The sequence below is a fragment of the Argentina silus genome (genome assembly GCF_951799395.1).
Source record: "Argentina silus genome assembly, chromosome: Y".
NCBI classification, from domain to species: Eukaryota; Metazoa; Chordata; class Actinopteri; order Argentiniformes; family Argentinidae; genus Argentina; species Argentina silus.
Genome location: NC_139654.1, coordinates 29,434,932 through 29,507,020, shown reverse-complemented (window position 1 = coordinate 29,507,020; position 72,089 = coordinate 29,434,932). Strand labels below are relative to the sequence as shown.

The window sequence follows — 72,089 nt, the reverse complement described above, 5'->3', positions numbered from 1 at the left end:
ATGTCTTAAAGTAATGATGGACTGTTGTTTCTCTTTACTTAGTTGAGTGGTTCTTGCCATAATATGGATTAGAACAGTAGTCGAATAGGGCTATTCACTATATAGTGAATATATTGTACCAACCCTACCTCTGCACAACACAACTGATGGTCTCAAACACATTAAGAAGGCAAGAAATTCCACAAATTAACTCTTGACAAGGCACACCTGTTAATTGAAAACCATTCCAGGTGACTACCTCATGAATCTGATTGAGAGAATGCCAGAAGCGTGCAAAGCTGTCATCAAAGCAAAAGGTGGCTACTTTGAAGAATCTAAAATATAAAACATATTCTGGTTTGTTTAACACTTTTTTGTTTACTACATAATTCCATATGTGTTCTTTCATAGTTTTGAAGCATTAATCTACAATGTAGAAAATAATAAGAAAAATTAATGAGAAGGTGTGTCCAAACTTTTGACTTGTACTGTATGCCAAACAGCAAGTTTTATATAACCCCTGTCATGAGCTCCTCTGATCATAACTGCTTCACATGAACAATACTTCTAGGTCTCCGTGATATTTAATTCCTCATTACCGCCTCCCTCCGGGTCATCCTTGGCTATTAACCCATTATCTGCTAGACTCAACCTAAACCACTCTCAACTTTGACCTAATTTCTCTTTGTCTCCTTCCTTTTTCAATTTATTACATTTAAACCTTATTTGTTACACATAGTTAGACAGATCAGTTTCATCCTTTAAATCATAAAAACTGTTTAAACCCATTTCAACTTAAATCAACATCAAGTCATCTGATTAGTTAAACATCAGCCATTAGATATTTAGTACCTTAGTAGCACATAGCACTTGTAGTATCCAGTGTATTTTGCTGGTTACACTTACCATATTAGTAATACATAACATAAGTAGCATATATTGTTTCTTGTTCGTAGATCATGTTTCAGTGTTGTTAGAAAAACATATTCTCAGTACCAAGGTCCAACAGCGGGTAATCCAGATCACAAAGAAGCCCCACGACATAATCTTCTGTAACCCCCCCCTATCCTCCATTCCCGCCCCACCCCGGGGACTGGAGAGGGAACAGGAAGGTCAGGAAGGTTCTCCAGAGAAACACCACCACACCCATCCTCCGGCTCAACAACCTCCTTCTTAATCAGGTTCCCCAGAAAAACACCAACACCCCCAACCTCCGGCTCAATAACCTCCTTCTTAATTCTATCCTCAATTCTCCCCTGAGCCAAGCTCTCATCTCCCCCAGATACTTCCAGGCTGAGGCCACGAGATGGCACCAGCTTCCCACGCCAATGTCCCCTCCCAGCAATCCCTCGGTATCCACGTGACCCAAACCTCCTTGCTCGTCCATAAGGGCCAATGCCATAATTCCAGCGCCGAAAACCCCCTCTATAGTTCTGAGCAGCCTGCGCAGGTATAGATGCAGGTTGGGGGAGGGCCAGACTTTCACTCGATGCAGGTCGGGGAAGGGCCAGATTTTCGATTTTCATTCTGGCTGAGATATAGATTGACTAGGGGTATTCCCCCTGGAGCCCCAGGAGCCCCTAATGTTATTACCAGTGGTCCAGAGCAGTTTCTTTGCCCATTTTGTTTCAGCCTACGCCCCTTGTTCGGGACCCTCTCCACTGTCTTAACGATTTCAGGGGCCTGCACTACCTTACGGGTAGCATTTTTATATATCCCTTTTCCCTTTTGAGGTGACAGTTCCCTTTAAATTTCCCCAGATTTTTGGTGCCATATGTTGTGTTCAATGGTCTGTCGAAGCATTCAAACTCTTGCTTCCATTCTATTGAATAGGGTCCCGGGATCTCCCTCTTTTTCCCATCTATCTTTCTGCATTGGTCTCTAAAAGTCTGATCACAGAATCGATGATATCTGGCGTTGCTTAAATTACCCAAATATTCGGCTGGAGAATAGGGTCGTTCTGATTCTTCTTGGTGACAGATCTTTTAATTAAACTGTGCACACGCCTGGTATGTGTGTGGGTTAGATACAACTCGTAGCTTTTTGACTGATGATGCACTACACGAGGCAATCTCCTTCTGTTACTGACTGGGCTGTAAACTCTACCCATTTGTACCAATCATTTTGCCTTGCCTGCTCCCATAATGGATTTTCCTTGTCTGCTCTGTCGTCATCTATTTTTGTTTTAACCTGTGTGTTGGCCATTGTTCTGATTTTTGCTGTGTCAGATTCAGCATTTCTACCCTTTCTGGTGTTTTTTCTGCTTCTAATAAAGGCACTTTGCCGGGGGACAAGCAGTACTCCCTTTCTTACAGGGATGTTTTCTAGTCGTAGTGTTTCCTGACTAGGGATGATCTGTGTCTGGTTCCCTACGTAGGGCCCTAAAGTCGATAGCAGGGAAGTATCCTTCCTGCTCTGGATCTGATTGCCTGTCACCTGTGTTTGCTCCACTTCCTGAGTCAATTCTAGCGGCAGGGCCTGTTCCACTTGGGACAGCAAATAGATATATAAACTATATATAGCACTCGTCCCTTCCCCGGGATCCCCCGGGCTCGACTGCCCCTCCCGTTCGGCTGAGGGCTGGGTTTCCGGCCCCGGTACAGCCTTTGTACCTGTTTCTTCATTTCCCTTGTCCTCCTGTGCGATCTCACCCGTCCCTTTGTTCTCGTCCCTGGTCTGTCTGAGTGCTTGCCTCGGGACCCTGGTGCAGTGGTTCAGGTGGTACCAGGTTAGACTCCCTCTGACCTGTATTGCAGTGGGGGATGGCTCAAACTAGATTAGATTAGATTAGATTCAACTTTATTGTCATTGTGCAGAGTACAAGTACAGAGACAACGAAATGCAGTTAGCGTCTAACCAGAAGTGCAAAATAGCAGAAAGTGCAATGAACAGTATTTACAGGTAGTGCAATATATGATCAGTAGTAGTGCAGTATAATATAGTATAATATAAGCAGTATAATATAGCAGTGCAGTATAGCAGTATGTGAGTAGCAGTAGCATTATAGCAGAATAAATAGTTACAGTATGAGCAGTGTAGCAGCATATGAGCTGTATGGGTAATGCAGTCTAGCAGTATATATGTATTAACAGTAACATAAGGTAGATGCAGAATAAATATAAATATGGAATGCCGTATAAACAAGTATGTACAGTATGTGCAGTAGTATTAAAGAAAATATAGGATATGTGCATTATGTGCATTATGAACAGTATGAACAGGTATGTACAGAAGAGCAGTGGTATTGAGTAAGAGCAGGGGAGGGGAGTAATAGTGCAATAGTGCAATTGTCCGGGTGGGGGGGGGGGGGGGGGGTAGTAGGTTGTCAGGTAGGTGTAGTGTTCGTGTTCAGCAGGGTGACAGCCGCAGGGAAGAAGCTGCCTCTGAACCTACTGGTTCGGGTGCGGAGAGACCTGTAGCGCCTCCCGGAGGGGAGTGGGGTGAAAAGTCTATGGTTGGGGTGAGAGATGTCCTTGACGATGCTGCGTGCCTTACGCAAGCATCGTTTGCCCTGGACAGCCTCGATGGAGGGGAGTGAGGAACCGGTGATGCGTTGGGCAGTTTTCACCACCCTCTGCAGTGCTTTCCGGTCCGATGCCGAGCAGTTGCCATACCATACTGTGACACAGTTGGTAAGGATACTCTCGATGGTGCAGCGGTAGAAGTTCACCAGGATCTGAGGAGATAGATGGACCTTCTTTAGTCTCCTCAGGAAGAAGAGACGCTGGTGAGCCTTCTTTATCAGGGTGGAGGTGTTGAGGGTCCAGGAGAGGTCCTCAGAGATGTGGACACCCAGAAACTTGAAGCTGGTGACTCGCTCCACCTCAGTCCCGTTGATGAGGATGGGGGTGTGTGCGCCAGCTTTAGACTTCCTGAAGTCCACAATGAGTTATTTGGTCTTCTTGGTGTTGAGAGCCAGGTTATTGTCGTTGCACCACACTGTTAGGTGCTGGACCTCCTCCCTGTAGGCCGACTCATCGTTGTTGCTGATGAGACCGATCACCGTTGTGTCGTCTGCAAACTTAACAATGGTGTTTGAGCCATGTACAGGTGTGCAGTCGTAGGTGAAGAGGGAGTAAAGGAGGGGGCTCAGCACACAGCCTTGTGGGACGCCGGTGTTCAGGGTGAGGGTTGAGGAGGTGTGGTTGTGAAGCCTAACAGACTGCGGCCTGTTGGTCAGGAAGTCTAGAATCCAGTTGCAGAGGGAGGGGTTGATGCCCAGTTGCCTGAGTTTGGAGATCAGTTTGGAGGGGATGATGGTGTTGAATGCTGAGCTGAAGTCAATAAACAGCATTCTCACATAAGAGTTAGTCTTGTCGAGGTGGGACAGGGCGGAGTGGAGTGCCGTTGAAATGGCATCCTCTGTACTCCTGTTCTGCCGGTAGGCGAATTGAAAGGGGTCCAGTGTGGGTGGTAGGCAGGTCTTGAGTTGAGCTAAGACCAGCCTCTCGAAGCACTTCATGATGATGGGCGTGAGTGCCACTGGTCGGAAGTCATTTAAGCTCGTTGCAGTGGAGTGTTTTGGCACCGGCACGATGGAGGTGGTTTTGAAGCACGCGGGGACAGCTGCTTGGGCTAGGGACAGGTTGAATATGTCAGTCCAAACCTTAGTCAGCTGCACAGCGCAGGCCCTGAGGACGCGTCCGGGGATCCCATCAGGACCAGCAGCCTTGCGTGCGTTAGTCCTGCTCAGTGCCGCACACACGTCGGTGGGGGATAGAGTGAGGGGCTGGTGATCCGCAGGGAGCACAGCCTTGATGGCCACCTCCTTGTTGTCCCTGTCAAAGCGGCCGTAGAAGTGGTTCAGCTCATCAGGGAGGGAGGCGTCAACGGAGAGGGGTGAGGTGTTAGATGGTTTGTAGTCAGTGATGGCCTGGATGCCCTGCCACATGCGTCGGGGGTCAGAGTTGTTTCTGAAGTGATCCTCTATCCTCAGCTTGTGGTTGTGCTTGGCCTTTTTGATGCCCCTCTGCAGATTAGCCCTGGATGAGCTATAGGCCCGAGCATCCCCTGATCTACACCTTATGGTCCCTCTCTCCTTGGCTCGTTCCACTTCCTCCGGAAGACCTTGATGTACACCTGCTCCCCTGGTATTATTGGGTTGGGCAAGGGTGGCTTCGGCTCCGGCTGCTTGCCTTTTTCCTGTGAATATATAACTTTGTGTATCTCAGTTAATTGTTTCATGTATTGCTTTAGTTCCATCTGGAGTTGTTCCAGTGGGGGTCCTTTGTAAAGTCCTCTTAGTGTTGGCACTAGCATGGGTTGACCCGTAAGCATTTCATGCGGTGTTAAGTGCGTGTTTCTGTTAGCCTGCACGCGGTAGCTCATGAATGCAAGTGGCAGGGCATCTACCCAGTTAAGCTTTGTGCTGGCACATACCTTATTCAGCTTTGTTTTGAGGGTTCCATTTATTCTTTCTACCATCCCTTGTGATTGCGGATGGTAGACACAGCCCAGTCTTTGTTTTATTCTTAACTGTTGTATGACTTGTTTCACAGTTTTCTGAATAAATGCTGCACCGCTATCTGAGCTAATCTCATTAGGTATTCCAAATCTGGGTATTACTTCTCTTGTTAGGAATTTGACCACTGTTCCTGCTCCTAAGTCTGCTGATGGCATTGCTTCTACCCATCTGCTGAATCTATCTATGACAACAAGCATGTATCTTTTCCCATTTACCTTTTTTATCATGTCTACATAGTCCATTACTAAATGTTTGAATGGTCCATCTGGAACCGATATGTGCCCTAAGGGTGTTGTGATTCCCTTTCTTACATTGTTTTGCGTGCATACTGTGCAACTGTGCATTCTGCTAATGCGTTGTCTACCATTGCCTGTAAATAGGGTGACCAATACCCTTGAAGTTTTATTTTTCTCACAACTTTTCCCCTTGCGCATTGGTCAAAACCATGCGCATCAGTGATCAAAATCCCCAGCAGCACCGTAGGTGCTACTATTGTTCCCTCATGAGATCTCCAAAGTCCTGTAGAGTCGGCCTTTGCCCCCCTTTGAAGCCACATGGATTGCTCATATGGCCCCGCATTCTGTTGCATGCGTATGATGTCCTCCGGCTGCGGTATTGGTTCTACCAATACCATTGGGGCCAATACAGCCACCGCACATTTTGATGCTCGTTTTGCCGCTTCATCAGCAGTATTGTTTCCCTGGATAATGTAATCATTGCCTTTCCGATGTGCCTGACATTTAATGATGGCTAATTGCTTTGGTTTCATCATGGTCAACATTAATTCTTTGATTTGTTAAAAATGTTGTATGGGTGATCAATCACTTTTCAAAAACCCTCTCTGTTTCCATACTGCTCCAAACAGATGACAGACTCCATGCGCATACGCTGAGTCAGTAAAAATATTCACTGATTTCCCTTTTCCCAATCTACAGGTTTCCGTCAGTGCTTTTAGTTCTGCCAATTGGGCAGAGCATGGTTGTTGACAACTGTCTATCTTTTCTTCTTGGAATGACCTATTTGTCTAACTATGCCATACCCTGCATGATTCCCTAGGTGATCTTTATAACATGAACCATCTACAAAATATGTCTCTTCTGCGTCCAGTAAGGGTGTTGATTCTAAGTCTGGTCTTAACCTGGTGAATGTTAGCGAGTGTGCTATACAGTCATGTTCTTCCCCTTCGTCTGCCAATGGTATTAGTTTAGCTGGATTTACTGTGCTGCATCTCTTGATAGTGATGTCTGGGTATGTTAATAACAACAAATATGACATGTTCCAAGCCCGCGTCAGAACAAACCTTCCCTGCTCTAACAGTTTCACTGTCTTGTGATGTGTGTGTATTGTTATTGGGTAGCCCATTGTGACTGACGAGGCCTTCTCATAGGCATAGTGCATGGCCGCCACTCCCTGAAAGCATGGCGGGTACCCTTGAGCCACACTGTCTAATTTGGTGCTATAGTAGGCTCGGGCTTGTTTTTTCCTACCACTGCATGTGTCCTGTGCTAACACTGCTGAGGCATACCCATTTCTTCTATTTGACACATATAACAGGAATGGTTTGTCATAGTCGGGCACAGCCAATGCTGGCGCCCGTTGCATTTCCTTTTTCAACGTCTCGAATGCTATTATTGCATCTTTTGTCCACGTCAAAGGGGCTCTGAAGTTCTGCTGACCGGCTGTTTTCATCGCATAGTCCTCTATCCAATCTCCACTGAATCCTGTCATTCCAAGAAATGTCATCATTTGGCCCACAGTTACTGGTTTTGGTGCTTTGCTTATTCCCTCTAACTGATATTGCCTTTGACCCAAGTGCTATTGTTCTTCCCAGACATTCGACCTGGGGTCAGCAATACTGCAGTTTTGTTGCCAATTGTTGGAGAACTTTTATGGAGTCCTCATGACACTGTTCCAACGTGGGTGAGCAGATTAGCAAATCTTCCACATATTGGATTCCAGTGCTGTTTAGTTCCAGGTCTTCTAGATCAGCTTTTAACACCTGGTTGAATACATAAGGCGAATGTTTGAACCCTTGAGGTATTCTAGTATAAGTGTATTGTTTTCCTCTGTATTTGGCCGTTGGAGGGACATTTGTTAACAGTGTGTGAGGATTTGGTACTTCTGCTGGCCAATCCTGTACCACATAATTTACTGCTCTTAGGTCATGTCCCAATCTCCATTTTGACTTGTCTGCTTTTAAAATTGGAAGAAGGGGGGTATTGCACGGGCTGTTCGTTCTTTCCAAGACTCCCGCTGCTATCAATCCCTCTATTGTTTTGCTTATTCCTTCCTCAGCTTCGGGTTTCATAGGGTACTGGGCTTTTCTGGGTAGCACACTGCCCTGTTTAGGGGTTATTTTTATAGGGCTTGCTGATTTTCAAGTCCACATCTGTGTCATGTTTTGACCAGAGGCCTTCTGGAATCTGCTTTTCCATGTCATCTCGCAGCTGATTTCTCTTTCACCTGAACTTGTTGTATGGTAAATTTCTATAGAAAATAAAGATTCCTAATTCCACAGAGGAAAGGTTGAGGTAGAGAGAGGGTAAGAACGCAGATGGCCAGAGGTTGATTTGTGAGGGCAGTAAAGTGGAGAGGTTCTTAGAGGTTACATGGGGGCATGAGAAGCCAGGATATACAGTACCAGTCAAAAGTTTGGACACAAACTTGCCTAGAGTGTGCAAAGCTGTCATCAAAGCAAAAGGTGGCTACTTTGAAGAATCTAAAATATAAAACATATTCTGGTTTGTTTAACACTTTTTTGTTTACTGCATAATTCCATATGTGTGCCTTCATAGTTTTGATGTCTTCAATATTAATCTACAACGTAGAAAATAATAGGCTAGTGACAAACAGTCAAAAAGGGCTTTAGTTTTCGAGATACCCCTACCGGAGGTAGAACTAAACCCAACAATGTTTTTCCTCATCTCTAAGGTCTCCCATACATGAAATGGATTCTTAGATTAAAAATATTTACTGCTAAGATTGTAAAATTGACAGATATTGTCATATACCTCCAAACAAAAAAAGGCCTAAAATATAGCCTGTCCGTATGGGAGTTAGGACATATAAACTAATGCAGAATAATAACACAAGCTCTGAGAGCTTTGAAACTTGGCATGTTTGTAGCCAGGGAGTCACTTTACCTACTGGAAAAACCTGGATGTGAATATCTTGATGTATGAAGTAGATGGAGACCTATAAACACATACCTAAAATAAGCAGACAGTGAAAAAAATGATATCTATGCAGAATGTTATCATTTACTTTATAGTTGCTTTGCCAGGGATTATCATAGGAACACATATGATGGCTTGTTCGAAAGGTGGGGTTGTGCTGAATCCAGCAATACCAAATATGTATATATGGTATGAACAATGAAGATGGTATGTCACTCAATGTATGAGGTGTCCAAAATGAAAGAAAATGAAACACTGATATAAAAGTCCAAAGCTCTGCAAATTAAGTAACTTAAGGTTAGTGCTGCTCTATACTACACATTTAATAATGACACATATAATATAGCACACTGTACTATACAGTTCATATGGAAACAAAGATTGAAATTGAAAGATGACACCTTTTACAGTGACTACTTGTACTGTCCTCGAAACTCATAAAATGGCTTATTGGAAGGATGTCGTTGTGCTAAATCCAGCCAACCAAATATTTAAATAAACCATGCAATCATTCATAATTAGATGTTTGAGCTGTCCCAAATGAAAGAACTCATTGCATTGCAATGTGCTGTAGTGTCCTGTCTGAGAACATCACCAGAGATCGGTGAGTCTAGTTAAGGCTTAGGGCCTGGCAATAGCACACACAAGAGACCAGGAGTCAGGATTACAGTTTGGCATTGATGAGCCTTTTAATAAAACTATAACTTAACTTCACAGAGCACAAATCAAATTACAGTTTCAAATCAAACAAATGGTATCTAACCAAACAAACACTTTGAGGAGGAATGAGCCCTCTCCTCACGCTAAATCTTCAGCTCTCTCAGGCTTTTTATTTTTTATTTTTTAGCAGCAATCAATTGTAACATGGGCTTCTTTTGGTAGCCATTCTAGGGGGCACTTTGGCATGTCAGCCCCCCTGATGTCACAACTGCAACTGCATTTCACTGTCACTCATCCACATCATCATCAGTGACAAAATGGGTCACATTTGGACAGTCTGGAAAAGAGCAAGAGCAAAACTCAGTGCAAGTCAATCCCACTGCAAGACACTGGCATTTGGTGGTATCATTGCATTTTCCATCTTTACAGTACAGGTGGGTGATGTCTCTGACTTCTTTAGGTGCTGGTCCCTTCTGGAACATCACAGGTTCAATGGACCCATCTTCTCTGAGCTTCCATCCTCTACCAACTGGGTTCCAGAGATGAGGCTTGGCCAGGTGGCTGTGACGCCACACTGCTGTTTGATATAAGGCTCTCAACACATGTTGCTGGAAGGCATCTTCTGTTGGAGGTAGATTTGCTGCAGATGCATCTGTGGTAGATGCAAGTGTGTACCTCAGCTCATCCAGATTGGTGCAAAGATGTCCACCCACCCTTTTCTTTTGGCCATACAGGAGGAGGGCATATTTTCTTGCCACAGGCAAAGCTTCTTGCAGGCTTCCAGAAAGTCCAAACTTAGTCATTTCCTTCAGCTCACTCAGAAGCTGTGTGAAGGCAGTGGTCTTCCCAATTCTGTATAAGCTGCTTGTTGTATCGCAACCTGTGAGGGCATGGCATGCAGGCAAACAATCACAAAGAACTGGTCCAAGCTTCTGAGTGATTGAACAGACTGGGATGAATCTTTCCTTCAGGCCATGTCCAGAGTGCATGAAAACTGCAGAGGATCCAAACATTCCTTTGCTTGTATAGTAGATCAGCAAAACCAGCACATCTGTATCATCACATTTGACTATTAGACGAGAATGTGACTGTGCAAGGTGTATTGCATGTAACACCAGTCTTGTATCGGCCTCCTCCTGGTCACTGTAAAGCTCTGTCAAATAGTCAATGCCTGACTTCCTAACCCTCTTAACTTCCTCACCATTATCAAATCCACCTGCCAAGATTACTGTATTCTCTGAAGAGAGTCTCATCGGCCCAGTACTGGTGATGTAGTTACTCACAAAGCTACATAGAGCAGCCTTGTTTCCACTGATCTTAAGGTATTTCCTATAGTTTGGAACACTTGCTTGTCCTGTGATGATATGTGTTTGTGTGGTTTGAATGGTGCCTCTTCTTTGCCTCTCTAGATCTTTGACTGAGTGTTGATGGTCATATCTGTCAAACACTACAACAACACAGCTGATGCCTTCCTTTCCCATTAACATTGTGATCTTTTTCCAGACACACTTGGCCAGGTCGTTGAATGTTTGAAAGGCTGAATCATGGAGACTCTGTAGAAGAGCCATGCCATCGATGATGTATGCTGATGGTACTTCAACATTTGGCAGCTGCTGTGACTCTTCAACAACAGCCTCCAGTTTCTTGGCAAGGTCAGCTTTAGTTGTCTTCCTCATGCTTCCATCATCATAAAACAAAGAGGGCGGGACAGCTGCGAGTTCGTGAGACATCACAGTTTCCATGGACACCTCTCTTTGCTTGGAAACAGCCAGTAACCTTCGAAAGAGCACATCTGAGTCCATGTGAACCTGTCTAGACCGGACTCCAACTGATGTTTTCATATCCTTGAAGGTTGCACACTGGTTTCTTTTCTCGGGCTCCCAGAAGCTCTTTGTTCTTTTTGATTTTGCCAGACGTTCTTCAATAAAGATGGCATTCTGCTTTGCACCATCTTGGAGGAAGCTTGAGAGCCCTTTTGCAACCTTCTCAGATGCAACCTGACCACTTGCAATATTGATCAATTCCTCAGGAATGCTTTCAAGATCAAAAGGATTCTGTCTCTGCTCCACAGCTTCCATTATCTTCTGTATGTCTCTCTCGTCTCTTTCCATTCTGGATGCTCCATGCTCCTGGTGTACTTTTGGGCCCTTTGCATCAATGTCACAAAGCTCTTTCATGGCATCCACATACGCTGTGGTCACATGTCTTGTCATCAGCCATCTTGTGAGAGCTCCCTTTCGCAATGTAAAACCAACAACTCCACCCTGACTCTTGCCTTCACGATTAATGGTTTGCTCCAGTGCCTGATCAGATGCCACACAGTTGAAGCTTCGATGCTCAGACCGGCGAACAACAAACCCACCTTGCTGCATGAATTTGTATGCTTCTGGTTGTTCATGGGTTTTCATTTCTGCAACATAGACAGGCATGTACTTGGAATAATTGGTCCTTCCAGCAGCTCTGAACCAAGGCATAACTTCACACATGCAATTCAGGTGAAGTTGAAAGTCAGCTTCGCGTTCTGAACGAAGGATCCGTAGCAACAGATCAGCACCATTTAGGAAAATTATCCAGTATCCAAATGTTGCTGATAGCTTAACTCCCTCATTTGTGAACTTCTGGATTTTCTTCTGAATCTCATAGAGTTCAGTCTCCACCTCACCGATGAGCTGTTGAGCAGTGGCCTTGTCATTACCATGAAATGCATGCTGTACATCTCGTAGGAGTTGCTCTTGTTCTTCAGTCATTGCACATTGGCCTTGTTTTTCAAGCCATGATTGCATAGCTTTCCAGAAGAGCCTGAACAGAGCCTCAGAGGCTAGCTTTATGCTCCTTACTCCTCTTGCCAGCTGTTTCCCTTGAAGCATCTGTTCCCTCTGCATACACATCTGACTCAGTTAGTATGTCAAAGAGTCCACCATCGCCATACAGCTTTCCGATGCTTGCCAGGTAAGCCATCGTGATATGCATACCTCCCAGTCTCATTGTGATCTTTCCTTGTAAAGGAAGTGGTTTGCTCCACAGTATCTGTTGTGCTTTACTATAAATAGCAAGGTCTGCAGTCACAAGAATATGGTCCTGTCCCAGGTCTGCAGCAAGCTGTACAAGTCTTATCAAAGATGTATAGATGGTGGACAATTCTGAGGGTGATTCTCTTATGAAGGGCATGTAGAGTACACTGGCTACTGAACAAGCAGTGTCTGACGTGAGGGCATTGAATGCAGACCATGAAGGGACATGCTGCCAATTCTTATCGATTGGACCTGCCGATTGGATCTTTCTTTCCGTATGAACTATATAATACAATGTGCAATATTAAAAATATAATTATTAAATGTATTATAATATAGAGCAGTAATTACCTCATGTAAGTTAATTTGCAGTAACACTGAATTTGTCAACATTCCTCTGACCACTGATAATGGGCATTGGACTGGAGGCTGTGTCACTGTTTCATTTTCTTTCATTTTGGACACCTCATACATTGAGTGACATACCATCTTCATTGTTCATACCATATATTCATTGTTCATACCATATATACATATTTGGTATTGCTGGATTCAGCACAACCCCACCTTTCCAACAAGCCATCAAATGTGTTCCTATGATAATCCCTGGCAAAGCAACTATAAAGTAAATGATAACATTCTGCATAGATATCATTTTTTTCACTGTCCGCTTATTTTAGGTATGTGTTTATAGGTCTCCATCTACTTCATACATCAAGATATTCACATCCAGGTTTTTCCAGTAGGTAAAGTGACTCCCTGGCTACAAACATGCCAAGTTTCAAAGCTCTCAGAGCTTGTGTTATTATTCTGCATTAGTTTATACAGTGGGGGAAATAATTATTTGATCCCCTGCTGATTTTGTTAGTTTGCCCGATTACAAAGAAATGAGCGGCCTATAATTTTTATGGTACTTTTATTTTAACAAATAGAGACAGAATATCAACAAAGAAGTCCAGAAAAAACACATTATATAAAGTTATAAATTCATTTGCATTTGATCGAAGGAAATAAGTATTTGATCCCCTACAAACCAGCAAGAATTCTGGCTCATACAGACCGGTTATATGCCCATGAGGCACACAGATTACTCCTGTCACTTTAAGAAAGTACTCCTAATCTCTGCTTGTTATGGGTATAAAAGACACCTGTCATTAGAATCAATCTCTTCCATTCCAACCTCTCCACCACCATGGGCAAGACCAAAGAACATTCAAAGGACATCAGGGTAAGAGTTGTAGACCTGCACAAGGCTGGAATGGGCTACAAGACCATCAGCAAGAAGCTTGGTGAGAAGGAGACAACTGTTGGTGCAATTATTAGAAAATGGAAGAAATACAAAATAACCATCAATCGCCCTCGGCCTGGAGCTCCATGCAAGATCTCGCCTCGTGGGGTAAGGATGATCATGAGAAGGGTGAGGGATCAGCCCAGAACTACACGGGAGGAGCTTGGTAATGATCTCAAGGCAGCTGGGACCACAGTCACCAAGAAAACCATTGGTAACACACTACACCGTAACGGATTGAAATCCTGCAGTGCCCGCAAGGTCCCCCTGCTCAAGAAGGCACATGTACAGGCCCATCTGAAGTTTGCCAATGAACACTTAAATGATTCAGAGAAAGCTTGGGAGAAGGTAATGTGGTCAGATGAGACCAAAATTGAACTCTTTGGCATAAATTCGACTCGTCGTGTTTGGAGGGAGAGAAATGCTGAATGCTACAATCCCAAGAACACCATCCCCACCGTCAAACACGGAGGTGGAAACATTATGCTTTGGGGTTGTTTCTCTGCTAAGGGTACAGGACGACTTCACTGCATTGAGGGGCCAATGGACGGGGCCATGTACCGTAAGATCTTGGACGAGAACCTCCTTCCCTCAGCCAGAGCACTGAGGATGGGTCTTCCAGCATGACAATGACCCAAAACATACGGCCAAGGCAACAAATAGTGTGGCTCAAGAAGAAGCACACTAAGGTCATGGAGTGGCCTAGCTAGTCTCCAGACCTTAATCCTATAGAAAATTTGTGGAGGGAGCTGAAGCTTCGAGTTGCCAAGCAAAAGCCTTGAAACCTTCAGGATTTGGAGAGGATCTGTGAAGAGGAGTGGACCAAAATTCCTCCTGAGATGTGTGCAAACCTGGTGACCAACTACAAGAAACGTCTGACTTCTGTGCTTGCCAACAAGGGTTTCTCCACCAAGAACTAAGTCATGTTTTGCTTGAGGATCAAATACTTATTTCCTTCGATCAAATGCAAATGAATTTATAACTTTATATAATGTGTTTTTTCTGGACTTCTTTGTTGATATTCTGTCTCTATGTGTTAAAATAAAAGTACCATAAAAATTATAGACCGCTCATTTCTTTGTAATCGGGCAAACTAACAAAATCAGCAGGGGATCAAATAATTATTTCCCCCACTGTATGTCCTAGGCTATATTTTAGGCATTTTTTTTTTCCACAACCTTAGCAGAAAAATATTTTTGTCTAAGAATCCATTTCATATATGGGAGACCTTAGAGATGAGGAAAAACATTGTTGGGTTTAGTTCTACCTCCGGTAGGGGTATCTCAAAATTTGGGGGGCATTGTCACTAGCACACTAAGGTGTGTCCAAACTTTTGACTGGTACTTGTGGTGGAAGTCTAGGATTTACCACTCTGTACTTTAGCTCTTCGGAGGTAAGAATCAAGAAACAAGTCCTGAGTAGCCACAATATATGAGTCCGGTATTTATTGCTTGCAAACAAGAGACAAGATCGTAACAGCAGCCCAGCGTAGATCCAGGGGTCCGTTCAGCGCAAGTCTCAAGAGACAATGATCAGGTTTGTCTTTTATACAGTAACATAATAGTAGGCGCCGCCAAGGCCATCGGCTGATGGGCTGGTGCTTACGTGAGAAAGGGCGGGAGAGAATGAACAATGGGGAGACTCTCTTACTGATCAATCAGCGCTTTCTTACTGATTAATCGCCGTTCAACATTTCACACCTATCGGCAGGATGCGCCTGTCCCCCCATTATTGCTCTCTCCCACCACTCCCTCCGAGATCACCGCTGTTCATATGGTAAATCATGCAGTGCTTCTCAGAACAATGGCTATAGAACTTTAAAGGTGTGGCAAGAGAAAATGTAATCACAGTAGTTACACAAGTTGTATCAGTCATGTGAAAGTGTATAACCTGAAAATAGTTCTATGAATGTATTTTCCATAACATACTGTAGTAAATAAGAAGTGCAGGAGATGATGTAAACAAAACCAGTTGTAAACATTCCATGTGAGACAGAACAAAGAAGCTAATAGTGGTTTATAGAAACCAGATACACTGAAGTGAGTGAATAAAAATCTCTGCATAAACCATCAGCTGTAGTCTTTGGCATTTTATTTCTATTTCTAAATAAAGTATTTTAACGTGGTATTCCACCACAGTTGTTTGACCGGTATGGCTACCTCCTGTGGTATTCCATTCATAGGCGTGGCACATAGTATTTTTATGAATTCTGCAGGGGGTTGATTGGAAAAAAACACTTTTTGAAGCCAAGGCTCTACACCCTTTGTTTACCATTAATGACACATGAGGAGCAGCATTAGCCCACGATGATGTGTTGTGACATTATTGGGACAACCAGATTTTTAGTTTGCTCTTACCAAATTTGTTCCCGGTGGGGGGGGGGGATCACAATTTGGATCAAACTGCATGGTGCAGTGATAACCACGATTTGACTTTCGTGCATCAGGCAATTGGGCTTCAATAAACTTTCCCCATTTTAACCAAGTTTGCTGTTTATTTTCCCCAACCAATAAATGTTTGCGCTCCCATTCATCAGTGACATTTGTGTCCTGATTGCTGTGTTTTCTACATATACACCTTCTGGGGAGCACCTTCTTGTCCCTGAGGCCTCGGCACTGGAAGTGGTTCTGGTGCGGCCATGTGTGGAACTGGTTTCCCGGTTTAGGCGGACATTACCCCTTGTGTTTTCTTTTTGCTTCGTTCTGTGAGTTCCCCCAGCTGGAGCTGTGTTCGTTTTCTCTGGATCTCCTTTTCCTGTTCTTTTTGTTTCAGTTCATCCTTTCGGTATTTTTCCCTGTTTCCCTTTTCTGCGTTCTCTTTGTTTCTTCATTCGTTCTAGCTCCTTGTCTATTGCTTCCTAAAACAGTCTGTCTTCCTTTCTTCGTTCTGACTCCCATGTGCCTTTTTCGACCTGTTTTTGGACTTTTTTGATCCCTGCCCCTGCATAGCAGTCAAGTTCTATGGGTTTCTCTGCTTCATTTTTTGCCTCACGTTTCTTCTCTTCCTCCTTTTTCTCTGGTCCTACCTCTACTTCTCCATCCAGGTGGATTGTTCCTGTTAGTACAGGAAATTCCCTGTGACTGTAGGGTGGAGGCATTGACTTTTCCTCCTTTTCACTTCCCTCTGTATCCTTCTTCAACCTTCTTCTTATTCCATAGCATCTTTTAACATTGCTTCTCCTTCTGTCTTGAACAATTTCAATATCAGCGTCCCCATTTCCTTACACAGTGCAATGTCAAATGTCCCTTCCTTAGGCCATTTAGTGGGAAGTTTCCTAGTTAATTTTTCGGACATCTTTTTTATGTCTTTATTCAAAAGGGGGTTCTTGCTCGCCAGTAGGTCTACTTAAGTTGTTATGGTGGTCCCTTTCTCCATTTTCCACACTGGTCGTTGCTTTGTATTTTCTTCCTCCCCAATCAATCTCTAATCTTTCTACCTCTGTATGACCCTCTTTGGTTTTTATTATATTATATAATTTATTGTTTCACTTTCCACACCGCTTTATAAGTATTGTTATCCAGGGTATTTCTGGGAACCTTTCTTGTATTTCTGCTAGGTTTATCCACCTTGTTATTCCCCACAGTTTTTGCTCTTTTAGTTCCTGTTCTTGGAACTTGGAACATTTACCTAACCCACCTCCGAGTGTTTGTGGGTACCACTATGACAGGGCAAGGTGTTAACAGTGCTCTTCTTCTTTTTATCCCTTGTGACAACTATCGTTAATTTCATCAGCGAGGACCTCACCTGGACACTTAACACCACTCAGCTGGTTAAGAAGGCCCAACAGCGGCTGTACTTTCTGAGGAGGCTGAGGAAGTTTGGCATGTCGCCCAAGATCCTCAGCAACTTCTACAGCTGCATTGTTGAGAGCATCCTAACTAGCTGTATCACTGTGTGGTACGGCAGCACTACTGCTATGGACCGCAGACGCCTGCAGAGTGGTGAAGACCGCTGAGAAAATCACCAGGACTCCACTGCCCTCTCTGCGGTGGTAGATGCTCTGCAGAGAGGGCAGTGGAGTCCTGGTGATTTTCTCAGCGGTCTTCACCACTCTGCAGGCATCTGCGGTCCATAGCAGTAGTGCTGTAGTAGCAGAGTCCACAGGAGAGCCGCCTCCATCCTCAAGGACCCCACCCACCCCCAGCACGGACTGTTCACACTTCTACCCTCAGGCCGGAGGTACAGAAGTGTTAAATGCAGGACCACCAGACTGAAGAACTCCTTCTTTCCCACTGCCATCAGGCTCCTAAACAACCCATAGGAGATTAATATAACTTTACTACCTCAAATAACTGAATTTTCCAGTTTGCACATGCATAATTGCACTGCTACATTTGCACTGTTTTATTATTATTATTGCTGCTATTTTATTTTATGCCTTAAATTTTGCTGTCTTGTACATTTTCTTTAGTATATATTGTATATTCTTTAGTATTGTATATTTTACATTGGTTGGCATTCTGCGGACAGCAAAGCAAGAATTTCGTTGTACAGGGAAACATGTTTTCTACTGTGCATATGATAATAAACACTTTGAATTGAATTGAATAATTGGGGCCGTGGTTTTATATTAAAGTGAGGGACATACACATATGGGGAAGACGGCTGTGGATATCCTTCCGCTGTCACCAACTCACTCTCAATTTCCTTTATCTTTACTTCAATTAATATTCCCCACAATTGAATTTGGCACTCTGTTTCTGTTTTTATTGAATATGACAACAATCTCATTTGCTGTTCTTGTCTGCCTATCAAATGGTCTATTACACACAGTTTTATTTCCTCTGTTTGTTCTCTTTTTTCCTCAAAATCTATTTCCCACGTACTCTCTAGTAACCAGTTTATTATTTGATCTAAAAAATGTAGGGAGTGTACTTCTCTCAGCTGTGTTGCTTTGCGTACCTTTTTAAAATATTCTGCAGGGAGCGGTAATACTACTTGCCGTCTTATCCCCTTCTCATATTCTTTAAATATCCTTCCCTTTATTTTGCTTTCTTGCCAAATTGACTCTTGCCCCAACCGTATCTCTACCCAGTGAGTGAATGTCACTCCGTCTATTAGTTGGGTATTTCTGGAGCTCTTATTTGTTGATATTGTACACTGTCCTCTTGAAGTAATTGTTTTTAGGGTGATCGTAAAATGTCCTATTTTCCACTCTTTTCTGCGTTTTGCCTCTATCAGATCAGCTAAGAACAACATAAGCCTTCCCCCTTTTTTTTTTTTATAAGGAATATGATTCATTACATGAGAGCAATATTGTATTATTGTTTGTCTGGGATATTATTGTAAGACTGAACAAGTATGTTAGGAAGCAGCTTTGGAAACAGTTAGAGCTATCCTGTTCACATTTGGTGTATAACACCCTAGGAGGTAATAATGGGTAAGATGAACAACTGTGTGTATGTGTGAGTGTCTGTTTTGTGTGTGTGTATGAGAGCGTGTGAGAGCGTGAGTGTGTGTGTGTGTGTATGTATGAGAGCGTGTGTGTGTCTGTGTGTGTATGAGAGCGTGAGTGTGTATGTATGAGAGCGTATGTGTGTGTGTGGGGTACCTTAGAATGTGAAATAAATCAATCTGAGCTTAGACATGGTATTCTACAAAGTCAAAAAGTTACTTTCACACAGCATATACTACACAATATAAATGTAAAAAAAAAAATGTGTTTAAGGCCATTGCATGGAAATATAGTTTTCCACCTAAAACTAACTGGTTTAAATCCTAGGCTGCAAAAACAACTCAGCACACTGGGTATTGTATAGTTCTCTTTATAATTTAACAAAACTCTTGAACTGTTGTTTTGTTTTTATTTTATTATTTTTTTAGCTTTGTTACCTATCCCCTTTTGAGGTTGAGGCCATCACACTTGAGTGACGGTCTAGGACGGTGTGCAGCCCTTCTCTCCCTTCCAGATGGTCTATGCTATCTTATTTATCTATGTTATCTTTGTCTCCTAATGTCAATTTCCACTGTGTCTCTTGGAGCTTTTATCCTAATTACCCAACGGTTGTCTCTTCTATCTGGTGCTCTTATTTTGATGAATGTTTTAACACATGTATCAAATGTTTCCTCTAAGAGAAAACGATGGCTTCCTACCAATATCTTATACTCCTGAATCTATATTCTTGTTATTTTGTACTCTGGGAGACGCATGTCATAAATTGTGTACGTTGACACTTCATCTTAAAAAATGTGTACCCTTTGTTCTTCCGTATGTAATGTCTGCAGTCTTTCTGTTAAATTAGACATTTGTCCCCATTACTTATCCTAGGTTCTGATTATCTTCCTCAACACCAGACAAGCAGTTTTATTACAGGATTTCTGTCTCCCTATTCAGCCTTCTGTTGCTACACTTCCGCACATAACACAACTATATTACACTTTCACAACACAGCGATTTTATACATTTTCACAACACAGCGATTCTATACACTTCTGTCTACCTATGTTGATCCACTTCCGCCTACACAACACAGTAATAATATACACTTTCACAACACAAGATAGTATATTATATACTTATGCCTACCCGTTCAGACCTATATTGATTACCAATATAGTGGTATCCATAAGCTTAGCCTACCCGTTCAGACCTATATTGATTGATAATATAGCTGTATCCATAGACTTCTGCCTACCCGATCAGACCTATATTGATCACTTTTCAATATAGCGGTATCCACAGGTCTTACACATGTGACCCTACCTCGGGCTTTATGGTGGTACCCCCAAGACTTATTTACAGTTTGTGCATGCACATTTTCTGAAATCCCCAACAGGTCTAGTTCAAATCCTATTTTTTGTTTCTTTTAATTGGTGAGACTCGTGCTAGTGTCCTACCGTCGAGTCCGGAGACCCAGAGCGAACTACACACATTTTGTAAAATAAAGCAGGAATACTGCTTACCTTATTTTGTGGCCACTATGTGTGCAGTTCGTCCAGTCCGTCCTCGACGACCGTCCACCGTGCCCGGATCTCTTTTCAATCCTGTTCGTGACGCCAAGAATATGTGGTGGAATTCTCAGTTAAAATACTTTGAAATAAAATGCTAAAGACTAGAGCTGATGGTTTATTCAGAGACTTTCATTACAAATAACAAAAGTCGAGGTGGTTCGCGAAGCATATCCCTTTTTTCTTTCAGTATACCATGTTTATACAATTCAAATTTAGGTTCCATCCCTCATATGCAAATCATTTACACTTCCTGGCTGTTCGCCACCAATATCATTCACCCGGTTCCTATACCTCGTCATGGCTTGGTTTCCCCTCCCATTTCTAAAGATAGTTCTCGGATTGCTACAATATTGGTGGTGAGCTTATCATAATTATCCAAAAAGAATATTACATCATCCTTGGTACTGATTAGTACTGTTCCTGTTAAGATTTTGCTTGGTACCCATGGATCTGCTCCTTTCATGTACTTCTTGGCACTTCCTGTTATCAGGCCCTCTATAAATCATCGGTCCCTCTATGCCTGTTTTCTCATGGATTATTTATAATTGGTTTTCATAACTCACTTTTGGCCTCTTTGTCCTGTCTTATATGGAATGTTTATAATTGGTTAATACTACATCACCCCCTGTACTCCTTATTACTGTTTCCTGTTTTTATGCTCTGGGTATCTACTTCCTCTAGGCTCTGATCATTCCCTTCATAAATCATCAATCGTATAACTCACTTTTGGCCTCTTTGTCCTGTCCTATGTGGAATGTTCTCTCTTTATTTGCTATAGAAATTTACCATACCATGTATTGTATCTTCATGATGCTCGTCTTCCCAAGATGACTTGGTGCCCGTCGATCAGTCTGCACGGGTTAGCACCATATACTTATTATTACGTTTAGAACATTAATTTGATATTTTTGGCCACATGAAGGAGAAATTTCCTCGAACTACATATCCCAAGCATCTTGCATTGTGTTTTCTTAGTTTCTTAGCCTCTGACACGCTTGTTATTGTTGGTGACGCACTGCTGTGGCCCTTTGCGCTACTTCAGAGACAGGAAGTCACACCGATGCGATACTTTTCATGACAATCAAAGTATTACTCGATATGAACTAACTTGATACCGTATGTCAGGTGTCGATAAGTAAACAAAAAAATATCATGACTGCAAGGGAATTGTTTTCGAAGTTCCCCGAGCTTAACGTTAGCAATAATTATTTTCGCTGAGCCACAATAGCTAGCCAACACTGTCACGAACAGGCCTGACTGCACCCAAGCTAGTTAGCAAAACACGCATCATCGATTGTAACTTGTTTTTCAATTTCTTTGCAATTATGGCGGAACATGGGGCGGTGGTAATGCAACATCATTTGGACAGGTGAGTTGAGTTACCTGTGCTACGCCTACGTTTTACCTAGCTTGCTAGCTAACTAACATTGCAACGGCCTCAATTTACCAGCGTGTGAACCGCAGGTAATAACCCTCATTTTACTAAGAATATCTGTCTTACCTTTTGAAAATCTAGCTAGCTAGCCAATTCACCGTAGCAGTCTTAGATGCTGATAGCTAACGTTAGTTAGAGAGTTCCACCATGGCATGGCTGTGCGGTCGAGAAAACTGGACCACTGACTCGAATAGCTGGATTATCCAACTCCATGTCACTTGCCACGGCGTTGGACGTTCTTCTTGACTCACCCATCACAGTTAACATCACTTAACTAAATCCCAATGTTGACGTTTCCACTGTACAGTAACCACGTCTGGTCATGGATGACGTTGATCGGGGTGGGGTCGCATTTCGACGAATGCCGTCATATCCTCATTCTACTGTCGAGGAAAACAAATCTGTTTGAAATCCCTGTGTACATGTACTCAACTCTACTCTGTTCGTCGATAGAATTGGTGGAACTGGTTAAATTCAGTGTCTGCATCCGCCTCCCAGCGCCACTTCCATCAGAGTGTACCGTCAGGCGCCATCTAAATGGAGAGTCGGACTAAGTGAGACGACTGTTGTGCAGTGGAAAAGGTAGAAGGAGGTCTGTGTTAGTTTACGTTTCTGTCTGCATTTGCTTGGCAGTTGGTTAACATTATCTGATCCACCAGCCAAACAGTCAAATGGAGTAGTAGGTGTTTTGATTGTTATGGAGTGGGCCTGGTAGGCTAGATGTGACTTTCATAGGGTAGCCGAGCCGGTGTGAGCGAAAATCCGACTCGGCTGTGAAAATCTACTCGGGTAGCATCTGTTTCCGAGTTTTAATATTGCACAATCATCCAATGGTCCACATAGCATGATAGAGGTGTCACTGTTCGCTCGCGAGGTGCAGAGTTCGATCCCTGAGCATGTTTTTTGGGGATTTAAGTGATTTTATTTTAATGATCAAGTTCAACAGCGCTTATGGCTGGCTAATATTTAATTGGATAAATACTGTAGTGATTCTCTACATTACTGACATGTTTTATGTAAACTACCAGAGGCTGGACCTATAGCATGCATGTGCACACAAACGGTAAACTACGATGGGAACATGTGTGTGCATTGATGATAATTAATCATGTATTTTTCATTTTACTAAAATTATCGTGGCTCTTTTGGTTGCCTAATGTTTAGTTGGATAATGTAGTGACCCTCTGACATGTCATCTAATCTATTCATCTTGCCTAGGTTGACTAATATTATTGATATTGAATATCATGGAGCCAGCTGATAAACCTGGCTGTCTAGCTAGCTCCAATTAGCTCTATTTACACCACACAATCAATGACAAATATGACTAGACTAGATGGATAGCAAAACGTAGCAACTAGTTATCCAACCTTTCAATCATGAAATCGCTCAAAAGTGTTATTTATCGAATGCTAATTTACGATCCATAAAGCTAACTAGACACAAATTCATATTAGCTAAGTTACACGGTAAATACACACATCATTATTGTGCAATATCAAAACCCGGAAATGACCCGGAAACAAATGCAACCCGAGTAGATTTTCACGCGGATTTTCGCTCACACCGACTTGTTTGTTATGGAGTGTAGTCAGCCCAGGTTTGTTTGTTTGTTGCGTATTTCAGGAAGATGTTTGTGTAGTAGAGGAAGTCAGACTTGCAGAAGCCCCCAAACCTTAAATGAAGGTTAAGACTAAGATCTGGTGTTCGCCTTGCCTTTGTGCTGCGGAACCTTCACTTTTCCCCAAAGTCATGTGATTGCTGCTGAATGCAAGCAAGCATCTTCCTTCCCCACCAACCACCCCTTTGTGTGTCCTTTTTCCACCCATAATACACCATTTTGTTCCGCAAATTGCAGAAATATATAAAGTAAACATGTGGGACAGCTGATATCGTGAGACAGATTGCAATTTTCTAGCTCCTCTCCAAATCCCAGGTTCTCTCTGGTGATTAGACTCATACAAACACAGTGATCCAACAGGGCGTACTGTTGCTGTGCTGGCAAGTAGGGCTGGACTTGGAGTGATTTCAAAATAGAGTAAGGTTTATTACACACAAAAAGGAATGAAATGCCCTGCTTGCCCTTGAGCTCATTGCGAAAACAGCAAGGCCCTACTTCAGTGTTCAATTTGTCTATGGAACACAACCGGTCACCATGCTCTAGTGACGCAGTTTAGCCATCATTGCATATGGTGCTCTATGCCATTTCCATGAAAGCAGCTAGTCTATACATTATTGAAAGAATCATTGCACAGCTCTTATAGTGGTTGTAAAGCTTAATTTTTTTCAAGATGTGGTCATGCTTGAAGTCAATTGAAAGGTGCATTGACCTTTCTCATTGAAACACCAGGTGATTCTGTTAAATAAGAAATTGTTGGGTGTGGTGGAAGTCTAGGATTTACCACTCTGTACTTTAGCTCTTCGGAGGTAAGAATCAAGAAACAAGTCCTGAGTAGCCACAATATCTGAGTCCGGTATTTATTGCTTGCAAACAAGAGACAAGAGCGTAACAGCAGCCCAGCGTAGAACCGGGGGTCCGTCCAGCACAAGTCTAAAGAGACAATGATCAGGTTCGTCTTTTATACAGTTTAAACATAATACAGGCGCCGCCAAGGCTATCGGCTGATGGGCCTGTGCTTACGTGAGAAAGGGCGGGAGAGAATGAACAATGGTGAGACTCTCTTACTGATCAATCAGCGCTTTCTTACTGCTTAATCGCTGTTCAACATTTCACACCTATCGACAGGATGCGCCTGTCCCCCCACTATTGCTCTCTCCTACCACTCCCTCAGAGATCACCGCTGTTCATATGGTAAATCATACAGTGCTTCTCAGAACAATGGCTATAGAACTTTAGAGGAGTGGCAAGAGAAAATGTCATCACAGTAGTTACACAAGTTGTATCAGTCATATGAAAGTGTATAACCTGAAAATAGTTCTATGAATGTATTTTCCATAACCGGGTCTACTGTATGTTGTCTAAGTTTGATCGTGTGTTTGTGACATGTTGGTTTGAGTATTTGTGTGTGTATGCTTTATGGGCTGCAGCACAGGGCGGAGGCATCAGTTTCAAGTTTATTTGTTACGTCTCATACACAAGTGCAGGGAGTAAAATTCTTGGGCTCGGTTCCTTGACAGCATACAAATCAAATAATACAAATAATACAAATACGCAGTAGTGCAATGAGGTAGGACAAGACAATGAGTGACAGTGCAAGATAAGTGAGACAAGACAATAAGTGACATAGTACCATATAAGTGAGACGGTTGGACAGTGACGATTGTTGGGGACACAAGACAATAGACATGACACAATTGCAGTATAAATAGTAGAGTAAAAAAGTGAAGTGGTTCAGTGGAATGTCATTATTATTGCACTGTGCCGTTGGTGTAAGAGGTGGTTGTTTAAAGTGACTGTGTGCTAGTATAGTCCATTCTGTGGGTGTGCTGGGGGTAAAGTCATGGGTTTGGGGTAGGCTTGTTCATGAGCCTGATGGCCTGGGGGAAGTAGCTGTTGGAGAGCCTCTGAGTTTTGGCCCTGAGGCTCCGGAGGAGGCTCCGTCTTTTGGACGGCATCAGTTCAAACAGGCTGTGGTTGGGGTGGCTGGGGTCTCTGATGATCCTCCAGGCTTTGCTGACACATAATTTGCTGTATATGTCCTGGATGGAGGGAAACTCATATCCACTGATGTGCTCAACTGTCCGCACCACCTTCTGCAGCGCCTTGCGGTTGAGGGCGGTGCAGTTGCTGTGCCAGGCAGTGATGCATCCCGTCAGGATGCTCTCGGTAGTGCCCCTGTAGAAGGTCCGCAGGATCTTGGGCCCCATGCCAACCTTCCTCAGCCGCCTGAGGTGGAAGAGGCGCTGCTGTGCCTTTTTCACCACCTGATTGGTGTGCTCGTCCCAGGTGAGGTCGTCGGAAATATGGACGCCAAGGAACTTGAAGCTGTTGACCCTCTCTACTGCGGACCCGTTGATGGTGATTGGGTCCTGTTCCCGGCCTTTCTTCCTGAAGTCCACCACCAGCTCCTTGGTCTTGTCAGTGTTGAGAGGTTGTTCTCCTGGCTGTATTGGGCCAGGCGGTCAACCTCTCTCCTGTAGGCCGTCTGTGATCAGGCCAATCACTGTGGTGTCATCAGCGAATTTGAGTTGGAGCCATGAGTGGCCACGCAGTCGTGGGTGTACAGGGAGTAGGGGAGGGGACTCAGGACACAGCCCTGGGGGGCTCCTGTGTTGAGGGTCAGGGGGGTGGAGGTCTTTGAGCCCAGGGGTTAGGGTTTCACAGGGAAGATAGTGTTTCGACGCTGTTATATCAGGCCTTGTCATGTGGATGGGCCGGGTTACGACAACAGGAATCGGTGAATCTGGGAGAGTGCCCACGCTGGGCTTTGTTTGTAGCTGTTGTGCTCCTGTGGAGACGTCTATACACCGTTCCAATCAGCGTCCTCAGGGATTTCATCCCTCCGCCTCCAACTCTGCTGCCCCCCAGCTCTCTTTCCCCTGGGCCATTGTTCACCCCAGCCCAGCTCATATTCATGTGGCTGTGCACTAATAAACTATGATAATCTTTCCCCAAAACGTATGCTCTCTGTGATTGCATGCTGTGGATCTGGAGGAAGAAGGGAAATACTGTAGGAAAATCTCTCCTGTTCTGATGTGGGACCTCTGGTAGCATTTTTGGCTAAACAGGCATTTAACCAGTGTGCACACAGTACAGTACCCTACCCCATTGTGACAACAGTCCCTGGTAAAAGATGGTGTAAGCCTATAGTGTCACAGCTTGTGGACAAATACAGTAGCTTTGTGGAAGGGAAAGGAGAAAGGTATGAGGCTATGACGATTAAGGTTTCTGTCAGACTCTTTTCGCCATGTGGCCCCACCCCGAGTCCTCCACTGGCCCACGTTACCCGAGCAGCTGGAACCCTAGGCTCCAGTGAGCTCTCCCATGTGGTCATGTTTTATTCACCACTGGAGAATGGAAAATCAGCCAGGTACCTGAGCCAGTGGCCGAGCAGGGGCCTGATGTTATGGCCCCCAAAAAGGAGAGCCCCTCGCCTGCCCCCTGTGCAGCCTCAGTAACAGAGCACACCCATGGCTGAGGATGATGACAGAGGCCCAAATATTTGGCATCCATTATTATTATGTTAAATTAAATTTCTTCAGCGCAGTAGCTGAAACGTGAAAGCCGATAGTGAAGCAAGGGAGAGAATTCAAAGTTAGTTAGTTTGCACCTTGCGGTGTAGCCTCTGTAGTTCAGCTGGTTGACGTATTCTGCAGATGGTAGTCTCTGACACATTCACGCCTACCTTCTGGAGAGTGTTCCTGATCTGTGGGGGAGTTAGTTTTTTTGCTTTCTTTCTTTTTTAATGATGTTACAAATTGTTAATTTTGGTAAGTCTAAGGTTTTGACTATGTTTCTGATAGATTTGTCTGATATTTCAGCCTCATAATGGCTTCCTCGACTTTCATTGATTTCTCTTTGGTTCTCATGTTAACAGACACCAATAGCAGACTCCAAAGGCAAACGCAAAGCCTAGAATTAATACTAGACATTGACAGCTCTCTTATGCCTGCACAAATGATGTGACGGACCATATCTGACTTTCCAGAAACTCTTGTCAAGCCAACCTTCCAATACTTTTGGTGCCCTGAAATAGGGGCACTATGTATAAAATGTAATGTAATTTCTAAATGGTGAAACCAATCTGAAAAAAGAAAACATTGAATTAAAACTGAGAATCTCAGTTTACTTTAACCTCATAGTAATTGTTTGATTTTCAAATTTTCTAAAAGAAGACAAAATCTTTTCAATACTTACGGAGGGCACTGTAAGTGCAAATTATTTCATCATTAGGCTGCAATTGAATATGCTTTATAAGTTTCAGGTCAAACATGTTTGGTCAATGTTTAAATGGCAGCATTTTCATTAAAGCCACAGTATGTCATTTTCCTTGTATTTTCAAATAATGTATACTGTATAGGCATACCCCTGGATTTTGATAAATATAACTTATAAATAGCACAATGAGGTAATTACAACTCTCACCTTTCCATAATCAAAACACCAATGACTTAAGATCTCACCTAGGAAATGCATTAATGTTAATGTATTTAATAATCTGACTGAAATGTATCAGAATATTTCATTTTATGTTTATCCATGTTTAAGCTGGATATTTGTACACTTTGATACTGTTTTTCTTTTTCTTTTTTTTTTTTTTTTTGCTGGCTTGCCTCACTTTTCTGAGTTATAGTTTGTATTTTTACTTCTTTGCATTTATTGTTCATTTTAGGAATATCTTATGTAGCTGTTTATTAGGCTACAATATCAGTAGGAGAAATCATTTGTTGATTAGTAGTCTGGGTTTAAGTTGTGTGTGGTTGGTACCTGGTGCTCGTCTCGAACAAAGAATCAGCCTTGAGCCCAGTACCGCCACAACCCCTTATGAGTATACTGAAAGGGCGCGTGTTGAGGAGGGTCTTTTAGATGCTGTGTGTCCTCATGTTGTGGGAGGAGGAGAGTGTTGGAGGATCACAGGTTGATTAATGGCCGTTATGGCGTTGCCTTCTCCTTCTGCCTGACTCTGTTAGAAATCAAACAATTACTGTTTCACCATTCAGAAATGACAACACTTTTTATGCATAGTCCCCCTATTTCAGGATACCCAAAAGTAATGGGACAATTGACTTGACAGGTGTTTCTGGTAAGTCAGGTGTGTTCCCTCACATCATTTGTGCAGGCATAAGAGAGCTGTCAATGTCCAGTATTGAGTCTAGGCTTTGCGTTTGCCTTTGGAGTCTGCTATTGGTGTCTATCAACATGAGGACCAAAGAGACGTCAATGAAAGTCAAGGAAGCCTTTATGAGCCCGAAGAGTCAGAAACATAGCCAAAACCTTAGACTTAACAAAATCAACTGTTTGTAACATCATTAAAAAGAAAAAAAAGCACAGTGGATGACCAAAGAATGCTCACCATAATAAAAAAAGAAAAAAAGAAGCTGTCCCACAGATCAGGAACAGGCGTGAATGTGTCAGAGACTACCATCCGCAGGGTATGTAACCAGCTGAATTACAGAGGCGACACTGCAAGGTGCAAACCACAAGTTATGCTCAAAAAGGATGGTTGGGTTATAGTTTGGTAAAAAGTACAATCAAAGCCTGCAGAGGTCTGGCAAAAGGTCTTGTGGAAAGATAAGATAAATATTATCATGTACCAGAGTGATTGCAAGTGGAACGTTTGGGGAAAAAAAGGTCTCCCCAAGATTTACAGTATACCACCTCATCTGTGAAACATGGTGGGGGGGGTGTTAATGTTAAGGCTGCCACTAGAACTGGCTAACTTGTCTTAATTGATGATGCAACTGTTGACGGCAGTAGCAGACCTGTCATTGCCATTGTATATAGCCATTCCATTGTGCACATTGCTTCACCGCTGTTTATACTGTTTATATTTTTTTATTATTTCTATTTTATTTTAAAACGTATTGTTGCACTACTCTGTGGCACTGTCACTTTTGCATTTCACTGTATACTTGTATGCACATGACAAATAAAGAATCTTGAATCTTGAATCTCAGAATGAATTCTGAAGTGTACAGAAACCTCTTGCCTGCTCAAGGACAAGCAAATGCCTCCAAATTCATTGGATGGTGCTTCATCATACAGTGAGAAAATGACCCAAAACATACCGCCATAGCAAGGGAGTATTTCAGGGCCAAGAACTTTACATTACATTCATGGCGTTTAGCAGACGCCTTTATCCAAAGCGAAGTAAGTGAATCATCTATCCATCAATCATCATAAGAAAAAGTAATCTATGCTAGTACTAGGGGCTATTGGCAGTCACAATGCTAAAAGAAGGAAGATTTCTTTTTTTTTCTTTTCTTTTTTCTTTTTTTTTTTTAATACAGGAGATAGACTTACAGGGGGGTAGTGGGGATGAAGAGGTCTTTAGGAGGGACAGTTAAGATGTAGCCTGAAGAGATGGGTCTTCAATCTACGGCGGAAGATAGGCAATGACTGCAGTCTTGACAGCAGTGGGAAGCTCGTTCCACCAGCGGGGCACCAGGACAGTGAAAGGATGTGACCAAGTAGTGCGGCTGCTGCATCCACGTAGAGGCAGCGGTGCCAGGCGGCCAGCCGAGGTGGAAGAGCGGAGTTATCAGGCAGGGGTTTGGGGGCTGACCATTGCTTGCAAGTAGGGAGGGACTGTTCCTTTTGCCCCCCGGTAGGCGAGCACCAGGGTCTTAAATCTGATGCAAGCTGCTACCGGGAGCCAGCGAAGGGTGTGAAGGAACTTTCATGGTGTGTCTTTCATGGAAAGTTGTTGACTGGTCAAGTCAATCTTCAGATTTTAATCCAATTTCATTTCCTGATTTTAGGCAAAAATACCTAAAAACAAACAAGGCCTGGCAGAGCATCACCAGAGAAGACACCCAGTGTATGGTGGGTCAATGGGTCGCAGACTTCAGGCAGTTATTGCATGCAAAGGATTGTCGACCAAATGCTAAACATCAGTGCTTAATTTTGACATTTGATTAATCTGTCCCATCACTTTTGGGTACCCTGAAACAGGGTTACTGTTTGCATACAAAGTGTTGCAGTTTCTGAATGGTCAAACTAATACGTACACACATACCATCAAATAAAAGCGGAGAATCTCTACTTTAACCTCATAGTAATTGTTTGATTTAAAATCCACTTCTGGAGTGTAGAGCAAAAAGAAGAAAAAATCACTGTCACTGCTTCACTGTCCCATTACTTCACTGGGCACTGTAGGTATATGGCCGTGTGTGTGCGAGAGATGCGCCTTTATTTACCCTCTCCTGTATGTGTGTTTCAGGAGCTGCTGGGTGTGCTTTGCCACAGATGAGGATGACCGCACAGCGGAGTGGGTGCGTCCGTGCCGTTGCCGTGGCTCCACTAAGTGGGTGCACCAGGCGTGTCTGCAGCGCTGGGTGGACGAGAAACAGAGAGGCAACAGCACAGCCCGTGTGGCATGCCCACAGTGCAACGCAGAGTACCTCATTGTCTTCCCAAGGCTGGGTATGATACGATAGGACAGGACAAGGGTGGTTGGGTGGGCAACATGGGCTGGAGATAGGAATTAGAAGATGGGAGATGAATATAGTATGTTCTATGATTTGATCAGGCCTGGTATGTTGATGTGATTTTGTGGACTGAAATTGTGTGCCAGCTAGTCTACAAAATGAAGACGACATTGAGCCGAACAACTGTCTCACTGCTCAATTTGAGGTAGTGTATGTCATAATGTCATAGCAACCCTTATTGAAGTGACACTCAAAGGCAATTTTCCATGTAAATTGATACCGGAATGCTCCTCAGAGGACTCTCTAATAGCTACTGCCTGCTCTCCTAATAACTGTTGCACAGTAAAAGTGGCTTAGAGTTTAGGGGGGATTCAGGAGCTCTTAAAGCCATTCTGCCTGTCTTGTCATTGCATGTGTATTTATTCCAGACCAAGCTTTGGTTAAGTGGCGAGTCTGGTAAGTACACTCTTTCTGTAAGGAACAGCAGGGAGCCCTGGCATTATACTGGTGTGCTCAATGCTGAATGGCTGGCAAATGCCACGTTCAAGAGGGCAAGAGAGGTGCCCGATGCAATTATCAGTGGCCCATGTCAGAGTGACGGGGCCACTGATTGTTCCCAAACACTGGCACTTCGTCATCGAGTAAACACAGCCATTTTTGTTTGTGTCGGACTTCTCTCCCCTCAGTTTCTTTTCTTTTCAACATTTGGCGATGAAGACTGACATTTCAGCTTGGTCAGTCAATCAATCAAGTTTATTTGTGTAGCGCTTTTTACATAGACAAGTGCTTCACAACAAGATAATACTAAACAATATCAACAATATATAAAATACAAATAATATATTGAAAGTCTGGCCCTCCCCTGACCTGCATCTCCACCTGAGCAGGCCACTCAGAACTCCAGAGGGGGGAGGACCCATCCTCTTCTGGCTGATCAGGTGTTGAAGTAATGTGGTGTGGTGCAAGAGTTCAGGGCTCCACAGTGAAGGGCAGCTTTCTGATGGGACCTGGGTGGGGTGGCAAGGACCAGGATATAGGGTGGAGTAGACTCAGCCTGGACAAATTCAGGAACTGGAGTCTAGTTTTCGGTAGGTAGGTCAGAGGGTCAAGGGAAGGGTTAGGATGGGAAATAGGATACAAACCCGGGTGAGGGAGAGATTGAGTAAGTGAGTGGGATTGAGTAACCACCCAGCAAGCCAGCCACCCAGGCAGAGACAGCAAGGATGGTTTATCGACGGGCTAAGACTGGTCGTAACACTGACTAAAGAGATGAGTCTTTAACCTAGATTTGAAAATTGAGACAGAATCTGACTCCCTAACATGAATCGGAAGATTATTCCAGAGATGGGGTGCTCTGTAGCAAAATGCTCTGCCCCCTGCCGTAGTCTTAGATATTCTGGGAACAGCTAATCTCCCTGTGTCTTGTGAACGAAGCACACGTGAAGGTTTATACGGCTGAAGGAGGTCGGCAAGATATGTGGGAGCGAGTCCATGTACCGCTTTATAGGCTAATAATAGAATTTTAAAGTCTGCTTGTGCTTTAATCGTCGTATTTTGGACGAGTTGGAGATTTTTCAGCAAAGAATTTGGGCAGCCAAATAATAGCGCATTGCAATAATCAAGTCACGAGGATGCAACACGTGAATCAACTTTTCTGCATCACTAAATGATAGATATGTTACAGAGATGATTTTAAATTTTCAAGATAGTTTTGATCGTGTATCAAATGAAAGGGCAGGGTCCACCAAGGTTTTTTACTGCCTGCTTACGAGTGATCGTGCAGCCGTCGACCGAGCGTCAGATCGGACAGTAGGTTTCTCTGTTTCTTCGGGCCAGGGATGAGCATCTCAGTCTTGTCCGAGTTGAGGAGTAGGAAGTTGCCCGCCATCCACTTTTTTATGTCCGAAACGCAAGCTTCTAAAGTGTCCAACCGTGGTGCTTCTACTCGTTTCATCAAAATATAGAGTTGAGTGTCATCTGCATAACAGTGAAAATGTACCCCATGCTTATGAATAATATTGCCTTGGGGTAATATATACAGAGAGAACAGTAAAGGTTCTAGTACTGAGCCTTGTGGGACACCAAACTGGACCTTAGAGGGAGCTGAGGTTTTCTCATCTAGTAGAACAAACTGGTATCTGTCAGTTGGAACTCGTAATGCGAAACCACGCAAACCAACAAGATTCTCTAATCATTCTAAAAGGACAATAATAAGCTTTTAAGCTGTGCTTAAATCAAGAAGTACAAGGACAGACACAGAGCTCTGCTCTGAAGCCAGCAATAGGTCATTAACTACTTTGACTAAAGCTGCAGGGTCTCATACATACTATTCTGTTTCAGAAAGTAGTGAGCTGCTGGGCTACTGCTTTCTCAAGTATTTTCAAGAGAAACAGCAAGTTATATATAGGCCTATAGTTTTTAAGAGTTTCTGGATCTAAGTTTGGCTTCTTCAATAGAGGCTTAATGACTGCTACCATAAGAGAACTAGGCACACAGCCAGAGGAGAGAGAACGATTAACAATATCTAGCATTGGAGCCCCTAGGACCGGTAAAAGCTCTTTAACTAGCCTACTAGGAATAGAGTCAAGTAAACAACTGGATGGCTTAGAGCAGCGGTCCCCAACCTTTTTTGCACCACGGACCAGTTTCATGTGAGACAATTTTTCCACAGACCGGGGGGGGGGGGGGGGGGAAGAATCACGTGCATAACAAAACACAATAAAGTGCATATTATATAATTTAATTCTTAATTTAATTATTACATTTATAATGTAAATGTGACTCAACTCACCATAATGCAGAATCAGTGGGAGCACTGAGCTTGTTTCCCTGCAATGAGACGGTCCCATCTAGGGGTGATGGGAGACAGTGACACCCGAAGTGTGTTACTTATGTCCAGTCTACTCCGTAATCTCGTTTTGGTTGCTGTCACTGCAGAAAACCCCGCTTCACAAAGATAGGATGTTGGAAATGGAAGCAGGGTTTTCAGTGATTTTGTGGCGATCTCAGGATATTCCGCCTTGACTTCAATCCAGAACGTTGGGAGATTTGAAGTCTCAAACATACTTTTAAGGCCACCATCATTTGCGATCTCAAGCAGTTGATCTTCTTCCAGCACGGACAAGGTCGATTCACCCGGCTTCTTCACAAATGAGTCACAGATCCATTCCTTCCTAGTTCGCAGGTCTTTTGTGGTTGGAAAGTAACGCTCAAACTCTTTTAAAAGCTGAGATAGGTGATCGTACAGCAGCTGGGAGAATGAAGGCCCAGGCTCAGTCTCTTCCAAAATCCCTGCTAATGTTTGAACCATGTCAAACATCCCTATTTTCACTCGCCGTCCCCACAATTCCAGTTTGGCTTTGAATGCAGCCACTTTATCTGCCAACTTGAAGACAGTTGTCGTTCTCCCCTGAAGTGACAGATTGAGTTCATTGAGCAAGTTGAATGTCACACAAGTAAACAAGTTTTGCGACCCATTCTGTACTACTGAAATGTGCTGCAAGTGGTGACTGTTTTTCTAAAAGAAATCTATGAAGCGGCTCTCGTAACTCAAAAACTCTGGCCAGTGATCTACCTTTAGAAAGCCATCTCACTTTTGTGTATAAGAGAAGACGTTTGTGCTCCGCGTCCATCTCCTCACAGAGCTGCTCGAACAGACGCGAGTTAAGGGCATGTACTTTGATGTGGTTAATAACTTTAATCACATCTTTCAAAACACTGTTAAGTTCAGGTGACATTTTTCGGCTAGCCAGCATTTCTCTATGGATGCCACATATTATACAGAGCGGGCTTGGGGTATGTGAATCACCTGTTGCGATGAACCCGTAATTTAAGTAGGACTCTTGGTATTTTCTTTTAAATGCAGCTTTCTTTTTTTTGGCAGTCTTGGAGTCTTCTGCTGTCTCATCATTGGGTTAGTTTGTTTTTGGGTTAATGTTTGTTTTTTACTCATTTTTGCTAGGGTTAGCTTGTGGGCTTAATTTATCGGTCCATGGAAAAAAACTGTGACTGAGACAAGTGTGGAAAAGAGGCACAGACGGAAGTGGTCATTTTTCAAAATAAAACACCCTGCTGACTGCGATAGTCAATAAAATAAAAATTAAAACGTTTTTATTCTTTCTGTGCGGCCCGCTACCAAATGATCCGCGGCCCGGTACTGGTCCGTGGCCCGGTAATTGGGGACCCCTGGCTTAGAGGACATCATGTCTCAGGGCTAATAGAATCAAAAGCTACCAAAACTTCCCTACTTCTAACCCTATCCTGTGTACTAGGGAGTTGCAACAATTCTACAGATTCACTGTAGTCTGATTTCTGATCTTCTCTATTTTTTAATCAAAATATTCCATAAAGTCATCACAGTTTAAGTGATTGGCAACTTAATTTGCGACAGGCTGTCTACTTGTACGTTTCTTGACTGTATCGAAGAGAAATTTCTGATTTTGCTTGTTTTCCTCAATCAGGTTTGAGAGGTAGGTGGATCTTGCCGTGGCGAGAATCTGTTTACACTGGCATAGGCTATCTTTCCAGGCAATGTGAACAACTTCTAAATTAGTGGAGCGCCAGTTCTGTTAGAGTTTTCTTGATATAATATATATAATATACACTCACCGGCCACTTTATTAGGTACACCTTGCTAGTATCGGGTTGGACCCCCTTTTGCCTTCAGAACTGCCTTAATTCTTTGTGGCATAGATTCAACAAGGTGCTGGAAACATTCCTCAGAGATTTTGGTCCATATTGACATGATGGCATCACGCAGTTGCTGCAGATTTGTCGGCTGCACATCCATGATGCGAATCTCTCGTTCCACCACATCCCAAAGGTGCTCTATTGGATTGAGATCTGGTGACTGTGGAGGCCATTGGAGTACAGTGAACTCATTGTCATGTTCAAGAAACCAGTTTGAGATGATGCGAGCTTTGTGACATGGCGCGTTATCCTGCTGGAAGTAGCCATCAGAAGATGAGTACACTGTGGTCATAAAGGGATGGACATGGTCAGCAACAATGCTCAGGTAGGCTGTGGCATTTAAACGATGCTCAATTGGTACTAAGGGGCCCAAAGTGTGCCAAGAAAATATCCCCCACACCATTACATCACCACCACCACCAACCTTTGAGTTACTGTTGCCTTTCTATCATCTCGAACCAGTCTGGCCATTCTCCTCTGACCTCTGGCATCAACAAGGCATTTTCGCCCAGAGAACTGCCACTCACTGGATATTTTCTCTTTTTCTGACCATTCTCTGTAAACCCTAGAGATGGTTGTGCGTGAAAATCCCAGTAGATCAGCAGTTTCTGAAATACTCACACCAGCCCGTCTGGCACCAACAACCATGCCACGTTCAAAGTCACTTAAATCACCTTTCTTCCCCATTCTGATGCTCGGTTGGAACTTTAGCAGGTCGTCTTGACCATGTCTACATGCCTAAATGCATTGAGTTGCTGCCATGTGATTGGCTGATTAGATATTTGCGTTACCGAGCAGTTGAACAGGTGTACCTAATAAAGTGGCCGGTGAGTGTATTCTGAAATGTACAGAAACATCTTGTCTGCTCGAGTACAAGCAAATGCCTCCAAATGACCCCAAACATACTGCCATAGCAACTAGGGAGTTTTTCAAAACAAAAAGCGGCCAAGTCAATCTTCAGATTAAAATCCAATTGAACATGCATTTCCAGATTTTAGGCAAAAAGACCCCAAAACAAACAACAACTGAAGATTGTTCAGATTGATAGTTGCAGTACAGGCCTGGCAGAGCATCACCACAGAAGATACCCAGCATCTGGTGGGGTCAATCGCTAGCAGACTTCAGGCAGTTATTGCATGCAAAGGGTTGTCGACCAAATGCAAAACATCAGTAATTTATTTGAACATTATATTATTTTTTCCAATACTTTTGGAGCCCTGAAGTAGGGTGGGGGGGAGTATGTTTTTTTTTCTAAATGGTGAACCAATCTGAAAAATAAACCCATTGAATTAAAGATGATAATCTGTACTTTGACCCCATAATAAGTGTTTGATTTCAAATCCGAACTGTTGGAGTATCGAGCTAAAAGAAGACAAAATGCTTCCTCTTTCCAATACTTATGTATGCACTGTATATGCCAAAAATGTATGCACTCACTGTACTGCAAGTCACTTTGGTGTCTACCACTGTAGGTAGATTTATAGTAATATGAGTTTCCACACAAAGGTTTGGCTGAGACTTTTGGCTATATTCTGTTGATAGCAAAGCATATCTTATATTGATAATCTGACTCCAATGTAATTATCACTATGTGCAACGAATTGTTGAATTTGTGCAGATTTAGTGCAAGAAAGGTCATGTTCCACTAAATATAGGTTGTGTTCTTCTAAATATTGCATGATTTCCCCCCCCCCCCCCCCCCCCGCCTGCTGGACGGATGGACTTCCCAACGGCAGAAGTGTTTCCGTTCTGTCCCCTTGTGGGTTTTGGACAGTTTTTACACTGTCTCTCTTAGAACAAAATCAAAAAATGATCATCCACATTGGCTGTGATTGAAGATGCTCAACAGGTTTTGTTATCAGCAACATGCTTGTGTATCATGAGGAGTTTCATATGATCTCTGTTGAAGCCCAGCTTTGTGTGCCCCCCCTCAGGCCCGGTGGTGTATGTGTTAGACCTGGCAGACCGGCTCATCTCAAAGGCCTGCCCCTTTGCTGCCGCTGGAATCATGGTGGGCTCTATCTACTGGACCGCTGTCACGTATGGGGCCGTTACTGTCATGCAGGTGAGGGCACAGTCCCATTCTACCACACTCACACGTAGAAAGGTTTGAACTGCGTCACCTATGGTTTGTCCCCGAAGTGAAAAGGTTCCAAATCTTAGATTGACAAGGGAATGTAGAATAGTTAGTGAACAAGTTTGATCTGACTCCAATCGAACAAAAGATGATTCAGAGGCTCTCTACTTGCGTACACTCGCCAAATATAATGAACACAATCAGTCTATAGTCGGAATACTCTTAAACGTTGTGGCCAGCAACGAGAGCAACACACTAGACTATTTGAATATCAGATTTAGTTGGGAATCAGTTATACAAATAACTAGTTCAATAAGAGATATCTCCTGACTATATGTCGAAAATATCTCTCCCAATTATGAGAGAAGATTCTAATTGCAGAAATCACAATGCTACGGACGTCAACCAGACATCTGAACCGTATTGTACGCTGACCATTGTGTTGTGCAAACACAAAGTCATTGACTATAAAGACATTTCTAGGCTTAACCGGGTCATTAGGTATTCAAAGCAGAGTTCTAGCAGATTATCCTAGCATACAGATTCATCTGCAAATATTGATAATCTGACTCCAATGTAATTATCACTGTGCGCAAAGAATTGTTGAGTTTGTGCTGAATTAGTGCAAGAAAGGTCAAATAGAATGAATCAAATTAGGCTTTAATACTGTATACTTATACAACTATTACACGGCAAATACTTCAGAGAAATGCTACATTCTAATAGAGAGAGAGGAGAGAGAGAGAGATGACCACAGGTCATTCAAAACAATGCTACTCATAACATGATGAGAACCTCACAACAGGACACAAGAAAAGAGAGAGAGCTTTTTCCTCGCCTGCTTTTTATATCACCCTAAAAAACACAGTATTTAAATTTGGAGCTGTTGTTAAGGAGACCCAACCACAATTCATCTTATTGCATCTAAACTGATGACATCACAGCTTTGACACTAAAAGACATTCCACAGAGCTCACATTTTTCTTCTGGGGGATGGTAAACTGAAGGGGCAGAATTGAAATTCTCCCACTGCACTATTCATCTTAATTCAAGTCATACAATCGAAAGTGTGAACACATAACATAGAAAACATGCAGTGGGGGAAATAAGTATTCAACACATCAACAATTTTTTAATTCAACATATTTCCATTGCAGCTATTCGCATGAAATTTAGACCAGATTGGTATAAACTCAATAAAACTACACAGCTAAAGAAATTGTAACACTCCAATCCATAAAAAGTTATGTGCAATAAAGGGGAATGACACAGGAAAGAAGTATTGAACACGCTAACTGAAATGTATTTAATACTTGGTGGAGAAGCCTTTGTTTCCAATGACCGCTTCAAGACGCTTCCTGTACGAAAAAATCCCTCACAGTGATCAGGTAGGATTTTGGCCCATTCTTCAACACAGACAGTCTTTAAATCTTGAAGATTCCGGGGGGGCCCGCTGGTGAATCTTGATCTTCAGTTCCTTCCACACATTTTCTATTGGATCTAAGTCTGGCGATTGACTAGGCCAGTCCAACATCTTTATTTTCTTCCTCTTGAACCAATTGAAATTGAGTCTCCTTTGCAGTATGTTATATAGGAATTTAGGAGTTGAGAAATCCGTCGGTAACCAGTACCATTACTATGCTGCTCAACCATCTTGTTGCGAAGGTCTTGGGAGAGCTCTGCCTCTACCCATCATGAGATGTTCCTTGCAGGAAAGCTTGGTGACAAATTATTTGTTTACTTGCATTCAGAGGAAACCCTTTTTCAAAGAGTGGAAGTACTTACCCACCAACATGCACTAACCCAGCTGATTCTAATTAGCACAGGTAGGAGACCTCATTAATGGCATAAGCTGGTTTAGTGCTTTTTCTTACTGTGTTCAATACTTTTTTCCTGTGTCATTAAATTTTATTGCACATAGCTTTTTTTATGGATTGGAATGTTACAATTTCTTTAGCTGTGTAGTTTTATTGAGTAAATACCAATGTCTGGTCTAAATGTCATGTGAATAGCTGCAATGGAAATATGTTGAATTAAAAAATTGTTGATGTGTTGAATACTTAGATTCAAGATTCTTTATTTGTCACGTGCATACAAGTATACAGTGAAATGCAAAAGTGACAGTGCCACAGAGTAATGCAACAATACAAGTTTTAAAATAAAATAGAAGTACTAAAAAATATACAGTATGAACAGTATAAACTATATGAACAGTATAAGCAATATAAACAGCAGATGGATGATTATGTGTGTGCATATGTCTTATGATGTCAGTGAGTGTGTGAGTGACTTGAGGGGGGCACTGGTGGGGTCATCGTTGATGATCCTGATGGCGTGGGGGAAGAAACTCAGTCTTAGTCTCTCTGTTCTTGCTGCCTGACAGAGAAGGCGTTTGCCTGACCGTAGCAGCTGGAACAGTCCGTTTTTCGGGTGGTGAGGGTCCTTCATTATCCTGTAGGCTCTGGTGTACAGGACATGGAGAGGGGGGGTTGGAGCTCCCATGGTCTTTTCTGCCAGGCGTACGACCTTTGCAGAGCTCGCCTGTCCTGGGCCGTGCTGTTACCGTACCAGACGGTGATGTTGCCAGCCAGGATGCTCTCCACAGCTCCAGAGTAGAAGGACTGAAGGATCCTCCGGGAGACTTTGAATTTCCTCAGCTGCCTGAGATGGAACAGGCGTTGCCTTGCCTTTCCCACCAGTGAACTGATGTGGGTAGTCCAGGTCAGGTCTTCTGTGATGTGGACTCCCAGGTATTTAAAACTGCTCACCCTGTCTACAGCAGTCCCACCGATGTCAAGCAGCGTGTAGGTCCTTGGATGTTGTACTCTCCTGAAGTCTACAATCAGCTCCTTAGTCTTGGAGACATTCAGGATGAGGCTATTCTCCTGACACCAGAGTGACAGGTCCGCCACCTCGTCCTCATTGTTTTCTGAGATCAGCCCCACCACAACTGTGTCGTCCGCAAACTTGATGATTGAGTTGTCGCTGGGTGTACAGGGAGTAGAGGAGGGGGCTAAGGACGCAGCCCTGGGGGGGGACCCTGTGCTCAGGATGAGTGTGCTGGAGGTGTGTCTACCCACCCTGACCACCTGTGGCCTGGCCGTCAGGAAGTCCAGGATCCAGGCACACAGGGGAATGTTCAGTCCTAAACCAATCATCTTTTCAGCCAGTCTGGTGGGGACTATGGTATTGAATGCTGAGCTGTAGTCTATAAACAGCATTCTCACATAGCCCCCCTTCTGATTGTCAAGGTGAGAGAGAGTGGTGTGGAGGACCTGGGAGACTGCATCGTCCGTAGATCTGTTTGGTCTATATGCGAACTGCAGTGGGTCCAAGGTCGGAGGGAGGGAGGAGCAGATGTATTCCTTAATCAGCCTCTCAAAGCACTTCATGACCACTGAGGTTAGAGCCACAGGTCTATAGTCATTTAAGCAGGCTGGGGAGGTGATCTTGGGCACAGGGACGATGGAGGATCTTTTAAAACAGGTGGGAACTACTGAATTTGCCAATGATAAGTTGAATATGGTAGTGAACACAGGAGCTAGCTGGTTAGCACAGGTCTTAAGTACTCTCCCCGGAATGCCATCCGGGCCAGCAGCTTTCCTAGTGTTCACCTTCAGCAGAGCCCTCCTCACGTCGTGTTCCGTCACGGAGAGTGCTTGCTCTGCCCCAGCGTGTGAACTCCCATCAGCCGCGCTAGCCAGCACTCTGACGTTGTTGTTGTTAGCCGGCGCGCTAGCGGTGGTGTTGCCAGCCTCAAACCGTGCATAAAAAGAGTTCAGGTCTTCGGCTAGGGAGGCATCTGCACTTCCGGTTGAGGGGGGTGTGTGCCGGTAGTCCGTAATAGATCGTAGTCCTCGCCAAATGGAATTTCTACAGAAGACATCAAAGGACCTTTTATCAAATGGGGGTGACCTTCTGGCAAGTTGTAACAACAGTAGTATTGAATTCATAAACCGTGTTCTCCACAGGTATTCAGCTGGATCCGGAGGTAACAGTGCGATACCATTTCCATTCCAACGACCGCTGAAGTTCTGTGGAATGTTATCAAAGATACTGGAAAGAAACATCACACAATAATGAAAATAACATCAAAATACTACTCATAAAACACGTTAAAATAAGATCAAATATGACTATATACACTATGAAACATTCAAATAATAATAGAAACACCTAGGCGAAAAATGGGTGTGAAGATTTAATTGCCAACAGGAGGTGTGCCCATTCTTCTGAATAAACCCAAAACACTTTAAGTGATAGCAGTTGATCAAGGCAATTCCTTTGACTCACAAACACAGATAGTGATTCACATGTAAACACGTGTAAATAGAATTTAGTGGTCACGAATTTAGCCAACAGCTGTACTTCCCACACATCATATTTGCAGACCAGTTTAATAATAAGCCTGTCTTCAAATCCATCTACATCCCCTTTGTGGTGGTCTTCTCCCCCTCAGGTGGTGGGCCATAAGGAGGGGCTGGACGTGATGGAGAGGGCTGACCCACTGTTCCTGCTCATCGGCCTGCCCACCATCCCCGTCATGCTGATCCTGGGGAAGATGATTCGCTGGGAGGACTATGTGCTCCGCCTCTGGAGGAAGTACTCCAACAAGCTGCAGATCCTCAACAGCATCTTCCCAGGTCAGAATACACTATGATAAGGACTCAAACCTTCTGTAACACCAGTGGGGGGGGGGGGGGGGGTCAGAAGGTAGGAAGTAAACACTGGGGACGCAAAGTTGTCAGCAATCTCACAATAGAAAACATATTCACCTAATTCCATGTTTCCAAGTCGTGCAACTCGAGTTGCCCTCTGTTTACAACTCGACCTGCACGAGTTGCACGATTTGGAAACATGGAATTGAATATGTTTTCAATGCCATCATTTTGTAGATGAGCATTGTGCATTAAATTCCCAGTTTGAAAGAAAATTCTGGTTAAATCCCTACCTCCATTTCAAGCACCTCCTCAACCCCTCTCTATTCGTCAATAGAATACGTGGCGCAGGTGCATTTTAACAGATCATTACCTGTCCCCCAGCCCTACATACATTACGGTTCGCCGTCAGACTCTCCATTTAAATCAGTCAGACTACGATACACCTACGATACACCCCCCCCCCGTTTCCTGTGCAGGTATTGGGTGTCCAGTCCCTCGAATCCCGGCGGAGGCCAGCCCCCTGGCGGACCATGTGTCGGCCACGAGGATCCTGTGTGGCGCCCTTGTTTTCCCCACCATCGCCACTATCGTGGGCAAACTCATGTTCAGCAGTGTCAACTCCAACCTGCAGAGGACCATCCTGGTGGGTGCAACAAGAAAGATGTCTACTATTTAGTCTTGAGCCATTCGTACCAGTTAATGCGGTACGTCTGGAAATAATGGATCCAGCTTATGAGAGCTTTAAAAAGGGAGAAAAAAAATCTTCCGGGGAGAGTCTACAGACAGATACCTATACAGACAAATCACGAGTTTGGGTAGGTGGGTGGCTCAGAGTGAAGGTGGAAATTACGCTCTCAAAATCGAAATGAATCTCTACAGTAGCTAATGCAGACAGCTAACATCGGCAAGCCTCTAGAAGTCTAGAAGTTGACTAATTTTGAGTTGGGGGATGGTGACGATAAGGCAGAACCAGATTCGGAAGACAAATAATGATAGGTGGATTTCCTGCATATGCATGTCCCTCTCGATCCATCGATAAGACTTTGAAGACAATAGGCTTCCAGACAGTATGCTGGGAGCATATGCAGTCTGTGAGAGGCAACACTTCTGGCCCCGCGAGACTACCGGCTGCCAGTCATACACAAAGAGAGTGAGCCTGGGTCTTAACCACTGGAGCTAAACCTCATAGGGGTTCAATTATCATACCATTTGTATCATACACTCAGACACACACTCAAGTTCCCTTTAACCCCACTTAGCAGTAGAGGAAAGTAACCACTGACAAGGTCTCTCGGCTCAAAAGGTTCAAAGGTGGCTGTGTGGAAGCTGGTACTAGGAGGAAGACTCATTGTCCTTAGAGAGGATATAGCTACAGTATCTTTCTTTACCTTACACTATCTTTCTCAGCTCATACAGACAGTAAGTTATGTTAAACAGTACAAATCTGAATAGTGCCGCAGTGTGACTGACTGAATGTCTAATGATGAATATGTTGGCGAGTTTAATGCTGACCCACCCACACCCTCTATTTTGTTGACAGGGTGGTATTGCGTTTGTTGCCATCAAGGGGGCGTTTAAGGTGTACTTCAAACAGCAGCAGTACATGAGGCAAGCCCACCGCAAGATCCTGAACTTCCCCGAGCAGGAAGAGGCATGAAGGGGGCTTGGCAGACACATGACAGGGGGATGGATGAGAGTGAAGGTGAACTCTGAGCAGGAACACTGGAACAGACTGGGATCAGTGGCACCGCCTACCTCTCACGTCCCCTAGCAGCCTCACCTATCCTGTTTCTGCTGTGGAGTCGTCGTAAGCTGCAGATATTCATGCTATGATTATCATTACCAAGATCTTTCATTTAAAACCTTTAAAGCATTTGGAGGAGACTGAAAGACAGACAATACATGAACACACACGTAAACACAGAAAATGTGTGCACTTGCATACACTGACACACACAAGCACACAGGATCTTTCTTTTCACTGGAATGTGACTTGTTTTTTTTGTTTTTTTAACCACATAAAATACAACAACCACCATTGGTTAAGTGGAGAAAAAGATGGGCATGTGTAATTATAATAATAAATAAATGTTTTCTAAAGGTAATTTAGCAGTTTTGAAATTCCCTTTGCCAATGTGAGAGGTTTCAATGGAATGGGGAATATAATTTTTTTGTATGGAATGTCACTAAAGGATGTTTATGTAGAGCAGTGGTTCTCAACCGGCGGACACTCTCCCGGGGGGCGCGAGTAGGCTACAGGATGGGAGGGGAAAAAAAACACACAAAAAAACACGAAAAATCACGGACTCACTGGCTATTAGTAGACCTACAAAGGAGATGCAACAGATTCCCCCCCATGTCGAAATGCAAGTGGTTGGACTATTATAACACACAAACAAATCAACCACACAGTTTCATTTCAAATCTACCAATACAGGGGGTAGTATTTTGAGCCTGTGACGCAACGTCACGTAAGTGCTACTATATAAGCGTCCGCACACGCGTCGTAGCTCCATTCACTCTAGTCTAGTCTCTTGCCAAGTTCGCTTGTGCCAACTCTCGTTAGTCTATCTGTTATCAATCTCGATATCGATTTATTTAGGCCTCTACTTCAAAACCCAAACAGTCTTTTTAAAGACTAACCCCACAAACAGTCTTTTTAAAGATTATCCCCATCTCAGCCCGAGCCAGTAATTTTTTTAACTGCTAGGCGTGCACTTAGCTAACTAGCTAGCAACTTTTTCACCGTGTTGCAACACAACTATACGACCCATGCGACTAAGACACACTCACCCACTCACGAAGGACTACAATTGTTAAGTCTTAAAAAAAAATCTGCATTGCCTGCAAAATCGTTATTGTGTACTGTTGTATTAAAGATCGTGCCTAAGTCCCGACTGATTAGCCCCCGATACTAGTCTCTCAACATAGCCACACACGCACACATCGTTACATCATACATCACAACTTGATTGAAAACACAACTAATCCACATCCAAATTATTTCAAAACCAAACAAAAATGGAGAGATTTCGAGTGAGGACCAACAAGGCAACCGACGCACCACCAGCTGCAAAAAGCTTCGAAGGTACGATGAATGAAATACCGCAATCGTGCACAAATCAAGGATGATTTGAGGCTATGTTTATCAGACATTGCGCCAAGAATTGAGGATCTTTGCAAGGCAAAGCAGGCTCAGGTCTCACATTAACATCGCCAACCTGCAAGCTTCTGTAAAAAATGCAGATGATATGCCTACTATTAGGCCTAGTAATAATAACAATAATAAAGCATAAATTCATATCAGAGGTCTGGTGCCAATTCCCAATTATAGCAGTAGCCTAGTAATGATAATAGGCCAACTGATGATAATGATAATAATAATAATAACAACAACAATAAAGCATGTAACCTCATATAATTATATAGCAATAGCCTAGTAATGATAATAGGCCTACCACTACTCATAATAATAATAATGCCTGCAAGCTCACATTAGAAGTCTGGTGCTACTGCCAATTATAACAATAGCCTAGTAATGATAATAGGCCTACCTACCGCTACTGATGATGATAATAATAATAATAATAATAGTGTGGGCCTAACAATAATAGCCTAGCCTAGGGCTATCTATCTATCTATCTATGCAAGGTGGTGTAGTGGGGGTGGTGCCGGGAAGGGGGGGGGGGGTGGCGCCGGGAGGAGGGGGGGCCCCAACTGCAATGAACCAGCTTTGGGGGGGCCCAGCTTGCAAAAGGTTGAGAACCCCTGATGTAGAGGAAGATCACAACCAAACTAACCACAAAGTTCAAAGCAAGGACATTGTAATCTTACATGCTCTCCCGACTTCCTGTAAATGTTGCCAGACGTTCAGTCTCCCCTGGCTTGTGACTGATTTATATTAGATCATATAGTATTATATTGTACCAAAAGTATTAAGAAGAGGGTTGGTGACTAATGACTGTGATCTCTCTGTGATGTTTACAAGCTCTCAGGAATGTGTTGATGTGGTGGTCATATCAATACAATTGATAGAATGAGGTCTCATTGGTTCTCCTTGCAAACAGCTCTTAATTTAAATACTATGGTTGAAGCCAGGTATAAAAGCAGAAGTAGAAGACAGATTATTTCTCTCTCTTTGTGTCCTGGTCAGAGGTACCAGGTGTTGACTACAGTAAGGGATCATGTGGTCTGTCTTTGTTTCTCTCTGTCTCTCTCATTCTACCATTTACCATGAGGGTAGAATGTAACATTCTTATGTAATTTGCCTTGTAATAATCGTTTAAGTTTCCAGTCCTCCTGTAGTACGGATCCTTTTTTCTCCAAACCTTCGTCTTGCAATCACTCTGGTACATGGTAATATTCATCTCATCTGTCCACAAAATCGTTTTCCAGACCTCTGCAGGCTTTTTAGGTACTTTTTAGCAAACTGTAACCTGACCATCTTTTTTGAGGACAACTAGTGGTTTACACCTTGCAGTGAAGCCTCTGTTGTTCGGCTGATGATGTATTCTGCGGATCGTAATCTCTCTTACATGTTCACGCCTACCTCCTGGAAAGTGTTCCTCATCTGTGGGACAGTTGTTTGGGGGGGGTTCTTAATTATGATGAGCATTCTTCGGTCATCCACTGTAGTAGTAGAAGTCTGCCTTGGCCTACCAGCCTATTTGCGATTGCTGAGCTCACCAGTGCTTTTCTTTTTTGAATGTTGTTACAATCTCTTGATTTTGGTAAGTCTAAGGTTTTGGCTGTGTTTCTGATAGATATTTCAGCCTCATTATGGCTTCCTTGACTTTCATTAACGTCTCTTTGGTCCTCATGTTGACAGACACCAATAGCAGACTCCAAATGCAAAGCTTCAAATCAATACTAGACATTGACAGCTCTCGTATGCCTGCACAAATGGTGTGACGGAACACACCTGACTAACCAGAAACTCCTGTCAAGCCAATTTTCCAATAATTTTAGAGCCCTGAAATAGGGGGACTATGTATAAAAAGGGTTATAATTTCTAAATGGTGAAAGCAATCTGAAAAAAGAACATTGAATTAAACATGACTAGATCTACTTTAACGTGATAGTAATTGTTTGATTTCAAATCCAAACTGTTGGAAAGAGGAAGCATTTTTGTCTTCTTTTAGCTCTATACTCCAATACTTATGGAGGGCACTGTAAGCCTTCTCTTATAATACTTAATAATTAGTCTCAATTATTACAAATGTGATCGTCTGTAGTCTGTTAATCGATTGCATAATATGCTCTTTAAAGGGGCAATCTAGGATTGGTACATTTTTTTTCTTCTTTTCTTTTTCTTTTTACAGTATAGCCATTGATTGTTAAAGAATATAACTTGTAAATGCCTCGAGCTTAGTTCAACTTTCTTACCCCATCAGAGCCCAAAATATAAACTTGTTTTACTCTATTTGTTTGTGAACAATTAATTGAAAACAAACACTGTATAGCTTCAAAACATGGTTAAAACTATAATTTGGATGTCATGAATGGTCAGTCCTTGCATCCATAGCTCAGTCTATTCAATTTAGAGTGGTTAAATTTTTCCAAGCCCGTCCCTTAGCTGTTTACCAAAAAAGTGGTGGGCTTTGTTGTTGATTGAATCCCAGATTTACCCTTTTAAAGTACAGGAGATGTGTGTTCATATGAAACGTTCTTGGAGAGTATTTATAGGTTGTTTTTTTGACACATAATATATGCCTTGAGGTTTTCATGTTGATGATGTCTGTTTGTAGCCATGTTTCTCATTTTGTTTAAATGTCCTAATCTCTTGAAGTGATGAATAGTTTTGATGTCTAATCTAATTTAAATACTAATCCTTACATACCATTAACACAGCACAACTCACTCTTTTTTCATATGAAACACCCAAATAAGAATTCATCCTCGCATGTATAGTACTTTCCTGGTCAAATCCTAATTTCATGTATTTTATTCTCAGGCTCGGAGGTAACAAAATGTGAAAATTTTGCATGGGGGTGAATACTTTTAGCAAAGCACTGTACATCTGATTAATGATTCAGCATTGAAATAAGTTGCAAAATGGAGAGCATGCTGTCCACTAAATAATAGTGAAGACTGACTTGTATAACTCATATCATATTTTACCCTGGATATGTATTGTTAACGTCACATATTTTAAGAGACCGTAAGCAGTCACATAATCACTAAACTGTTCTTTATTTTAAATGTTTAGTTGAACCAATATACAGTATATGACTTGCCATAAACCAACCACTTGAATATCTCTCTAAGCTGTGCCTGATAGACAGATGTCCACCAATAATCTGCGGTCAGCGCAGCTTCTCAAGTACATTTACTGTACAGAAAATCCAGTATGCCAAAAGTGAAAAGGTCATATAAATGTTGTACAGACATTGCTTCTGAAGATTCATGGTCGATTATGTGAATAAATGTATTTTTTCAAAAGTAGATGTGTTGAGTTCTGCCAATTCAGTCTCAGGTTGTAGAAGTTCACAATTCAGTCTATAAACATGCATGAGAGGTTTGGTGACTTTGAAACAGCTCTCATCATTAGTATCATTTCATACAGTGTGTCATAAGGCCATTTGGAATATGTACGATCATGCCTCTTCAGCTGTTCAGCACAGACTACATTAGTCAAAGCAAGCCGGTTTTTTTAATGACAACAGACAATGATAGTTCCAAACAGTAATTTATTAATAATAAACAGGAGGAAAGAAAAATAATTAACTCAACACTTCAGCACTCTATGAACATGTCTTCAGCAACGCAATCAATCACAAACATCTTTTCTCAGTTTTTACTGAAAGTCTCTGAAGCACCTTATCTTTGAACAGTTTCCTATGATTTGTTAGACCCAAATTGTTATTCCTCCTCCCTAGAAAAAATAGATATGACCTCACCCAATTGTGTAATGCTTGAGTCTATACTGAGAACTTGTCATGGAAAGTAAAAACTGGTTGGTTTTCTTCCTCCCACTATTGTGTACCGATGCCAAACCAGTGAATTTAAACATTTAAAATAAAATAATTAAGAAGCTCTAAGTACTGCTTTTAACAATGACAGATGATGCTTTGTAATTTTGTTTATTTTACAGTTGGAACAAGAGTGACTTCAAGATGCATTATCTCAAAATGAATAGATCTTTAATTTCCCCTTTGAAGGAATGCAGCATAAAAGTTAATGGATGTAGGCCTGAGAACATATGGTGAAATCACAAAGCTTAGTTGTCGTTAGCGCCAGTGGTGGTTTGACTTGGCAAGGTCAACACCTGAGGAGTCGGGCCGTAATGTTTACATGGCACTAACATGAGTATCCACTCAGAAAGTTACCATTTCCAAGTTTTTTGGCTGGAGGAAAGCAAGGACCCGAGAATGCTTGGTTGAAGCTACTGCTCTCTGGTTCCTCTCAGTTTATTGCTTAGTGAGAAGTGCATAGTCATAAACACTAGAGTCCTAAACACTTCATTCAGGTAAGAACAGAGAAATCAACTAAAAGTTGCTCATTTATGACTCAAGTTAACATATGACAACATTTAAACATTTATTTTTCTTCAATCTCAAATCAAAAGCAAAGATTTTGAGGTACCCTGAGATGATACTTGGATAATACAATCTTACATTCTTTGGGGAGAACCCTGCTGTTCATTAACCTTTTCCTTTTACCTAGTGCTGTCTACCGGATTGTTAGCTGGATTATCCAACTCCATGTCACTTGCCACAGAGTTGGATGGCCTTCTCGATTCACCCATCACAGTTGAACTTTGATCAGGTTTTACTCCAGATACTTACATAAATCCCAATGTTTACGTTTCAATTGTACACGTTTCAACTGTCTGGCCATGTCTGACATTGATCTGTATCTTCTTTCAAAAAGTGCGGTCTGGTTTGGTCTGCCCATGACCCCAGCAGTTCGGAGTAAGGAAAGGGCACACTATTGAAGGTGAACAGCAGGGTTCTTCCCCAAAGAATGTAGGAGTAGCACTGCGCCACACTGTGAACTTGGTGGCGCCAGTATGTAAACATTTCAAGGCAAATTAAACTATATATTTAGATAGAGTAACTATCTTTGATCTTCAACACATCGTTAAAAACAAAAGTGAAAGTGTTATGAAGTGAATTCCGTGTTTTAACCCTGAACAGGTTTCTCTACCAATTTAGCAGTTTATAAAAGGCTCCTCAAAGGGCCCCAACATTTCACTAGTTTAAATAAAATCTTAAAACAAAGTCAGATTTCTTAAAAAAACAGGATAATTTTCATAAAATATTTTTGCAGATAGAGAAATGTGTGTAAAATATTGTGTTGCACAGGCATGTTTAAACACAAAGTGTCTTCGTGATAACAATTCAGGGAGGTTGCCGTGCATCAATGAGTACATGAAAGACATATCTGTCCAGCATTCTGAAATGAAAGATTCACCCTGGCAGAGCTATACCTTTTCTACACCTCATCTTCAAAACTCCATTATAAACCAACAATTAATTCTCACCCAAGCAGCATGAATTTAAACAGTTTTATACCATGAACCATAAGCGATACTTGTTTACAGAGTTCTGGCTTTGTTATTCATTAAGTCAATGTTATTCCTCTACAACAGTCGAAACAATGTCATGAATGTGTGTTGGTTTTTCCATGAGACAAAAAATGTGATGAGTTTTGTGTGTGACCTCTACTATTATCAGGGCTAGGATGATAACCATAGCTAAGTTTGTGAATCGCGTCCATTTTCCAGCACCTCTCGTGGCACCCGCCTGTCATACCCACAGAAACATACACACACAGAAACACGCATGCATGCTCCGTTAGACGAGTGTGTTCCTGACTCCAGTTGACTGGGTGGGGAGTGGGGCATGGAGGGACCGAGCAACCCACCCCCCAGGGCAGGGCTGGTCAAATCACAGTTTGGCAGCCATGAAGTTGATGTGAGGCTTAGCCAATGGGAAGAGAGGTAGACTCCTCTTGAAACCTGTCATGTCCTGTACCAGCACAGGCTGGGGAAGGAGAGAGCACGAGAGAGACAGGTCAGTATATTACAAATCAACACCCCCAAACATAAAACTCACAAACCCCCAAACACTCCCTCTACTGTCCCCACTCTCAAAGGCTTCCCACATTGGCAGGGAGGGGGCGGGGGCCAGGTTCACATCATTTTGAGAAGGGAACTTTCCTACGACTGGGCCTAAACAGAGGAGCGAGCGAGAGAGAGGTTAGACCGACAGCTAAAACAATGAAAATCAACCAGATCAAACCTCTAATTCCACCAGCCACCAATCCATCCATCCATCCTACTGCAGTGTGGCACTCACAGGATTCCAGGATTTGAAATGAAACAATCGAGATGCAATTGAAGTGCAGACTTTCGGCTTTAATTCAAGGGGTTGAACAAAAATATTGCATGAAATGTTTAGGAATTGCAACCATTTTTATGCACAGTCCCCTATTTTCAGGGGCTCAAATGTAATTGGACAAATTAACAATCATAAATAAAATGTTCATTTTTAATACTTTGGCGAGAATCCTTTGCAGGCAATGACTGCCTGAAGTCTGGAACCCATGGACATCACCAAATGCTGGGTTTTCTCCTTTGTGATGCTTTGCCAGGCCTTTACTGCAGCTGTCTTCAGTTGTTGTTTGTTTGTGGGTCTTTCCGCCTTTAGTTTTGTCTTCAGCAAGTGAAATGCATGCTCAATCAGGTTGAGCTCAGGCGATTGACTTCCGCCATTGCAGAATATTCCACTTCTTTGCCTTAAAAAACTCCTGGGTTGCTTTCGCAGTATGTTTTGGGTGATTGTCCATCTGTACTGTGAAGCGCCGTCCAATCAACTTTGCTGAATTTGGCTGAATCTGAGCAGACAGTATATCCCTAAACACTTCAGAATTCATCCGGCTGCTTCTGTCTTCTGTCACATCATCAATAAACACTAGTGACCCAGTGCCATTGGAAGCCATGCATGCCCATGCCATCACACTGCCTCCACCATGTTTTATAGATGATGTGGTATGCTTCGGACCATGAGCAGTTCCAAGCTTTCTCTATACTTTTTTCTTCCCATCATGCTGGTACAGGTTGATCTTAGTTTCATCTGTCCAAAGAATGCTGTTCCAGAACTGGGCTGGCTTTTTTAGATGTTTTTTGGCAATGTCTAATCTGGCCTTTCTATTCTTGAGGCTTATGAATGGTTCGCACCTTGTGGTGAACCCTCTGTATTTGCTCTCGTGAAGTCTTCTCTTTATGGTAGACTTGGATAGTGATATGCCTACCTCCTGGAGAGTGTTCTTCACTTGGCTGGATGTTGTGAAGGGGTTTTTCTTTACCATGTGAAGGATCCTGCGATCATCCACCACTGTTGTCTTCCGTGGACGTCCAGGCCTTTTTGTGTCACACTTGGAATCAACTCAGACCTTTTACCTGCTTAACAAAAGAATAGCCCACACCTGTCCATGAAACAGCTTTTGAATCAATTGTCCAATTACTTTTGGTCCATTGAAAAAGAGGGGGCTACATATAAAAGAGCTGTAATTCCTAAACCCTTCCTCCAATTTGGATATGAATACCCTCAAATTAAAGCTGAGAGCCTGCACTTTAAGCCCATATTCATTATATAACTTAACTTGAATATGTTTTGGTAAACAGCTAAAATAACAAAAAATGTGTCAGCGTCCAAATATATATGGACCTAACTGTATAAAGCTGACAAACATTCAGGAATAAGCAATGACTCCTATGTGAACTTAACAGTTGATAAAAAAACAAACATATTCCTGTGACAGAAGATCAAGCAGACTTTGAATTAGGAGAGAACGGTTGGGTATTGCAGCAAGTTGTTGATGCACATCTTAAGCTCTGCTGCCTCTACACACATCGGGGAAATTAGTTATTAACAGTTTCCTTAAGAAAGGAAAAACAAATCTAACTGAAAAGTGAAGCCCAGAGCATGTGTGAGCAGTGTGTGTGAAAGAGAGAGAACTTTCTGTTCTCAACTTTTCTGCTGGGGAGCTATAAATTCAAATGCATCCCATGGCCAGTCAGTCGTCATCCCTCTTTGACTGCAGCGACTGCTCCTGTTTCCCAGCTGGGAAACACAGGATGTTTCCAGGTGGCCAGACAGCGCTGCTCTTCCTCTCCTCCACTGTCACGCCTGAGGGTTCTGTCCGATGACTCTGGCGCCCCCCTCTGGCTATACGGGTCAGTGCCTCCCAATCTACCTGGAATCACCCTCATTCATATCACCTGTGTGTTCTGTCCCCTGTTTGTATAAATAGCCTGTGTGTTCCCCCATGTCTTCGTCTGAGATTCTGTCTGTCTGTCTGTCTGTCTGTCTGTCTGTCTGTCTGTCTGTCTGTCTGTCTGTCTCGCCAGTCCCAATGATTCCCGTCTGTATTATCTTTCCACTTGTTAAATGAGTACCTTGTTTACGGAGCTTGTTTTCTCCACCTTTGTTTTACCGTTTGGTCCCAGTCTTTGTTTGTTCCCGAATCCCTACCTTTTCTATTAAAACCCCCCGCTTAAGAACATGTAGTTAATAAACTTAGATGAAGAAAGGAAGCTGCAGAGGTCCGGATGAGTCAGTTTAATCGTCTTTTATTAATCATAACTTCATCGTTACAATCCACGGCCAGATGTGGGGGCTCCTATACAGTCAATGATGTCCCCTCCTCTCTAGTCTAGCCGTTCAGTCTTATATACAAAACAGCATGCTTTGTCTTCCAGATTTGGGCATGCAATCCCTAGGCCCACGTTACTCTAAACATTTTCAACCTATACTATGGTGATGTTAATAGCCTTAACCAAGTAGGGCTATTCCTTATGGTGATGTTCATAGCCTTAACCACGTAGGGCTATTCCTTATGGTGATGTTCATAGCCTTAACCAAATAAGGCTATTCCTAGCACTATCTCTCTTGCAATCTACAGTGGCCAACTGCATGCTGCATCTTCCATTGTGCACAACACTGTAGGCTATTCTTAACACATCAGGCCTTCTTCTGGTCAGAGCAAAATACACTACATATTCCCCCCTTTGGGACTTATTAAAGTCCCAACACAGAAAAGTTGTATATCGTTTACTCTAATCATACTGTATGTAGTTGTGTGTAACATGGTTCAAAGGGATACAAAATAACAAGTAAACCACAAAAATGATTGTGAACTAAGCCGTGGAAATTATCAGATAACAGTTCCTAAATAATAGACAGTCTATTCAATGTCTTATTAAAAAATATAAAAAATAAAAAAAATAACCCCCCATATGAGGACAGTCTTTACCACTGCCTCGTTTGTGTATCAGACAGAGAATAGAAAGATAGAGATAGACAGAGATTTGCTGAACACGGAGCCTCCAACTTCGAACTTCACCTCATCCAAAATGAGGATTTGCCTTCGGATCGTTCAACTTAATCTTCAGTATCCTTTCCATTTTCCTCACTGCTGTCATCGTCATCCAGATACACAGGTTTTGGATACAAGTCAGGACTATCATAGTCATCAGGCATTCCTGAATCTTCACGGTCATCTCTTCTTCCCTTCATAACTGCCATTTGAAGTGCTTGAGTATTCATTGCCTTGTCAATTCCCCGTGTTATTAGTCCTCGTATGATTGGAATGCAACAGCAGATTATAAGGGCTAAGACAATCACACAGCCCAGTATGATGGCTCCTATTCTGGCGAAGTAGGCTCCCCATTGTCCCATCATGTCCTCCATCCAGGATGTCCATTTGCTTCCAAATCCAGCATTCTCTTTAACTTCCTCCCTTAGGTGTTTGAGCTTCCTCATGGCTATAGAGAATTGTCCATCGGCTGCTGTGTTGTTAGGGATGAACGTGCAGCACTGTTCTCCAAACATGTGGCATACTCCTCCTTTTTCTGCCAATAGAAAATCCAGCGCTTGTCTGTTTTGCCAAGCCATTTCACTTGTTGCTGCAAGCTGTCTTCCTAGAGACCCTAAAGCATCATGCGTGTAGTTTATGAATCTTTGCTGGTTATAATAAATGTAGTTTATCCAGTCAGTATTGACATTTATTCCAGCTGCAGGAAGAAAGAAAGATGTGAATCCCATTGCTATAGAATTTATAGCCTTGTATTCATTGGGTATACCTCTAGGAATTCCCAAACTGTCTAAACATCTGTCCTCCTTGTATTCCCTCCGAAATCTCGTAGATCTAGATTGTTCTTGGACTTCCAAGTCCTTTGCTGGGATGACAACGATAGGCTGGATCGCCTGCACCCGGGCACATCTTCCATTCCATCCTATCTGCAGGGTGTTCAGTAGATGTTCTCCATCACAGAGCCAATATTGACCTGCTACAGCTTGTGTGGCATAGTGGTATGGGCAAACGCTAGGAGGAGTCCCAGCTTTTTTCCCCTTCTTTAGGATTGCTGATATTTTCACTGTCTTTCCTATTTTCGAAGGCACACAATCTCCATCATTTGTGCTCATTCCTAGTATAGTTAGGTTCGAAAGATCCCATATATTTTCACAAAGTTCTTTGTCTAGTATGCCCACCTGGACAGTTCCCACTTTTTCAAAGCATTCAAATTTTCCCACAAGCTTTAACTCTGTTCCAGGGGATATTGTCTTTAATTGTCTATCTACTCGTACATCTAGAGCATCACATTTGGCTCCCAACGTCTTCACAAGCGCCTCCGAGTCCAATACCTTTCTGCCCTTCATTATAGTGTTGTCATAGTATTCTCTGGATCCAAGGAACTGCAAGCACTCTGCTTCACAGAGTGGGGCAAAGGTAATTGCTTGAAATGGCTTTATCCCAAATGTTGTTCCTGCAACATCAGAGCCCTTCATTCTCTTCAGCCAGTCTGCTTTTAGCTCCCCACAGTTTTTCCAATTGAATTTGGTATTCATGATTATTAACGAGCTTTCTTTTGCTTTGGAGCATATATAACAGTCTTCTTTGCTATGTGCCTCTCCAGTGTATTTCATCCATTGATACCAGAGGTTCCTTCTTGCTTGTCTCATCAGTGGATCTTGAATTGAGTCCTGAACTTATCTTATTCTCATTTATTTCCTCTCCCGGTCCTGGTTGGTCTCCTCTTTTCCATATCCTCCCTGGTTATCTGTTCATCAATTGTGAAGTTTTTCTCAATAGTGAGTTCTTGTGTTACATCTGACTCCATTGTGGTAGTTTCCATCATCTTCTGAGTTTTAATCTCCATTGTCTGAGTTGATCCAATTTCATGTCCAACCATAAACATTATGGGGTCACTATCTCAGCTTTGTCGACAGGCTCTGGCTCTGTGGTATATTCTTGTTCTTGCAAACTCTGAAGTTGTTTGCACTTGTCTGTTAGTTGTATACCCGGTTACAGATTCTGGCTCTGGCTTAGGACTCGTCAACTCTTCTTGATATTTTTCTGATTGTGTTTTATAAGTTGTTAGCTCCATTGACATTTCCACTTCTGGTTCCTTTGTTGTTGTCTCCAATTCCTCGATTTCCTCAGTAACTGTATGTGAGTATGTGAGGAATTCTAGTACTGCTGTGGTATTGGATTTGTTAGGGGCTGCAGTGACACTCCTCATGGTAGTAAGGGTTGAGTTTGCGATGGAGGCCTCTGTACTTAGGTTAGGTGAACTTGGTGTACCAGCATCGTCAGAGACAAGGTTTGGCATAGAGGGGATTTGTTTTTTAGGCATAATCACCTTTATTCCTATTACTGATATTTTTTCTTCCCTACTCCCGAATCTGGTTTTGGTCTCTAGTTTACACGTATACAGTCCTTCATCAATTCCTAAGACGTGCTGTATTTCCAAGGAGCAGTTTTTTGAGGCGAGCCATAGACCCCTTCTTCTTTCTTTTCGATTTTGTCCTACTAGTACCACTAATTTTGAGGTTCTTGACGGTTGACTTTGAATTATTCTTTCGTTCTTTTCCCATGTGATCGCATCATCATACTTTTTCAATTTCGGGCATTTACATTGCAGCAATACACCTTCTCCTGCTCCTACGATTTTTAAGACTGGCTTTACAATGTTCTTTTTTTCTGTTGTAGTAGAGACAGCAGGTGTTGAAGTGATCTCTTCCTCTGTTATTGTGAGAGTCACCCTACTAGTTATGTGCCCTCCTACACCAAAGTATGTTGGATCGTAATAGATACATGTGTACACCCCTTCATCTTCTTCTCTGACCTCCTGTATCAGAAGTGAACAGTCTTGTTCCTCATTTTCCTTGAAATATTTTGTTCTATTTTGCAACTGGGAGAACGTGATTTCATCTACATCTTGGTGGTCCTCTGGACCTAGCGGAGTTATATTCCTTCCTTCTTGGTCTTGCCATACTGCAAAATCTTGATTCCTCTTAGTTCCATTTAAGCATAGACATGGGAGCACAATTGAGCTTCCCACTCTTCCTTTAACTGTAGTTCCTTCTCTCTTTTGTCGTTTATTTGTCAGGGGTTCAAGCCAGGTTGATATCTCGGATAACATAGTCTTTGAGTCGACTTGGTTTGACTCGGGTTCTAACAGGTCTTGCACTTCCTGTTTGGATTGGATCAGGGCATCTTTCTGGCTCTCTTGATTCTGTGGAAGAGATCTTCTGGCCTCTTGGGTCTGGTCTTGAGTCTGGAACGTATTGTAAGTCGATGGTGTTAAATCTTCGTTGCTGCTCATCTCCTGGGTCTGCGGAGTTTGGAGTAGAAGGTATGTGGTCATCAGTATTCCCATCATCGCAGTTGTCAAGACCTTGAACAATCTCATTTTCTTCATCCTCATCTTGTTGAGCCTCTTGATCTCCTCTTGGGTCCTCTTCATCGCAAGGCAGTGATGCAGATGGTACCAGGTTGGAGACCCTCTGATTTGGACTGCTGTCCCTGTACTGCGGACGACTTCATACGGTCCTTCTCGGCGGGCGTCGTGCCACTTTCTTCGGTAGACCTTTACGAACACCTTGTCTCCCGGTTTTATGGAGTCTTTTTCCTCCTTCCGACTCTCTTTCTCCTCCCGGGCCTGTTTCTGAGTAACATAAACAGATATACTTTTATGGAGGGTTGTCATATATTTCACATAGGCCTTCATCTCATCCTCCAGTAGGGATAAACTTGGGCCTTTTCCACTGGTGCGCAAACCTGGGGCTGGCATGCCTCTCCCCAAGGCAAGTTCATGTGGTGTCATGTGTAGCTCACGGAGTTCACTAGAACGGCAAGCCATCAGTGCAAGTGGTAATGCCTCAACCCAGTTAAGTCCTGTGTGTTGGCAGATTTTAACAAGGCGGTTCTTAAGCACACCATTCATTCGTTCACAGATACCCTGACTCTGCGGATGGTAAATACTACCAAAGCGTTGTTTAATCCCTAACTTTTGTATGATAAGTTTCACCGTCTTATCTACAAATTCTTTGCCATTGTCTGATGAAATTCGATCAGGAATCCCCCAGCGTGGTATCACCTCACGGCATAAAAATTTAGCAACTGACTGGGCATCTTTTCTTTTGGTTGGGCATGCTTCTACCCATCTGCTAAACCTATCGACAACAACCAACATATATCTTTTGCCTCCTACCGGGCGAATCATATCCACGTAGTCGAGGACTAGTTCTTTCATTGGCCCACTTGGTGTTGGGATGTGTCCTGGAGGAGTTAATACTCCTCTTCTAATATTGTTTTTCAAACAGATTGTGCATCTACCTATGACATGGTCAATTTGTTCTAGTAGATATGGTGCCCAAAATCCGTATTCTTTTGTAATTTTCCTTCTCACTTCCCCCCTCGCTACATGGGCAAGCCCATGAGCGTCATGTATCAACAGTCCTAGGAAGTTAGGAGGTGCTACTATCAAACCCTCATGGTTCCTCCAGAGGCCTGTAGCATCCTGACTCGCTCCTCTGGCAAGCCACAAGTTCTTATCTAGTGCACTTGCTTCCTCTTGCATCATGGTCAAGTCTTTGGGAGTAATTTTCTCCTCTAACTCCACTTCGTGTGTCACCAAAAGAACTGCACCTGGTCTGTCTGCTCCCGTAACAGATTTTGCGGCTTCATCCACTGCTCTATTTCCCTGTGTAACTCGTGACGAATCTGACTTATGTGCTGCACATTTAGCTATCGCTATTTCTTTGGGCTTCATCATGGCTTGGAGCAGCTTCATGATTTGTGCGTGGTGTTGTATGGGGGAACCATCAGTTTTCTTAAAACCCCGGCCCTTCCATATTGTACCAAAAAGATGGCACACATTATGGGCATATGCTGAATCAGTATATATCGTGACTCGTTTACCTTCAGCCATAAGACATGCTTCTGTGAGAGCAATCAATTCAGCTAGTTGGGCAGAACACGGCTGTGGAATATTCTCAGCCTTTTCTATGACAAACCCAGGACCTTGTGTTCTGACAATAGCATATCCTGCACACAAAGTCTCTCCTATTCGGTAACATGACCCATCTGTCCAATACTCCAAATCAGCTTCCTGTAATGGGAGAGCCTGTAAGTCTGATCTAAGCTTAGAATACCTTTCAGCTTCCCTCACGCAATCATGTGGCTCTCCATCTTCAGAGGTTGGCAGAGTTTCTGCCGGATTGATCGTGTTACATCTCACTAGTGTAACGTCTTCCTGCTCCAAGAGTCGATAATAATCCCTAATCCTAGGCATAGTCAAAGTATATTTGCCATGATTCAAAAGATTTCTAAGACTATGGTGAGTAAGAATAGTTACTGGATAACCCATAGTTAATGCTGATGCTTTCTTATACATAAGATAAACACCTGTCAGTGCCCTATAACATGGTGCAAAACCCATCTCCACTTCAGAGTAGGCTACAGAATAGTAAGCAATGGGCTGAGGATTAGTACCAGTACCCGTTGGTTGAGTGAGAACCGCACAAGCATGTTTTCCTTCAATAGAAGAAGAGAAATACAGCATAAAACTCTTTGAATAATCAGGCAGTGCTAACGCTGGTGCTTCTTGCAATTTATGCTTAATTGTCTCAAAAGCCAAACGGCCTTCCTTTGTCCAGGTAAGATTACAATTTAGTTGTTCAGTCCCTGTTTCCTTAATCATGGTTCTCAAAGGAGCTGTAATCTTGGTATACTCATCTACCCACGCTGAGTTATACCCTGTGATTCCCAGGAACGTCATCATGTCCTTAACTGTTATAGGCCTTGGAGCCTTTCTTATGGCTTCTAAATGTTCATCAGAAACGCTGCGGTGTCCTTGTGCTATGGATTGTCCTAAATAAATTACACGTTCCTGGCAATATTGCAACTAATTTTGAGAGTCCTTTTTCAGCCAATATTTTCAACAGCATAATTGAGTCCTTATGGCATGTTTCTTGGTCTTGGGCACACAGAATGATATCATCTACGTATGAAATGACCGTACTGCTCAACAACTCTCCTATTCCTGCTAGGTCATCTTTCAGGACTTGATTAAATATATGGGCGCTATGTTTAAATCCTTGTGGTAACCTAGTATATTCATAAGCCTGACCTTTGTATGTGAATGCGAATAGACCCTGACTCTCTTCACTAAGAGGTATAGAGAAAAATGCTCCACATAGATCAATTACCGTAAAGAATTTAGCCTCCGGCGGAACTTGTGCTAATAACACATGCGGGTCTGGGACTTCCGCTGGGAAGTTAATGGCTATGTCATTGACAGCTCTTAGATCATGCACCAAACGGTACGAGCCATCTGGCTTTTTCACTGGCAGTAAAGGTGTGTTGCTTTGAGGAGTTAGAGTTATCTTTAACACCCCTGCCTGCAAAAGGCCATTTATCTGTGGCTCAATCCCCTGGATTGCTTCTGTTTTTAATGGGTATTGTGGCTTCCAAGGGATTCTGGTTCCCGGTCGAAGTTCAGCCTTCACTGGTTGGGCTGATTTAACTAAGCCAATATCTGTGCTGTGTTTTGCCCACAAATGATCTGGGACCTGTTGTGTCATTTCTTCTCTGAGGTTCCGATCTGATTTTACAGGAAGCACTGGTTCTTTTGCTAGCTGCACAGTCTGTGGTTGGCCTAGTCCTTGGGCAGAGATCATGAGTTTGATGAACTGCCGATCCTTACTTATCCAGATGGCAGGGTTTTCTTTTGTTTCTTCAAAGACAGCATTTTCAGAGTTTGCCATCATTACTCCTACGTGCTTTTGTTCATAGTCTTCAGCAATCATCAAGGTCACATGTGGAACGCTGCCTTCAACCTTATGTTCTTGGTCAATATAATCATTTTTGTTTATCTTCATAGCTGCTCCTTGCGGTCCCAGGATTATACAGCTTGTACTGAGCTGGACCTGTTCGGGTTGATGCTTCAACCATTCTCCTGGATCAGATTTAGTGGCATCTTTAAAGTACTGGAGCGTGCAATGTGGTGGATATTCGGGTAGTCTTGCATCAGGCATGTTTGCAGAGATAAATTTCTCCCATATCCTTGCTGGCTCCATCAGTTCTTGACTGAGATCCCCTAACCAATAGACCATAGGGGCCCCTTCATTCATAGTCATGTATAGCTGGTGATAATAGTCATAAGGTACCTCCACTTGACACCCATCCGGTGTACATTTTATTGTGCAACTGAGTTTACACATGGCATCTCTCCCAAGGAGTCCCACAGGGGTGTGTTCTGACACGAGAATAGATAGAATGGCTTTTTGGTTCTTGTAGTGGAGCTCTACCGGCAATGTGGTAGGTATCAGCTGTGTAATTCCCTCAAATCCGACTGTCCTTACGTAATGTCCGGACATTGGGAGGTGTGTAGCGTCTTGTGGCTGGATACAGGTAAATGATGCTCCAGAATCAACCATCATTTCTAATGGATGACCATTAACTTTTACCCAAACTGTTGGATCTTCTTCCGGTTTAGACACTACCAGCTGACACCCCCCTTTCAGATTCTCTGGGCACCCCTAAAACCCCCGCTCCGGGCCCCTGTTCGGGTTCACCGGTCCCTGTGATTGCTGTTGCTGTGGCCATTGCATTCGTCCTTGGGATGTATTCATTGGAGTTGGATATCGTCCCTTGTAGGCTTCTCCGCCGCATTCGCGGGCTTTTTTGTAACATGTCCGGACCAGATGTCCATTTTGTCCGCAATAGTGACACAGTCTTGCGACTTGCTGGGGTCCTGGATTATAACCTCCTTGTCTAGTATATCCTTGACCCCCCTTTCTCCATCTCTGAGGTTGTGGGTATGGAGGCTGAGGAGCAGCCTGTATTACTGGTGTCGATTGAGGTTGTGTCTGTGGTTGAGGCAGGTTTTGCAGAACCACAGCCTGTGTTCTTTCCTTATTCTGTTTTCCCTTGCTCAACTGCGCCTGATTAAGTTTTCTGAGCGTCTCTTGGTCTTGCTCTTTCAACTTATGTTCTTTTTTGCGATGTAACTCCACCTGGTGGGCTACGTGGTCCATGTAGATGTCTTTGGTCATACTTCTCAGTCCCACTATCTCTGCCAGTCTACTTCTGACCGACAGGGGTAGTCCCTGTTGAATTTTCTCTCTTATAAGGGATTGTTCCAGTTGATTTGCCTCTGGGTTTCTTCCTGTGACATCTCTCCATTTCTGATGAGCTCGAGCCACAAAAGCCCTCGGATTCTCATTGTCTCCCAAGGGATCAATAATAATGTTGTCTGGATGGACATTGGTGGGGTATACTTCCCTCAGTGCCTGCCACAGACGACCCCTGTTTGCTGTAAAAAGTTCTGGGTCATGAACTGCTGTGTCAACATATCTTTGGAGTCCAGCTTTGACCAAGACTTCCTCCATGGCGGTCACTCCCAGAAGGTTTGCCAAAAGTCTCTTGATATCTCCCATTCCTGGCTGTATTCCTACAAGGGCCTCGTCCAACTTTGAGGTCCATGGATAGCCTCCTTCCTGGAGTACAGGCAGTTTGTTCAGAATGTCAGTCATGTCAGTATTTGCCCATGGTTTATACTCCAGATTCCGTCCTCTGACCATTACCGGAAAGGCACTATATAGTTTGGTCCTGTCTTGCCCTATTTCTCCAAGTTGCCTCTCAAGTCGTGATATTTCTTCTTTTGCAGCGTTTTGAGCCTGGTCAAGTTCTTTCATTCTGTTGTCCAGGGAGCGTATCCTTGGGGTGTTTTTGCTCTTGTGGGCCTCAACCATGTCAGTCTCCACCATACCCTTGGCTCGGCTGATCTCCTTCATTTCTTTAGACAGTTTTCGCCTTGCTTCGTCTATCTGTTTTTCAGTTTTCTCAGATCCTGATTCCTCGCTCTCGTCTTCGCTTTCACTGGTGTCGCTAGTTTCTGTGTCTTTCAGGCAGGCTTTTCTCCCTGCTTTCTCAGCCTTTGCCAATATCTTTTTAATCTTTGGGTCGTACCCTCCGATGCACAGGTCTTCTTCACTAGAGCTTCGACTGTAACTCTTTGATTTTTCTTTCCTTCTCATTTGATCTCTTTTTCCCGTATCTGTTACTCCTTTCTGTCGGAGAGTTGACGTTTTCTGCCTTTTACTTTTACTGTCTGGTTTTATGACAATCGTGGTTTTAGCTTCTCCTGTCTCGAGTATTTGTTTATCTTCATCTTCCATGAGGTATCTTCCTTCTGTGTTGAGGATTGGTAGTTGTGGATAGCGTCTGGTGGGCGTAGCCCCTCCCTCATATGGTGGTGGAGCCACGGTTGGGGTTTTGTGTGAGAAAGGAGTATTCATCTTTTTCACTAATCTCCCAGTTTCCTCTTCCAGGCTCTTATCCACTGCTTTATCTCTTCTTCTTTGTGCCACTCTCAACAGCTTTTGTCCTTCCCTGTCAAATAGTTCCAAGACTGCTGTTTCCATATTTCGCTTGTCCTTACGCTTCTGACCCTTTTTCCCTTTCTTTTGTTCAGCTCTATAAGTGTTTATGAGCACTTCCATTGTTTTTATTACCTCTGGGTCAAAAGTGCCATCCTCTGGCCAAGGCTGGTCTATTTCAGCCCACCTCTTGTTCCATTTTTTAGATATTTTATCAATTCCTTTTACCAATGGGTTGTTCTTTTCAACCATTTGCACTGGAGTAGACGTCTTAGCTGAAGCCACACCCATAATTGTTGTTCCTTCAACCGTTGGCTTAGCTGAAGACACTTTTCCAGTAGGCATTTCCTTTTAAGATGGGGAGCCTACTTGAAGCTACCGTCAACTATTTCAGTGCTGCTAGCAATCGTCGTCTTTTCCAAGTTGGAGCTTCGTCGCCACAACAGTGTCCAGTGTGCTATGGATTGTAGCAATCGAAAATAGTTGTATTGGTCAATAGCTCAAAAGTATAGTCTAATATGCAAGTAGGACTCTACAGCCTTGATGGCATGTGCTCCTCAAGCTTGTGTCTCGTGATAAGTTGACCTTGCGTCTTAACTTTATTGGAGTGTATAGTGTCTCTATGTCTTCTATTACGACAACTTCTGATATTAGTATTTGGAGAAGACCTCCTCTAATGACTGCTCATTCGTGTCAAAACTGAGGCCTCCAACAATAAGCTTCCCTTCGTCAGACATTCTTCTTGCTGTTCACCACTCCGACAAAACACCGTTGAGTTCTCCTGTGACCGACCCGCAACAGATATGATGTATAGCCGTGTCTGTTGTGCATGAGAGCTAGGGGAGCCTTTGTTTATAGTTCAACTTCTTGGCTGATTTTTGAATGGTTGGTTACTTATTTTGTTGATTCTATATTAATCATTTATCTAAAATAAAATATGTCTTTAATCAACACATTCAGTCACCATACCAGTGTGAAACGTTCTTGCTCTGGCTATCTTCCTATCCAGAAGCTTACTTTCTAATCTCAACCCTAGTCTTCGGCACTTTGGCGGCGGGACATTTAAGCACTCCCTTGAGGGGACTCCACTGACCCAAGTAACTCAGGTTTGTGAAGGTGCGCCCGAGACAACTGCTCTAACCAAAAATAACAAATTAAAACAAAAAAGGTTCAGCAAAGACACCGAGATGCCTTTGCTGCTATGCCTGTCAGCAAGTCAGTTCCACACCCCACAATCATACACCTTTCAGACTCAGACGTCCCTTACAAGGATGTTTGTCCTGTTAATGCTAGCCAAGTCACTCCTCCTGTAAATACTAAACAAACCACCAACCACGCTACAATTAGAATATTCAGTTTAAATTGTGATATGATCATATCGCAGCCATGCAAAAGCTTTATATTATCACACAGGTGATGCACACATAGTATTGTTCAAGTTGAGGCACGCAAAAATTAGAAGCAGATTAGATTGCCTGTGTTATACATCCTCCATCAATGTCAGCATGATTATTCTGTGCACTATAATTCACTACCATTATCTGTTAATGGAAGTGACCGATCAAAGAGAGAGAGAGAGAGAGAGAGAACGAGAGGATCGCCTTATCTTAATTAAGCAACTAGCCAAACAATCACTCAATGGTTAATTATATTATTTTCACAATTAATGAATTTATTTATTGATTCATTACAAATCAATCAATCACTAATTCAATTCAATTAATTAATCCTTAATCACAATTGACAATTGTCAGTTATCTCCAATGGAGCAACCAATTAACCAATTCACCATCTAATTTAACAACAGATTAACCAATTAACCAACTACCCAATAAACAAATCGACTACCCAATTAAATCAATAATCAATTAACCAATCAGCGAGTCAATCATCCAATCAAATCAATAATCTATTAACCAATCAGCAAATCAATCATCCAATCAAATCAACAATCAATTAACCAATCAGCAAATCAGTCATCCAATCAAATCAATAACCAATTAACCAATCAGTAAATCAATCATCCAACCAAATCAACAATCAATCAACCAATTAGCGAATTAACCATCCAATCGATAATCACTTAACCAATTAACCAAGAATCAATCGATCAATTAATCAAATAACCAAATGGTCAATCAACAAGTCCATATAGCGAACTTTAAACATCAACCAAATAATAGCAGTCTTACTTTGACGTAGACTATATGAGACGAGCTGTTCTGATGTCTCTCACAAATTGGTCTTTTCACTGCTATCTGGTGCTCTCTCTCTCGGAACCTCTGTCCCTCTCCTGTTTTGCTCGGAAACAAAACATCAATTTCTTGTTAACATCAATTTGATTAGTTCTCTCAAAATAATTAAACATTCAAAACAAAACATACAGAAGATACTAGACTAAAATAAGATCAGAGATAAGAAAAATAAACTTCATAAAATGGAACATTACTTTTTCCCAATGTTTAAACAGTTTCCAACATCTCAACGTGCACTTTGGATGTTGGCAACAGGCCCAGAAAAACTCATTGTAAACATCAGTTACATGCACCGCCTGGCACCAAGATCTACGTAAGCATGTCCATATTGGGCGTATAGTATCGGCTAGCCGACCAATAAATTTACACTATTTTCAAAGAACAATAAATGTACACTATTTTCAATGTGCATATTCTACAGAGAAAGAACAGAGAGAGAGAGAAACTCAGAGAGGCACAATATGGTTTATGCTTCGTTTTCTGATTTGAAGCCGCTCAACCCCAAATCAGTCAGACGAACAGAGGCTGTCGAGCGTTTACGCACTCGAGGTCCCCCGCCCGCTGAGACAAGAGGTCGAACCGCAGCAACCAGATCCCCGCATTCACGGAACAGAAATCCCCAATGAGAAAGAGAGAGAGAGAGAGAGAGAGAGAAAGAACAGAGAGAGAGAGAAACTCAGAGAGGCACTATATGGTTTATGCTTAGTTTTCTGATTTGAAGCCGATCAACCCCAAATCAGTCAGACGAACAGAGGCTGTCGAGCGTTCACGCACTCGAGGTCCCCCGCCCGCTGAGACAAGAGGTCGAACCGCAGCAACCAGATCCCCGCATTCACGGAACAGAAATCCCCAATGAGAAAGAGAGAGAGAGAGAGAGAAAGAACAGAGAGGGAAGGCCTTTTAAATGAGATATTTACAGCTAGCACTGTGTATACTTAGTCATATTGTTCTCAATTTAAGAACAAGGGTAAGATACTAATTTTATTTCATACGTTCTCTGGAAGAAATTAACTCAAATAGCCCAGAGCAGGGAAGCCACCCCTGTCAAGGATCTGTAATTTTTCGAGCAGGCAGCCATTCTATTTTTAGAACAAGGGAGCAGAAAGGGAGCAGGGGAGACAGCAGTGAGAAAAGCTGTGCGCCTCTGTTCCAGGATGCAACTCAAAACCTGTTACCACAAAACTCAAATGTAGCCTGAAATTTAACTAAATTTAACTGCAGATACTTAAAAACTCAAATGTAGCCTGTACCTCAGACGAAATTACTGGACAACGTCCCACACAGTATTCATCGAGTCACTACCATAACAAATGTAGCCTGTACCTCAGACGAAATTACTGCACGGCGTCCCACACAATATTCATCGAGTCACTACCATAAAACTCAAATGTAGTCTACCTCAGACGAAATTACTGCACGGCGTCCCACACAGTATTCATCGAGTCACTACACCTGTTAGTGTCTTCCTAAATTTAAGTGAATACGATAACCAGCTGATCAGACCAGTTTCGGAACGTTAAGTGACGTAACTCCAAATAATTCAAACTAATTACCGAGTTTTTTAGGGTTACATTGAAGGGTCAAATCTCCAACAGTTAGGTCAACATAACACTTCACAGACACTCTATACTTTGTTTAAATTTAGCAGACATGCAACCACCTTCAATTCATCTACCTGGTTCTTTTAAAATTTGGTCGATAGCCCACAGTCAACTTGACATAATAACCTGTACTTACTTTTGAGGCACGCACCCAGCTGATGGCCTGTTCTTCTGCACGGCTATCGGTTGGCCAAATCCCGTTCGTGACGCCAATTTGTAGTTAATAAACTTAGATGAAGAAAGGAAGCTGCAGAGGTCCGGATGAGTCAGTTTAATCGTCTTTTATTAATCATAACTTCATCGTTACAATCCACGGCCAGATGTGGGGGCTCCTATACATTCAATGATGTCCCCTCCTCTCTAGTCTAGCCGTTCAGTCTTATATACAAAACAGCATGCTTTGTCTTCCAGATTTGGGCATGCAATCCCTAGGCCCACGTTACTCTAAACATTTTCAACCTATACTATGGTGATGTTCATAGCCTTAACCACGTAGGGCTATTCCTTATGGTGATGTTCATAGCCTTAACCAAATAAGGCTATTCCTAGCACTATCTCTCTTGCAATCTACAGTGGCCAACTGCATGCTGCATCTTCCATTGTGCACAACACTGTAGGCTATTCTTAACACATCAGGCCTTCTTCTGGTCAGAGCAAAATACACTACAAACACTTCACGCTGTTGTCTGAGTATCTCTCCGCCCTTGGGTCCACCACACTACCACCCAGCCCTAACACTCCACACTCAGGTTTCCTCATGTAATCAGGAGGGCAGCACAGGTGGGTGGGTGCATGCGTACGTGCAGGGGACAAGTGTGTATTGCCCAGTGACGTCCCTTTCCCCTTGCTAAATGGCCCTTTCCCCTAGGACAGGGGTTCCCAAACTTTTCAGCCCGCGACCCCCAAAATAACGGTGCCAGAGACTGGCGACCCCCACTATCCCCGGAGGTGACTGAAACATAAGAAAACGTGCGCACAGGACGCACGCACTAATAGGCGTATCCAAACACTGGCATAACGACAACACAAAAGAACAGAACAGCCTGACAACCATGATATGATTTTACATATAACAATTTACTATAAGATAAAAGCAGAATACGTCTGTCAAAGTAATCTCCATGTAATTTATGAGTGAACATTGTTGCTGTCATGTGCAAACTTAATTTTGACACAATACTTTAATTTCCATGTTAGCAGAAGAATATCTCAGTCAAAGTAATAGCCATAAACTGTAGCACTGAGTAAACATGTGAAGATTGTTGCGGTGCAAATTTACATTTTGGGAATTACTATGTTTCAGCGTTAATCTCACCTAATGAGATGGGTGGGCACTATGCGTGGAGCACAGCAAGTCCATTCTGGGTTTAATTTTGGAGACGGCCACTCGAAGATCATCCTCCACGTTTAGACGTGATCTGTATTTATTTTTAATATATGTCAGTGCCGAGAAAGTCTTTTCGCACAGGTATGTACGAAACGGCTTCAGTACGTCCATCGCGGCCTTGGATAGCTGTGGATATTCTCTCTCGACTGAAATCCAGAACTCAGCAAGCGTCTTTGAATTAAAAGCTGTCTTTAAGGTGCGGTCACTTGACAATTCAACCAGTGCGTCCTCCATGTCGGATGACAGATGACTTGCGGTCGTTACAGTGAATGGTAATCTTATCCAGTCATATTTTTCCGGAGCTGTTTCCTCTGGGAAAAACGTGTTAAAGTGTTCCAGGAGGGCTTGAAGGTGGGTAGTGATAGACTTCTTCACAGTGTTAACACTCAGATCATTTTCCTCCATGAATTCCTCCAGCTCAGGAAACATATCAATCCTGCCCATTTCAACTTGCGCAGTCCAGCGATCCACTTTCCTCTTGAATGCGCGGATTTTAACACAAGCATCATGTCGCTGAATGATTTCACCTTGCAATGACATGTTAAGTCCGTTCAGTCTGTCAAATATGCAAGACAAATACGCTAGCCTTGTTAACCAGTCAAGGTCAGTCAGGTGGTCAGCGAGCTGGGACCCATGCTCCATCAGAAATAAGCGCACTTCGTCCCGCAGTTCATACAGGTGGCTGAGAACATTTCCCCGCGAAAGCCACCTGACTTCTGTGTGGAACAGCAGGCCCTGATGCTCCGATCCCAGTTCGTTGCAGAGAGTGGCGAACAGCCTGGTGTTGAGTGGACGTGATTTTATGTAGTTGACCATTTTTATCGCAGTCTCAATAACACTTTTAAGCTCTGGGTCGAGCGTTTTACTCGCAAGAGCTTCTCTGTGGATAATACAGTGCGTAAAGTTTACGTGGGGCGCCACTTGTAAGACTCTTGCTTTTAGTCCTTTCTTTTCCCCCAGCATTGTTGCAGCACCGTCTGTACACACACCGATGCACTCATCCCAAGACCCTCTTCTTTTAGTTTGTCAAGTTTTGTGAAAATGTCCTCGCCTGTGCACTTTACCTCCAGCGGGGTGCAAAACAGCATGTCCTCGTTAAGTTTTCCATCAAAACTGTATCTGACAAAACAAGCAGCTGGGCAGAGTTTGATACTGTTACATCTGGCACTGCTGCGTCAGTGCAATGTGTTTTACGGCAACGTGCGTTTTCACGTGACCGTACCTGTTTTCTGTTAGTTGTATTTTGGTTAATAAACGGAGAGCACGCTCCTAAGTAAGCTCTGGCTTCAGTCTCCGTTATTCAAACATAACATTGGCGACGAGAGATGGCTGATTGCTCCCTACCACCACCCTCCCCCTTCCTAGCTCTACCGGGAGAACCACCGGTGCCGTGGCCTCGCTGGATTTCCTCGTTCGAAACTTATATTCTAGCTGCCGGCTTAGAAGATGTTTCGGCAGTGAGGAAACGTGCACTCTTGCTGCACTGCCTAGGAGCGGAGGGACAGCGCGTGTTTGGAACTCTCGGCAATGCAACAACTTACACAAATGCCGTGGAGCTACTAAAAGCACATTTCGCAGCTCCACAAAGTGCTCTGCTCCGTCGCGTCATATTCCGATGGAGGCACCAACGTGGCTGATTTACGAGGTTTAGCTAGCTCGTGCAAGTTCGGGGCCTTACAGGACGAAATGATAAGGGACCACCTGATACTGCACACGAACTGTGACAAAATAAGGGAAAGACTCCTACTGGAAAATGATGATTTAACATTAGCAGCAGCTCTACACCTTGCAGTTCAGGTTGAATCTGCTCTGGAATGTGCAGCTAGTTTATCTACCTCTTCCAACTCTCTAGCACTGGCCAAGGCAGCGGGCCCACTCGAGTCACGGGTGCCCCTCCTCCACGTGAGTGCAGACAGCAGCGAGAACATATTACTAGCCTCTCAGTCACGTGACCGCCCACACCAGCCATGTGGGAATTGTGGCTCTTCTGCGCACAATTCAAGAGCTCAGATCTGTCCTGCCCGTGGTAAAACCTGCTCCAACTGCGGGAAACTCAACCACTTTCACAAAGTCTGTAGGTCTGCCCCAGCTAGAGCCTCCCAGCCACCTACCACAATCATCCACAATGTTAGCTCAGGACGAGCGCCATTTAAAACATGCTCGTTGATGGTTGGTGATGTTACTCTACCGCTCCTCCTAGACACTGGAGCCACGGTGTCCCTCCTGAACTTGGCGACTTACACACAGTTTTTCTCCCACGAGCCACTGGGGCAGCCCACCACCACCCTGCGTGGCTATGCCAACTCGAAGATTGACATCGTGGGCTCCCTTCAGCTGCCTGTGAAATACGGAGAGAAGACACTGCCACTCTTCAGGTTCAATATCGCACGCCACGGGACCAACCTCCTAGGCCTTGACCTTTTCAACAGCCTCGGTTTCACTCTGCTAGACACCGCTGGCTCAGAGATTCACACTGTTGCCATCCCCTGGCAGCAACAGTGGCCCATGCTGTTCAGCGGTGTGGGCTGCCTCGATGTTTTCGCCCACCAGCCCTTGTTAGACCCGCAGGTGACGCCTGTCATCCAGCCCCTCCGCCGCTCTCCTCTGGCCCTCCGCGATGACATCTCCTCTGAGCTACAGAGCATGCTCGATGGCGACATCATCGAGCAGGTGAATGCATCGCCCTGGATCTCCAACATTGTGGTGGCAAAGAAGAAGTCTGGGGGG

General features: G+C 43.2%; 1 protein-coding gene across 1 annotated transcript; it reads left to right on the top strand.

Moving 5' to 3' along the window:
- The first annotated feature begins 21,568 nt into the window (after nucleotides 1–21,568).
- LOC310824245 (E3 ubiquitin-protein ligase MARCHF5-like) lies at nucleotides 21,569–48,805 on the top strand. Its single transcript, XM_083697079.1, has 7 exons — nucleotides 21,569–21,898; nucleotides 30,808–31,010; nucleotides 37,639–37,769; nucleotides 42,241–42,424; nucleotides 42,919–43,085; nucleotides 43,983–44,651; nucleotides 46,220–48,805. Exons 1-6 carry the CDS (start codon nucleotides 21,855–21,857, stop codon nucleotides 44,097–44,099), a joined length of 846 nt encoding a protein of 281 aa, XP_083553205.1. The 5' UTR covers nucleotides 21,569–21,854; the 3' UTR covers nucleotides 44,100–44,651; nucleotides 46,220–48,805.
- Nucleotides 48,806–72,089: the final 23,284 nt, after the last annotated feature.

Excerpts from the sequence above, each read along its gene's own strand:
- LOC310824245 (XM_083697079.1), top strand. The coding sequence starts at position 21,855 with ATGGCGGAACATGGGGCGGTGGTAATGCAACATCATTTGGACAG. Across the intron at positions 21,899-30,807 it reads ATGCAACATCATTTGGACAG|GAGCTGCTGGGTGTGCTTTG; the intron begins GTGAGTTGAGTT and ends TGTGTGTTTCAG. Across the intron at positions 43,086-43,982 it reads ACCTGCAGAGGACCATCCTG|GGTGGTATTGCGTTTGTTGC; the intron begins GTGGGTGCAACA and ends TTTTGTTGACAG.